This window comes from Nicotiana tabacum, chromosome 15, assembly GCF_000715075.1.
Source record: "Nicotiana tabacum cultivar K326 chromosome 15, ASM71507v2, whole genome shotgun sequence".
Classification (NCBI taxonomy): Eukaryota; Viridiplantae; Streptophyta; class Magnoliopsida; order Solanales; family Solanaceae; genus Nicotiana; species Nicotiana tabacum.
The window spans coordinates 65,736,581-65,808,669 of record NC_134094.1 but is presented as its reverse complement, the minus strand read 5'-3'; the positions used below and the strand labels follow the sequence as shown (position 1 = coordinate 65,808,669).

Here is a 72,089-nt window from a genome sequence, read left to right as displayed (position 1 = left end):
ATCATCATCATAAACATCAATACATAGAATATTCCGGAAGTCATAACTTAAAATGCCTTAGTATTGAAAGCTTTAAACACAATGAATTTCTTTCAAAAGAGATGGAACAAATAATTGGCAGTCGAAACCCAAGTTAAAAATCATAAACGAGTAACACAACATTTATTCTCGAAATACTTTTCCCCAAAAGACAATGCATAATTTCAACTCATGAGTATGTAGTAACTTGAAACACATTGGATATACTTACAATGCATAGCATGGTGATTTACGATTGAAACATGGGTTCAAATCATATGCATTAGTTACAACAACCATGGTCACATTTTATATCTCATCCTCAATTCTTTCACTTCCAAACATCGTCATAGTTTATTAATAAGAAGGGCAATTGGAAATAGAGATTTGATATGTATATGAGCTACATGAGACCTAAGCACATTGGGTTATCCTTCCAAGTTAAGCATAATGAACTTTCGTTTGAAACATGAATTGAAGTTATAATACTTTAACACATAAACCATACTTGAACACATTCCCGATGGAGATCATGATGAGATAGGAGTAGTTGCAACACGTTTGAGCATATACATTATTCGGCACTTTGCTTACTCAGGACAATCGAATTTACTAGGATCAACTCGGAACATGGGAATTAGGAACCTGGGCCAACCATACTTGAAACTTACGGGAACATCATGGGATTTGATTTCTAAGAGATGAGTTTAGCCAACATACCTTGCTTGAGCTTTCCTTAAGTTACTACAACATCCAAACACCTCTAGCAATATCAATCTATAGGAAGATAGCGAAAATCGGATAATAATTAGAAGGATTCTCATGGTGTAACTCTCTTAGGAATTTTGTCAAACACCTATTATGCAAAATTGACTACAAAGCTCTACAATGGTAATCGCTTCCTCCCTCGACCAATTTCAACAAGAAACTATCCCAAATAGTTCAAAAACCCTACATACTTCCTCCTATTGGCACACGCATGGCCTATCTTCAACCCCACAACATACTTAAACCCATAACCTATTGCATGAAAGCTTATGAGAAGGACTTACCCGGATAGATAATGGTCTAGTGAGTGGCTTCCATGATTCTTGAAGATTGGGGCAAGAATGGATGATTAGAATGGCTAGGTCTTCTCTCTCTCTCTCTCTCTCTAAAGTACTCTCACTTCTCTCTAAACTCGTCAGATATTTGCTCCAAATGAGCCCCATAGGCTTTTAATCAAAATAGGGTCGAGTTGTAAAAATAAAAAATGGACCCTCCGAATTCAACTTTGCGGTCACAGAATGGACCGCAGGATAGATATGCGGCTCGAAAAATGGACCTCAAAAGTGATGCCAAAAACTGGGCAGGTCTGGACAGGTTTGCGATCCGCAGAGGACCGTAGATACCCCTCCAAAATTCTTCATGCCAAATCTGTGATGGAAGTGCGGACCGAGAAATGGATATGCAATCGCATAATGGATTGCAAAACAACCTTCAAAATTCAATAATTTTTCTTCTCAACTCTACGACGATTATGCGGCCCGCAGAGTGGTTCTGCGGTCATAACTTGACCGCAGAATTGCCTTTTTCTGCCAATAATTTCCACAACCTCTTCAATGCATTCTACAACCCAAAAAAGTTTGTACTGACTCGCCCCACTGACCTGAATTTTACCTTTTTTACATACATCATAAGCATTCCCCCCATCCTTTCTCCAGGCCCTCATGACGGGATTAACAATCTTTGTACCGTCTTGCTGTGTGGGCCTTTGGAATTTTCCAAGCCTACCACCCCTAACACGCACCTGAGCATACTCACAATACGACACCAAATATTCTCACCTGCATAACGAGCAGACCGGGCTGGGCGTACCCAACCTAGGGCATTTGTTCTTCTTGTGCCCCCTCTTTCTATAACCATAACATATTTCAAGAGTCATCCAACATAAACCCAAGTGGCGCTTCTTACATATCAAACATTCCGGCTTATTGGTGCCAACAATCCTCTTTCGTTTCTTAGGTGCTCTCACCACATGATCCGGTGGTGTGGTAATATTGATAGGAACAAGGGCACTTCCCTCAGAAACTAGTTCTTCCAATTCCTCCACGGCTCGACCCATTATCCCAACAAACTCTCGTGCAATCTCCCCCAGATTCAATGTCGGGGTCACTCCCTCCTTGCTGCTTCAAACTCGTGGATTACTCATCTGGAAAATGAGACATGCCGAGGAAATTAGCTTCCTATCTTGAGCTATATTGCACGATCTTAGAGTATCAAAGAAGGGTGACATTCCTAAATTTCCAAGTAGCCTCCTAATTATGGATGTGGTCGACAACACACTGATAAGAAGGACTAATAGACACACCTCCGAGACATCCTAAGACACTTTAAAACCTTTGGCTCTGATATTAAGTTTGTCATGCCCCGACCTCTGGGAGCGCGACCGGTGCTCGACCGAGATATCCCGGTCAAGCAAGCCCACTTGATGCCCTCTACCCATCTTTACCCAAGAACAAATTAAGAATAAGTCGCAAGAAATATACATGAGAAGAATCAAGTGCTCTACATTCTTTTCCATTAGTTAAAAGATATTCATTTTACAATTTCCAAAATATTATAAGTTCATAGTTGCGAGATAAAAACATGTTTGCAAAATACCAATACTTCTAGTCCATTACCCAGCATCGAATACCACCCACAACATGTGTACGGAGCCTCTAAGTACAACAAAAGAGTAGTATGGAAGTGCCAGCGATAAGGCCCCGGCTAGACCTCAAAACATAAAGTACAACATCAACTGACATCAGGCCCGGAATAGTGTAGGGCTTACCAAAACCTGCTGAATAGAGAGTAACTGCTAACGAGGACTAAAGTTTCCCCCCTGACGAACCACCTGCATCCATTGATGATGCAGCGCCCCCGGCAAAAGGGACGTTAGTACATATGGAATAGTATTAGTAGGTGAAGCTAAATGTCCTCTTTAGAAATAGAATGCCAATTTAAGAAGGGGAAAACCATAGAGGAAACAAGTAACAATCAATGATATCCAAGTGCCAAGTTAATACATAATAATTTTCAAAATATGAACATAATATTATTTTTGGCTGGGAGATCGTTAGTACCGATATACCACCGTGTTTTTAGCACGGAGTCCGATAATGCCCGATCAGTTAGGCCATCTCTCTACGAACAATGTGGATTGACATGGTGATGCAAAATAAAGTTGTTACCAAGAGTTGGAACCACCATGCGCGTGACATGGCATCCGATCTCCACACGATCCGCTAGGCCCCCTTCCCACATATGCCGTTTGGGTCGACTTCATCACATCCAATTCACAGCTATCATCAATCTCATCCCAATTTAGGGGAATAATCTCATCACATCAATATTTCAATCTCATCCCAAATAAGGGGAATAATCACAATCCACTCCTACACCAGCACGTGTAGTTTCGGGTGTGGGCCGTTTCGACCCACCCTTCCTCGGTTCGCTAATGATACAACCAAAAATATTTTGATTGCACACAAGGGAAACAGGAGTACAAATACATTCACCTCATAACCTTTTACACCATATATAGCTTCATTAGTACTTTCAACCATTCACAACATAATTATTTCCTTGGCCCTCTTGGCCATACGTATGATTCTTCATTCATGGCACGTTGGCCGTATTTCATATTCCACACTTTCATTTCTTTACTTTCGAGGATCATCATCATAAACATCAATACATAGAATATTTCCGAAAGTCATAACTTAAAATGCCTTAGTATTGAAAGCTTTAAACACAATGGATTTCTTTCAAAAGAGATGGAGCAAATAATTGTCAGTTGAAGCCCAAGTTAAAATCATAAATGAGTAACACACCATTTATTCTCAAAATACTTTTCCCCAAAAGGCAATACATAATTTCAACTCATGAGTATGTAGTAACTCAAAACACATTGGATGTACTTACAATGCATAGCATGGGGATCTACGATTGAAACATGGGTTCAAATCATATGCATTAGTTATAACAACCATGGCCACATTTTACATCTCACCCTCGCTTCTTTCACTTCCAAACATCGTCATAGTTTGTCAACAATAAGGGCAATTGGAAATAGAGATTTGATATGTATATGAGCTACATGAGACCTAAGCACATTGGGTTATTCTTCCAAGTTAAGCATAATGAACTTTCGTTTGAAACATGAATTGATGTTATAACACTTTAACACATAAACCATACTTGAACACATTCCCGATGGAGATCATGATGAGATAGGAGTAGTTGCAACACGTTTGAGAATATACATTATTCAGCACTTTGCTTACTCAGGACAATCGAATTTACTAGGATCAACTCGGAACATGGGAATTAGGAACCTGGGCCAACCATACTTGAAACTTACGGTAACTAGCTTCTGCCCAGCATTTCCGCATATGCGGTCAAATTGTCGCATATGCGACCTCTGCTTCTGCGGAAAACTCTCGCTTATGCGAAGCCCTATGAATACCCGAGCTTCCACACCTACGAAGTTTTCCCGCTTCTGCACACACGCAGGTGTGCCAACCAACTCACGCTTCTGCGCCACACGCTGCTTCCGCGGCTAGACTTACGCTTCTGGGGACACGCAGATGCGCCCTTAATTTTGCTTCTGTGATCTTCCTTGCCCAGGTCCCACCTCGCTTCTGTGATGACACTGTCGCTTATGCGACTCCGCACCTGTGCCCAAAGATCCGCAGGTGCATTCACACCAGAACCTCTACCAATCCAGCCTTAGCCCAAAATTTCCAAAATGATCTGAACCTCGTCTAAAACTCACTTGAGCCTCTCGGGACCCCATCTGAATATACCAACAAGTCCCATAACATAATAAGGACCTACTTGAGGCCTCAAATCACACATAACAACATCGAAATGACGAATCGTACCTCAATTCGAACTAGAATGAACTTACAACTTTCAACTTCCAAAACTCGCGCCGAAACATATCAAATCAACCTTGAATGAACCCAAATTTTGCACACAAGTACCAAATGACATAACAAAACTGTTCAAATTCCCGAAACCACAATCCGAAGCCGATATAATTAAAGTCAACTTCCGGTCAAACTTATGAACTTTTCCAGACCTTTAAATTTTAATTTTCGCCAATTAGTGCAGAATCCTTCTAGAAATACCCAAATTCAAATTCGGGCATACGCCCAAGTCCAAAATCATCATCCGGACCTAATGGAACCATCAAAACTCCGATCCGGGGTCAAATTGACAAAAGTCAAACTTGGTCAACTCTTCCAACTTAAAGCTTAAATCATGAAATTCATTCTTCCAAATCGATTCCGATTAACCTGAAAACCAAAACCGACGATTCACACAAGTCATAATACATCATACGGAACTACTCATGCCCTTAAACTATCGAGCGAAGTGCAAATTCTCAAAACGACCGATCGGGTCGTTACATCCTCCCCCACTTAAACATATGTTCGTCCTCGAATGTGCCAAGAGTCGTTCTAAAGCCATCAATCCGCCGTGTAACCTTACCCTGCACATACTCGGGGGTTATACCATGTCACCCTATTTCATATAGGCCCGACAACACAACATAACTGAAGATCATTACTTCGACCTTAGCCCGTAAACCTTAGAATCCAATTTCCAACATTCGAAATTTTTTATAAGACCAGAATCTTGCATATACACACTGTATAAGTCTGAACTAGCTGCATCAAGTCATAACCATAACCCAAGACAAATTCACATAATATACCACATAACTCAAATACTCATAGCAATAACTTCCGATCACAGTAGCTGCTCAAAATAACCCATTACCGGTAATAACCCTATTTCAAACAAAACCTCATTCAAAAACCTTCATACACTGCCGATGATAAAATAAGCACACAAACTCATAATCACTCATCAGATCAATAAGCCATGGAGCTCCCTCTCCTTCGACAAGAACTATAGCCAATATCTAAGTTGACTTTCGATATTATTCTTCCAAACATACCATAATAAAGTTTGATAGTACCCATTCTAGGTCCAATGACCCGATCTCATCAAACACAATCATCGTAGTGACAGGCCACACCATTACAACCTAAATCCACAAACCGTGCAATCCATGTACCAATAAGCAACAATTCAAATGTACCCAAAAATGGAAAATGACTCAAACGAGAGAACCACCCCGCAAGTTCAACAAGTACCACCACAACTGTAATGCTACAAAGCCATCTTACATAGTAGAACAAAGACACACGAATCTAACACAAAGGATCGTATCCCAACATAACCCAGCTGCAATGCGTGACACAATCCAACCACTAGTCCACATGAAATACCTAAAGCCACAATGCTCAAAATTAACAACCACGCACAATTTGACGCCTAGTAACAAAAGTGCATGACCATAACCACTGAGAAGCAAACAACACCATACATCATAACCGGACAAATGCCATAACCAAGGTGCAATCAACCATTCCACACCTCAATAACCATTATGCTCGAATTCCACTATAAGGCCCAAATAGAACAACACCATATGTATATATAACCAACAAATAACAACCCCTCGTAGCATAGAGGAGCAACACATAGATCATATCAGAACACGAATAAGCTCCACTCTAACATAATGGCACATCCATTAACAATAGCAGTACGGAGTCAACCAATCCGACCCGGTGTAGAATACACATCCTCATTAGGCCTACCAATGGACCCCAAATCAACTCTGGTCACCCACAAATAGATAAATAACCCTCCGAAAGTCCACAATGACAGAATCATAACAAATACTATTCTCTGGCTAGCCTTGGCCATATTTTTACAGTCCACAACCACGAAACAATCTGCTCCTGAGAACTCTCAGTATCCAAATCCATAGAGCACACGAATCACTCTTTCTGATCCCAACTCCATCGCCCGAATGTCTAACACATCTCTCATACACGATCATCCCACGAGGAATACTTTGATAATTCTCCCGTGCCAAATAGCAAAATCTGAATATCAGCAGTCAATCAACCAGGCGAGTACATCAATATTAAATAAGCATTCATAAGTCAACACACAGTGCGCCTTCTGAAATGCGCACCCTTATCGGGAGTTACCATGTAATTATATCATCCATCTAAACATCAAAAACCGTCCATGCCGTGACCGTGACCTTGCACATGCCAACCTCAATCCCACACAACACACCGCAGCTATCATGCCATCATATGAAAAGTACGAGAATCTCATAATCAACTCTGAGTCACAAGCAAACTACATACTCAATTAGCTATGAACCTTTCATTTGATCTCTTCCAGGAGAAAATCACAGCACACAACACGCTCCTCACGCCAGCAGGAAATATACACCTCGAACCGTGGTAGAAACCATTGAGAACACTTTGAAATCCATTTGCACATAACCCAGATGTTAGAACCGAATCCCTCTAACTCAACCAAGTCACGCAGGTCAATAAAACTCAAGAGCATTGAAACAAAACACCTGTAGATACTCACCACATCATAAGTACCCCAAGGAACCTATCGTATTTGTTGCTTTGATGATCTAATCTACAACCAAGCTATCACATTTCTCCGAGTTCTTTCTGAACTACCCTCAAGTTGACACTCCTCTTCGCCATAATACCATGATCCTTAACCAAAACTCACCCCACCAGATCCTAGAATAATATCACACTGCCCTAAGGCCCATAAGCCGTTGTATTCCCTCTTAAGCACCCCAAAAGTACCACAATCGAGACACCCACGCCAAAGAGTCCTTATGTGAACCGGAAACTATTTCATTTACCTTCCTGATACTGAAATGTTGAATTCATAGTGATATAGCAATATTTCAAGTCCCGACACCATCCGACGCAAATCTCGAAGTTTAGCTATATACAAATCTGAATAAATTCTCAATTGCCACATATAAATCTTGAATCCATTAGAACCTTCTCGAGAGTCATCCATTATGTTCAAATTTCAATTGCGTCGCCCAAACGAGCCAAATGACCTGTGCCCCATTAGCACAACAACACCCAAAGAAGTAATCCACACCTTTAAGCAACCGAGAAATTTCCTACTCCACGCTCACTACATCCTTCACGAATAACAACTCAACTCATTCCATGATTTCCATATAACCATAAAGTGTAACATAACTCGTATCTAGAAATTCCTTTACTCGAGTCATCATCGCTCTCTACTTCTGCTAGTCATATCTGATTCACAAGTATGCCTCAAATCGAAACTAGTACAACACATAACCACGCAATTAAATCGGTGATAGCAGACTCCCCCACTTGGCTCAATGCCATAGAATAGAAAATTTGATACCTCGCCATACCCATACTCTATTATTGCCATAATACCGCAGGGAGATTCAACGAAATCCTTCATAAGCTCACATAACACAAACCATATAATACCTCAAATTATCTTTTAAGCTCGCATACATCCACATGACGATCAGGTCAACTTGCTCAACCAAGTTCAAATTCAAATCTCAACACCTATACCCCGCTGGTAGAAAAGAAACTCTCCACACAACATTATAAGGATCACACCTCCGTAGATTACTCCACAGGAGATAACCCACCTGCTTAGCCTCAATTTGGCATCTTGCTATGCCTTTTCGCAGCCACGATTACTACGCCATCACTTAATCTTCCTGAGTCTGAACTCACAACAAGACATGAAATCTACTTTCTTGCACAATTTAACAACATGAAAAATCTTTCAACATACTCATAACTCGAGACTATATGTAACATCAAGACAGTAATCTAGCACCCAATAGTTATTTTTACATCTCAAGCAAACTATTCTCGTCATAATCAAACCATCTGAACACATCCCGCAGTCACATCATACTCATCATAGAGCCATCCAGCTACTCATCGAGCCACAATTTCCACTAACAGGGACACTTCCGGACATATAAGTCCAAAAGAACGTGCTCACACAACTGGAACCCCCGTGCTCAAGCTACTATCATAACCCAGCCTCATGTCCTCCAGACTTGCCCATCATTAGCACCTCATACATGGAATCACAATTTGGTGATGCACGGCTGATACTGAGCGCTCACATGCGTATACGAATACATGGAAGGAATTCAAAGAGTTACGCTTTAAGCTGAATCAATGTCGCACGATAAGGAAAGAAAGATGGGAAGTTTATCCTAAATGCCCTGTAGCCTCTCGAAGATAGGTATGGACGTCATCATACCAATCTGCAAGACTCTACTAGACACTTGCTCATGACTTATAGAACCAATGAACCTAGAGCTCTGATACCAACTTGTCACGACCCAAATATCCAACTAGTCGTGATGGCACCTAACCCAACCCGTCAGGTAAGCCAATTAACAACTATCCAATTTAATGAGATCTATTAAGAAAAGAAATGACAAGAGTGGGTTGCTCTAGTGGTGAGCACCCTCCACTTCCAACCAAGAGGTTGTGAGTTCGAGTCACCCCAAGAGTAAAGTGGGGAGTTCTTGGAGGGATGGAGCCGAGGGTCTATCGAAAATAGCCTCTCTACCCTAGGGTAGGGGTAAGGTCTGCATACACACTACCCTCCCCAGACCCCACTAGTAGGATTATACTAGGTTATTGTTGTTGTATTAAGAAAAGAAATGATAAAACACCGCTTTTATACAAGAATTTCTCAAGGACTAGTAGTACAAATCATGAGCTTCTATGATTTAGAATTTACAAAGTTGGTATGGAATAAAGTACATCATTTGTTTGAACTATACATGAACAGATTAAAATTCTAAAGCTACCAAGATCAAGAGGTAGCTATGACCGGAATGCAGGTACATCTTCAAATCCAGCTCCCGTCGTGCACAACAACATCAACATCCAATATCTGCGCGTAAGGTACAGAAGTGTAGTATGAGTATAACTGACCACATGTACTCAATAAATAACAAACCTAACCTTAGGTTGAAAGTAGTGACGAGCTGGGATAAGGGTCCGAGTCCAACTCCAATAACCAGCAACAGTTCATAACAATATAATAAAATAATGCAAGAAAAATAACCCAGAGGTATGATGCTCAACTCATTCACAATTCCGAAAAATAGGCATGCTTTTCAAGTATATCAGTGAAAACCTAATCTTTTACCGAAATCACCAAAATATGAGTACGTTTGTAAAACTGTGATTTTTCCCAAAAACTTTCAATAGGTAATTGTTTCATTTTCAAATGGAATGAGGAAAAATACATCTCTATGCCGACATGTCAATGAGTATGTGAAGTCATGAATGATGCAATATCGTACAGCATGAGGAAAATACATCTCTATGCCTGTATGTCAAGCGTGCATGTCGAATGCAATACAACTCAGTGATAAAACCATATGGATACTCTTAGAGTATCAATTCACTTAGTCCTCCCAGTCATTCAGTCTTCCCAATCACTCGGCACTCGCACTCACACTCAATAGGTAATTGCGCTCACTGAGGGTGTATAGACTCCGGAGTGGCTCCTAAAGCCCAAGCGCTATAACAAGCCAATCATGGCATAAACCAATAAAACATGCTGCGGTGTGCAGCCCGCTCCCATAAAAATCCTCACCATCAGGCTCTCAGCCTTACTCAGTCATCAATTTCTCCAGTCTCTCGGGCTCACACTGTCATGAAAATCAGCCCAACATGATGATGTGATGTATCAATAAATGGTAATAGAGACTGAGATATGATATGCAAATGAATACATATGACTGAGTATGTAATTGCAATGTAATAAATAACTCAACAGCAGAAATTGCCTCAGTGGGTCCCAACAGGATAAGCATATAGCCTAGACATGGTTTTTAACAAGGATCACAGCCCAATTACTCTAGCATGTAGAGATTTCATAGATACAAAAATGATAGGTAACTACACAGTACCACAAAAATAACCGAGTCACAATTCACACGGTGCGCGCCCATACGCCTGTCACCTAGCATGTGTGTCACTTCAACACCAAACACATATCACTTATATTCAGGGGTTTATACCTTCAGCACCAAGTTTAGAAGTTACTTACCTCGAACAAGCCAAATCCAATATCGAGCGGGCCAAGCGATGCTCCAAAAATGCCATCCCGCATGTACCGACCTCCGAACAGCTCGAAACTAGCCAAAAGCAACTCAAATACATCAAATAATGCCAAAGGAACCAAACCCAATTGATAAATGTTGAATCTTTAATCAAAAGTCCAAAATCAACCCAAAAGTCAAACCTGGGCCCGCATCTCTGAACTCAATGAAACTTATAAAATCCGACAACCCATTCAATTATGAGTCCAACCATACTAGTTTCACTCAAATCCGACTCCGAATCGATGTTCAAAACTCAAAAACTCGCTCTATGAAACTTTAGGCTAAAACCCTCAATTTCCCTTTAAAATTCATAATCCAATTATCAAAAACGAAGATAGAATCACAAAATATAATCAAAATCGAGTATAAAGCACTTACTCCAATCCTTGTGATGAAGTTTGCCTACAAAATTGCCTCACTCCGAGCCCCAAATCTCAAAATATGATGAAAGAACCAAAAACCTCGATTTATAGCTTCTGCTAGCATTTTCGCATATGCGGTCAAATTGTCGCATCTGCGACCTCCGCTTCTGCGGAAAAATCTCGCTTCTGTGAAGCCCTATGAAGACCAGCCCTTCCGCACCTACAGAGTTTTCCCGCTTCTGCGCACACGCAGGTGCGCCAACCAACTCACGCTTTTGCGCCACACGCCGCTTCTGCGGCTAGACTTACGCTTCTGCGGACGTTCAGATGCGCCCTTAATTCTGCTTGTGCGATCTTCCTTGCCTAGGTCTCACCTCGCTTCTGCGATGACACTGCCGCTTATTCGGCTCTGCACCTGCACCCAAAGCTCCGCAGGTGCGATCACACCAGAACCTCTACCAATCCAGCCTTAGCCCAAAATTTCCAAAATAATCTGAACCACGTTCGAAATTCACCCGAGCCCCTTGAGACCCCGTCCGAATATACCAACAAGTCCCATAATACAATACGAACCTACTCGAGGCCTCAAATCACACATAACAACATCAAAACGACGAATCGCACTTCAATATGAACTAGAATAAACTTTTAACTTCCAAAACTTGTGCCGAAACATATCAAATCAACCCAGAATGAACCCAAATTTGCACACAAGTCCCAAATGACATAACGAAGCTATTCAAATTCCCGGAACCACACTTCGAACCCAATATCATCAAAGTCAATTTTTGGTCAAACTTATAAACTTTTCCAAACCTTCAAATTTCAATTTTCGCCAATTAGCGTCGAATCCTTCTAGAAATACCCAAATGCAAATCCGGGCATATGTCCAAGTCCATAATCACCATACGAACCTAATAGAACTATCAAAACTCCGTTCCTGTGTCAAATTCATAAAAGTCAAACTTGGTTAACTCTTCCAACTTAAAGCTTAAATCATAAAATTCATTCTTTCAAATCGATTCTGATTAACCTGAAAACTAAAACCGATGATTCACACAAGTTATAATACATCATATAGAGCTACTCATGCCCTCAAACTACTGAGCAAAGTGCAAATGCTCAAAACAACCGATCGGGTCGTTACAATCATAGTTTGTGGAAACTCAAGTATGGAAACTCTTTGTTTTGGTGTGATAATCGGACTGGATTGGGAGCCTTATATTATGATACAATACTTGATCATATGTGTGATGAAACAGTGAATAATGTATATGATGTGGTGGAGAATGCAGAGTCGAATGAAGAGCTGATTAGGGAGATATTGCCATAAGAGTTTGTTGATCATATTCAACAGTGCATTGCCCCTCCTCAATCTCACACAATGCTTTATAGACCTTGGTGGATGATGAAACCAAGTGGACAGTTTTCAGTGAAGTCTGCTTGGCAAATTATGAGGAGAAGAAGGGAGGAAAGCATTTTATATAAGCACATCTAGGTGAAAGGGTTGCCTTTCAAGATTGCATTCTTTATGGAAACTATGGAAAGGCAAACTGCCACTTGATGCTACCATGAGGAGGATGGGATACATATTTCCTTCAAAGTGTTGGTGTTGTAGAAACCCTAGATAGGAGACCCTATCCCCATGTGTTTTTGAAGGCTCCATAAGCAAAACTTTATGGTCTAACTTTTGTATGCCTGCAGGTTTTAATATGGAGGGTAAACAACTTGTGCAAGTGATCAATGATTGGTGGACATGTCCAATGAATGCATGTTTGAGGCCAATTTTGCATGCAATGCCTTCACTTATTATATGGGAGTTATGGAAGAAAATAAATATTGGACTGCACGGCAGAATTGTGTCACTAAATAGTATACTATACCAAGTTTCTCTCAATGTCCAATTGTTGTTGAAAGTGCAAAGGATACTATATTCAAGGGCGACTGTCAATCGGCCTGATCTATACCAAAATTTAGCTTCACATGTCCCTAAATTGAAGTACACTAAGGTGTGGTAGAGATTGCCTCCTCCAGGCTGGATATAATACAACACTGATGGAGCAAGTAGAGAGAATCAACGTAGTTATTCATATGAATTTTGTATTAGAGATGATCATGGTGACTTGATTTATGCACAAGCAGCTGAGGACCCTAATGCTTCAAACAATGAAGCTGAAGCTAAGGCAATTCTGGAAGCTATTAGGTATCTCAAAAATGCTCAACTACCCAGATCAACATGTCCTTAAGGAAAGGAATAAATTGGCAGACTACTTTGCTAATTTGACCTTGGATCATAATGATGTTCAGGTGTATTCTTTTGGAGAGTTGGACAGTAAAGGGAGGAGTATTGTCAATAGTGACAAGCTCCAACAACCATACATTAGAGTGAGAAATGCAAAACCTAATCCAACATGCTAAATCCTATTGGTGTCTATATGGAGATGGTGGTGTTTGGTTATATGTTTTTAGAGGTGTTGAAAGGTGTAGTAAGTGTTGAAGTTGAAGGTGTTCACCTTCCTACTCAAGTTTTGTGGAAGGAGAGTAGGGAAGTCCCTTTTTGCACTAACTTTATTTTTTTTTGCATGTAATGTTACAAGGATTGGTACTATATTATGACAAATACTCAAAGGGTTGTATTAGTATCTTGGATGCTCAATCCCATGAGGGCTAGTCAGTATAAGAACCAGTCCATTGAACCAAGATTTTGCACACAAATATCATTCAAAAGGGTTCAAGGATATCTAGCTAAGAAACAATCCCCAACATTACAAATGAAACTTAACATGTTGGAGACTGTGCTACACTAGGTGGGATGCGAGGTGCCTAGCTCGCTATAGCCCAGGCGACACAAACCCAGGCGCATGCTTCTTCTTACGGTTGCACTAGTGACGCACAGCCTGCCGCGTGCTTCCTCTCGCGTTACAATAGGCGTCACTCACCTCCACCCTCGCGTTAGCCTTCGTGCCGCGAGGCCTATAGCATGATCTTTCTCACATCTAGCCGTGCATCGCCAAGTACAACATGGTTCGCTAAGGCCAAGGTCCAGTCGACTATATGTGATCATGGGCCTAGAAGAAGATAGCAATAATAGTAATAACCTGTTGATTAAGTATTGGTTCAAATTGGATGCAAGCTATGTTGATGGAACACTTGAAGACATGAGGGTGCACATACAATGTGTCAATGACACTGTCAAGGCACAACAACTGGAGTTCAACATGCATGAAGCAAGACTTTTTTTTTTGTATATCTTTCATTGATTACTATCGACTTAATATATGTTGAATATAAGTTGATACATGTTTTAGCTAGTTCGTATTTCTTTTCATATTGTAAGACATCATTTATTTTTCGTTATTATTAATAAAATAAATCATTAAGCACACTGTTTATTGGTATATTAACTTAAAAAGAAGTGGCAAATGTAAAGAAGTTAAAAAAAACAAAAAGCAACTAGGGTTATGGTTTAGAAAGGGATGATTTAAAGGATGAAATAATTTTTACATATCATATATAATATGTACTAGTTTTGGTAGCATTTAAAAATATGGGTCTAATTTGATTGGAATATTGCCTCAACTGGCAAAGAGGGTTACTATTTCTAAAAAAACATGTATACACATAACGTCCTATTAGGGTAATAGTGTTCTCTCCTCGAACGAATTATTATTATTTTCTTTTTTTAAGATCTAAAATATGTCATTGTTAGTTCTTTAATTAAAATAAACAAAAGAAATGGTTAGCCAATTAGCCATGGTTGAAATCCTAAGGCCACGCATTACCTAGACGGCCCCTTAAACTTGGCTCCAAATATCATTTTGACACTTAAAGTTAAAGTTGTTCCTATTGAACATTCCAACCCTAATAAAAGGTGTGCCTATGAAACATCTGTGATGATCTGGCCGGTCATTCTATGTATCGTAGCCTTGTTCCCATGTTTATTGCTTATTCTATGTTCACTTGTGGTTACATGAGTTGCTGGGGTAGTTGGTTTGGTTCCGGGGATGTTTCGAAGTGAAATGGGACACTTAGTCCCAAGGTTGAAAGCTTAAATTATAAGAGTTGACCGGAGTTTGACTTTTATGTAAACGACTACGAAATAAAATTTTGATAGCTCTGATAGCTTCATATGGTAATTTTGGACTTAGGCGTATGTCCGGATTTGGATATGAAGGTCCGTAGGTTGATTTGGTGCATTTTGGCGAAAATTGGAAAGTTGAAGGTTTGGAAGGTTGAGAGGTTTGACCGAGAGTTACCTTTATTGGTATTGGATTTGGATTTTGGTTCCGGAAGTTAGAATAGGTCTGTTGTGTGATTTAGGAATTGTGTGCAAAATTTGATGTCAATCGGAGTTGGTTTGATATGATTCAGCATTAGTTTTAGAAGTTGGAAGTTCATTTGTTCATTAGGCTTGAATCAATATGCGATTTGTGGTTTCCGCATTGTTTGATGTGATTTGAGGCTTCGAGTAAGTTCGCGTTATGTTTTAGGACTTGTTGGTATGTTTGGTTGAGGTTCTGGGGACCTCGGATGAGTTACATATGGTTAACGGATCGATAGTTGGACTTAAAGAATAGCTGAAGATTTTTGGGTTGCTGGTGTAATCGCATCTGCGGTGGCTTGGCTGCAAATGCGAAGCTGCAAGTGCGGTTGGAGGGTCGCATGAGCGGAATAAGGCCTGGCTTAGGGAATTTCGTAGGTGCATGCAGAGTTTCCGCAGAAGCAAAGGCGCTTCTGCGATGAGTGTTCCGCAGAAGCGGATTTTGACTTGAGGGGCTGGGGACCGCAAGTGCGGACGCACAGAAGCGCGAGTAAGACCACAGAAATGGACCCTCAGAAGTAGCAAGTCAGGGTTTTAGTGAATTTCGTAGAAGTGAGGGATTTTCCGCAAAATCTGTATCGCAGGAGCGATATTTTAGTCCGCAGATGCGGGATCGCTAGGCAGGAGATTTTCAGACGAGGGTTTGGTCTTTTCTTCTCATTTTTGGGATTTTGGAGTTAGGACTAGGGAGAATTTTAGAGAGTTTTCCACCTAGATTGAAGAGGCAAGTGAATTTTATTCATTTTTATCCATAAATATTGAATACCCTGTAAGGCCCCGTAAAAGAAAATTCCTAAAAACCCCATTTCCGTGATGCCAAAGTAGGCATAGAGGTTATATTAGCTCGCCGCGATTCGAACTTTTTAGATTGAACAATGCGTTGGGGAGTTGAAGTAAAACATTGGGCAGAAGTATGCATTTCTGCAGCCCATTCTGCGGCCGTAGAACCACTCTGCAGACCACAGACTGATTGCAGAGTGGGGCAGATTTCTGGGGCATTTTTGATGCCCAATTTCGCGGCCATTATGCTACTGCATAACCGTTTCGTGGGCCGCATTCTTGTCGCATATCCCACCTTGGGATTCTTCGGAGGGAGATTCTGCGGTGCACTATGCGACCGCAGAACCATTCTGCGGTGCATTATGCGACCGCACAGGTCAGTTTATTTTCCAGTTTTGGCACCCAGTTTCACGGTCATTTCGCGGACCGCATAACCATTATGCAGTCGCATATGCGAACGCAGAACCCGTTCCGGAGCTTCATTTTTGGGGGTTTTAAACCCGACCTAATTTTGTTAAAACACATCCCATAGAACATTTTGAGCACATTTCAGATATTTTAGAGTGAGAGAGAGAGTTCTTAGAGTGGGGAAGCAATATTTAACCATTAACCATCAATTCTTGATCAATCATTTAGGATTAACAAAGGAATTCTTCATCCTAAAGGTAAGAATCTATGTCTTAGCTCTCAATTTCGAAATCTTGTAAAAATGGGGTAATTAGAGAGGCAATTATTGGGTGTGGGGGTTATTTTCTTGCATGCATATATCCTTGAAGTACGTGGGAAGGTTGTGAGTTAAAAATGGTATAGAGTGGGTTGGGAAATAATGGAATCTTACACAAAAGAGCCTTAGAACCTTAATGCACACCTAGTGTTTGATAAAATGCTCAAATGAACTGAAACCATGATCATCTTCCTAATTTTTTGTTCAACTTGTTATATTTCTAAAATAGATTGAAGTTGCTAAGAATTCCGGATCATTTTAGAGTTTGAGAAGCTCAATTGAGGTGTGTTGGCTAAACCCTCTTCTTCTTAGAATCGAATCCCACGGTGTTCATGTAATTGTAAGAACCCGGTGGTATTGTGGATGAAATTATGATAATGTCTCAAATGAGATGGCCTAGCCGATCGGGCCGTGATCGGACGCCATGCCGCACACATGGTGGTACTGTGCTGGAAATTATAATGAAATTGTGGTAATGTCTCAAATGAGATAGCCTAGCCGATCGGACTGAGATCGGACTCCGTGTAAGAATACAGAGGTATTGTGAATTGTGGAATATTGGTGCTAAAGGTCACCCAACCTAATAATATGGAAATTGACTTGAAAACATATATGATCCTTAACTTGTTGTTTTAATATTATTTGAAGTCTTATTGAATTCTTGATTGTTCCTCTTATATTATTATTCATTCTATTGAGTTGGTGTTTAGCTTTACATACTAGTGTTATTCGACGGTACTAACGTCCCTTTTGCCGGAGGTGCTGCATCTTTAAATGGATGCAGGTGGTTACATAGCAGACAGTGTTGATCACAGATAGTGTTGCATCCTCTTCTCAACAGACTCGGTGAGCCCCATTTCATTTCGGGGTCATGTATTTTACCTTTCGTTTATATTGTGGTCACTTTTAAGGTATAGCCAGTGCCTTGTTGCCGGTACCATCTTGACTCTCTTTTGTATCTTTAGAGGCTCCGTAGATGCTATGCGGGTTGTATATAGGTGTTGGGAATGTTAAACAAGTATATGTTGTGATTGATCACTTGTTTCACTCAGACTATAAGAATCTGTGTATTTTGAGACTAAAAGGCTGAATAGCTAATGAAATGGTTTAATGTTGTATGTATGAACTTCCTTCCGTCTAATTAACGAAATCATGTCTTTTCTTGATCATGGGTGAGTTGGGTAGAGAGTATCTAACAGGCTTGCTCGGCCGGGTTCACTCGGTTGAGCATCGGTCGCGCCTCCCGAGGTTGGGGCATGACAAACTTGGTATCAGAGCTAGGTTTTAAAGTGTCCTTGGATATCTCGGAGCCGTGTCTAGTAAAGTCCTTTTTACCGGTGTGTTGTCGACCACATCTATAAGTTGGAGGCTACTTGGACATTTAGTATTAATACCCTTCTTTGATATTCTGGATCGTGCGATGAAACTAATTGTGCAACTGTTCCTCTTCTAACTCATAAATTCCTTTAACTTTCAGTATATGACACCTAAGAAGAGAGCAAGAACTGGCCAATGAGCCAATACCGCCTTGGGAGTGGCAGTTGACCCTTTACTGGGAGAGGAGGGTGAATACCCGAGGGGTGAGGATAATCCCCCAACTGCTACACTACTTGATTTCACTACACCTGTTCAGGCCACACCAGTTCCTGCACCTACTGAGGGTGCAGCGGTTCCTCCAACCGATATTCCGATTCCACCTCCAGCCCCAGCTTCCGGTTCTGGTATTTCTGATGGGGATCTTAGGGGAGCCATTCAGATGCTAACACAGATAGTGGCTTCTCACGCCCAGAGATCAAATGTTGCACCCACTTCGTCTAGCCAATAAGGGGATTCTAGTGGTTCTAGGGTGAACAGGTTTCTTCAGTTGGATCCTCCGGTGTTCACGGGTGCTAATACCGAAGAGGACCCACAAGACTTCATTGATGAGATGCATAAGACTCTTTGGGTTATGTGCGCTACTGAGACGGGGGGAGTGGAGTTGGCCGCCTATCGCCTGAAAGAGGTGGCATATTCTTGGTTTGAGCTGTGGGAGGACTCTCGAGAGGAGGGGAGCCCTCCAGCGAGATGGATCGAGTTTGTGGATGCCTTTATAGACCATTTCTTGCCTGCCGAGACTAGGGCAGCCCGTGCCACAAAGTTTGAGAATCTTAAGCAAGGGAGTAGGAGTGTGTGGGAGTATCACATGGAGTTCGCACGCCTATCAAAATATGCTATTCACATATTGCCTTCTATGGAGGCTAGAGTGCGCCGGTTTGTGCAGGGCCTTAGCCCCTTGGTTATCAATGAGGCCACTACAGCTACCTTGAATTCAGACATGAACTATGGGAAGATGGTAACATTTGCTCAAGCTACAGAGGACCGTAATTTGAAGAACAGAAGGGAGCGAGAGGGTACCGGCAAGGCCTGGTCCGCGGGCAACTTTGGGGAGTCATTTGGTGGGGGAAGATCAGCTTTCAGGGGAGGGTCATTAGGGCCAACCCAGTCTCATGCTCAGTCTTCAGCTAGTGCACCGCCAGTGGGGCACAATCAGCAGCAGGGGAGTCGCTTTAGGCCCAATCAGGGCAGCAGAGGACCCTACCATCAGGGCCGATCAGGAGGAAGATTCCCGCAGCAGCGGAGGCCCCCATGCCCCAGGTGTGGGAAGATGCACTCGGGGATCTGCTACATGGACTTACCTATATGTTATAGGTGCGGATTGAGGGGTCATATTCAGAGGGAGTGTCATTCACCCCGCCAGGGTATGGGCAGGGGCACAGCACATCCATCCAGTTCTGCAGCTGCTACATCTTCAGCACCCCCTCCAGCTCGAGGCCCTCCGGCACCAGCATGGAGTGGTGCAGCTAGGGGTGGTGCACAGAGTTTAGGAGGACCCGGCCGTTTCTATGCTATAAGTGGTCGCTAGAGTGCAGAGGCTTCTCAAGATGTCGTCACAAGTATATTACATGTCCAAACTCATGATGTATATGCTCTTATTGATCTCGGTTCCACCTTGTCCTATGTTACCCCTTTTGTTGCTATGGGATTTAGGATAGAACCGGAACAGCTTATTGAGCCGTTCTCTATATCTACCTATGTTGGCTAGTCTATTATGATCGCACGGGTTTATAGGGGTTGTGTTGTCACGTGCATAGTCGGGACACCGTGGCCGATCTCATTGAATTAGGGATGGTTGATTTTGATATAATTATGGGAATGGATTGGCTTTATTCATGTTTTGCTAAGCTCGACTGCCGAACTAGAACTGTGAGGTTTGAATTTCCTAATGAGCCAGTTATTGAGTGGAAGGGGGATAATGTGGTGCCGAAGGGTAGGTTTATTTCTTACCTTAAGGCCACGAAGATGATTAACAAGGGGTGTATCTATCATTTTGTCCGGGTTACGGACACCGACGCTGCGGCGCCTACACTCGAGGCTGTGCCAGTTGTGAATGAATTTCCAGAGGTCTTTCTTGATGAGCTCCCTGGGATTCCGCCAGACAAGGAGATTGATTTTGGGATTGATGTGATGCCAGGCACGCAGCCTATATCTATTCCGCCCTATAGAATGGCACCAGTAGAATTGAAAGAACTAAAGGAACACCTCAAGGATTTGTTAGAAAAGGGTTTCATCCGACCGAGTATGTCACCATGGGTGCACCAGTTCTCTTTGTGAAGAAGAAAGATGGATCACTGAGGATGTGTATTGACTACCGGCGGCTCAACAAAGTCACAATCAAAAACAAATACCCACTACCAAGAATAGATGATTTGTTTGATTAGTTACAGGGTGCTAGATACTTCTCCAAAATTGATTTACGATCCGGGTATCACCAACTGAAGATCAGGGAGCAGGATATTCCGAAAATAGCTTTTAGGACCCAGTATGGGCATTTTCAATTTTTGGTGATGTCTTTTGTGCTAACAAATTCCCCAGCGGCTTTCATGGATCTTATGAATCGGGTTTTCAAGCCTTTCCTTGACTCATTTGTGATAGTCTTCATTGACGATATTCTTGTGTATTCACGAGGTCGGGAGGACTATGCCGATCATCTCAGGGCAGTGTTGCAGACTCTTCATCAGCACCAATCGTATGCGAAGTTTTCAAAGTGTGAATTTTGGCTCAAATCTGTCACATTCTTGGGTCATGTTGTCTCTAGAGAAGGAATCAAGGTTGATCCTTAAAAGATTTCAGTAGTAAAGAATTGGCCTAGACCTACAACACCCACCGAGATTCGCAGTTTCTTGGGCTTAGCAGGGTATTACAGGAAGTTTATGGATGGGTTCCCTACTCTTGCCTCTCTGTTTGACTAAATTGATTCAGAAAGCAGTTAAGTTCCAACGGTCCGATGCTTGTGAAAGGAGCTTCCAGGAGTTGAAATCGAGATTGACTACAGCGCCGGTGTTGACCTTGCCATAGGGTACAGATGAATTTGTGGTATATTGTGATACTTCAAGAATTGGGCTTGGGTGTGTGTTAATGCAACACGGCAAAGTTATAGCATATGCTTCTAGGAAGCTCAAGAATCATGAAAAGAATTATCCAACACATGACTTAGAACTTGCGGCGGTGGTTTTTGCATTGAAAATTTGGCGTCACTATTTGTATGGGGTCCATGTGAATGTATTTGCGGACCACAAGAGTCTTCAATATATTTACAAACAAAAGGAGCTGAATCTGAGGCAAAGAAGATGGCTTGAGTTACTCAAGGATTACGACATCGATATTCTATATCACCCGGGGAAAGCCAATGTTGTGGCGGATGCTCTTAGCCGGAAATCTATGGGTAGTTTAGCACACTTAGAGGTATATCAAAGGCCATTGGACAAGGAAGTCCATCGATTGGCTAGTTTGGGAGTTCGTCTTGGGACTCTAGTGAAGGAAGGGTAATTCTACAAAATAGGGTTGAATCATCGCTTGTTGTGGAAGTCAAAGAGAAGCAATACAACGATCCATCTTTGGCGCAATTGAAGGATGGGATTCAAAAACATAAAACTACGGCTTTTGCTCTTGGCATGGATTATGGTACACTAAGGTACCAAGGGCGTTTATGTGTTCCAAATATAGATGGTCTCCGGGAAAGAATCATGACTGAAGCTCACGCTTCTAGGTATTCCATGCATCCGGGTTCTACAAAGATGTATCACGACCTCAAGGAAGTCTATTGGTGGAGTGACATGAAAATGAATGTGGCAGACTTTGTGGCAAGGTGTCCGAATTGTCAGCAAGTGAAGATCGAACATCAATGGCCTGGTGGGTTGGTACAAAATATAGAAATTCCAATGTGGAAGTGGGAAATGATTAATATGGACTTTGTGGTAGGATTACCTCGCACTCCACGCAAGTTTGACTCAATTGTTGATTATGGACCGACTCACGAAATCAGCTCATTTCTTGCCAGTTAAATCTACTGACACAGCGGAACATTATGCTTAGTTGTATATCAAGGAAATAGTCAGGGCTACATGGCACTCCAGTTTCTATCATTTCCGATCGAGGGGCTCAGTTCACGGCCAATTTTTGGAACAAATTCCAGCAAGGTTTGGGTACTCCGATAAATCTTAGTACAGCCTTTCATCTACAGACCGATGGGCAAGCAGAGTGGACTATTTAGACGCTTGAAGACATGTTGCATGCTTATGTTCTTGATTTCAAGGGTAGCTGGGATGATCATTTGCCACTCATAGAGTTTGCTTATAACAACAGCTTTCATGCTAGTATTTTGATGGCACCATTTGAGGCATTATATGGTTAGAGATGTAGATCTCCCACTGGGTGGTTCGAGATTGGGGAAGTAGAGTTGATAGGTCCAGACCTTGCACATCAGGCTATGGAAAAATTTAAGATCATAAAGGAGCGGTTGAAAACTGCTCAGAGTCATCAAAAATCCTATTCGGATGTTCGTCGCAGAGACTTAGAGTTCAAAGAAGATGATTGGGTATTCTTGAAGGTTTCCCCCATGAAGGGTATTATGCAGTTTGGGAAAAAGGGGAAATTGGTTCCGAGGTATGTCGGGTCGTACAAAATCATTCGGAGAATTGGTCAGGTGGCATACAAGCTTGAGCTACCACCCGAAATGACATTAGTACACCCGGTATTCCATGTGTCTATGTTGAAGAAGGTAGTTGGAGATCCGTCAGCTATTGTGCTGGTTGAGACCATTGAGGTTAATGAAGAATTTTTATATGAAGAAATTCCAGTTGCCATTCCTGATAGGCAAGTCCGGAAGTTAAGGAATAAAGAAATTGCCTCCGTGAAAGTATTATGGCGAAACCAGCAGGTTGAAGAGGCCACGTGGGAGGCCGAGGAAGAAATGAAGAAGAAGTATCCTTACTTGTTTGAATATCTATGTAATCCTTTCTTTTTATGAACTTGTCGCCTATGAATTTAGTATCACTTGTTCAGTTAATGTAAATGTGTTCCTTTTGATTATGTGTTGCTTATGAGGCCACGGTTGGTACTGTTATGAGTTTGTTACGTCGTTGAGTTGTGCATATGTTTGTAAGATGTGTTTTGGGGGCTCTCCGGCAGGTGGATAGGCCTAGTTACAAAGGGAACTCTGGCGAAATTTTTGGAAATTTAGGGAGTTAGTTAAATTTGGGATTGCTGGTGTAGGGTATGATAACTGAGTTACACAAGGTGCTAATAATGGACCCTGATCCTCATTCGAGGAGGAATGATCTTAAGTGTGGGAGGATGTAAGGCCCCGTAAAAAAAAATTTCCTAAAAGCTCGGTTTCCGTGATGAGTGTTTCGTAGAAGCAGATTTTAACTTGAGGGGCTGGGGACCGCAGAAATGGACCTGCAGAAGCGGGAAATTGGCCGCAGAAGTAGCAAATCAAGGTTTTAGTGAATTTCGCAGAAGCGAGGGATTTTACGCAAAAGCGGTATCGCAGGAGCGATATTTTAGTCCACAGATGCGAGATCGCTGGGCAGGAGCTTTCAGACGAGGGTTTGGCCTTTTCTTCTCATTTTTGGGATTTTGGAGTTCTGACTAAGGAAATTTTTAGAGAGTTTTCCACCTAGATTGAAGAGGCAAGTGACTTTTAATCACTTTTGTCCATAAATATTGAATACCATGTAAGGCCCCATAAAACAAAATTCCTAAAAACCCTATTTTCGTGATGCCAAAGTAGGCGTAGAGGTTATATTAGTAGAAATTCTTCGCGGTGAGCTTGTGAGCCACGGTTCGGACTTTTTAGATTGAACAGTGCATTGGGGAGTTGAAGGAAAACGTTGGCAGAAGTATGCATTTTTGCGGCCCATTCTGCAGCCGTAGAACCACTCTGCGGACCGCAGACTGGTCGCAGAGTGGGGCAGATTTCTGGGGCATTTTTGATGCCTAATTTTGTGGTCATTATGCTACCGCATAACTGTTTCGCGGGCTACATTCTTGTCATATATCCCGCCTTGGGAGTTTTTGAAAGGAGGTTTTGCGGTGCACTATGCAACCGCAGAACCGTTCTGCGGTGCATTATGCGACCGCACAGGTCAGTGTTTTTTCCAGTTTTGGCACCCAGTTTCGCGGTCATTTCACGGACCGCATAACCATTATGCGGTCGCATATGCGACCGCAAAACCTGTTCTGGAACTTCATTTTTGGGGTTTTTAAACCCAACCCGATTCCGTTAAAACATACCCCACAGACCATTTTGAGCACATTTCTGATATTTTAGAGCGGGAGGGAGAGTTCTTAGAGTGGGGAGCAATCTTTAACCATTAAACATCAATTATTGATCAATCATTAAGGATTAACAAAGGAATTCTTCACCCTAAAGGTAAGAATCTATGTCCTAGCTCTCAAGTTTGAAATCTTGTAAAAATGGGGTAATTAGAGAGGCAATTATTGGGTATGGGGGTTGTTGTCTTGCATGCATGTATCCTTGAAGTATGTGGGAAGGTTGTGAGTTACAAATGGTAGAGAGTGGGTTGGGAAATGATGGAATCTTCCACAAAAGAGCCTTAGAAACTTAATGCACACCTGGTGTTTGATAAAATGCTCAAATGAGCTGAAACCATGATCATCTTCCTAATTTTTGGTTCAACTTGTTATATTTCTAAAATAGATTGAAGTTGCTAAGATTTTCGGATCATTTTAGAATTTGAGAATCTCAATTGAGGTATGTTGGCTAAACCCCCTTCTTATTAGAATCGAACCCCACGATGTTCATGTAATTGGAGTAAGTCCTTGATCATTATTAAATTGGCCTTTCCTAATGTGGTTGTGTTGAAGGATGTTTGTTCAATGTTTATGCTAAATGCTTCATCATGTCATCTTTCCATTTGAGAATATGTTCAAAAATGTGGAATATGTGTTAGGAATGTTAAGACTTCATGTCAAGATTGAAATAAAGGTTGTTATGCCAAATTATATGAAAGGCCTCTATGTGCCTAAGATTTCCCAAATTTCTCACATGTGAACTAATGTCTTGAATGGGAAGCCCTATTGATGTTGATAATGATAATGATATTTGAAGGTGAAAAACGGAACCGGAACTATGAAATATGGCCAAGTGCCAAGATTGACTTTGTAATCGTAATCACTAGTGCCAATGAATTGAATGTATATGAAAGAAGTTCGATGTGAGATGATTGACTGAAGAAGGTAATGTCTCAAATGAGATGGCCTAGCCAATCGGGCCGAGATCGGACTCCGTGTAAGAACACGGTGGTATTGTGGATGAAATTGTGGTAATGTCTCACATGAGATGGCCTAGCCGATCGGGCCGTGATCGGACGCCATGCCGCACACATGGTGGTACTGTGCTAGAAATTATAATGAAATTGTGGTAATGTCTCAAATGAGATGGCCTAGCCGATCGGGCCGAGATCGGACTCCGTGTAAGAATACAGAGGTATTGTGAATTGTGGAATATTGGTACTAAAGATCACCCAACCTAATAATATGGAAATTCACTTGAAAACGTAAATGATCCTTAACTTGTTGTTTTAATATTATTTGAAGCCTTATTGAATTCTTGACTATTCATCTTGTATTATTATTCATTCTATTGAGTTGATGTTTAGCTTTACATACTTGTGCTATTCGATGGTACTAATGTCCCTTTTGTCGGGGACGTTGCATCTTTAAATGGATGCAGGTGGTTACATAGCAGACAGTATTGATTACAGATAGTGTTGCATCCTCTTCTCAGCGGACTTGGTGAGTCCCATTTCATTCTGGGGTCATGTATTGTACCTTTCGTTTATATTGTAGTCACTTTTGAGGCCTAGGCCTTGTTGCCGGCACCATCTTGACTCTCTTTTGTAACTTTCGATATTCCGTAAATGCTATGTGGGTTGTATATGGGTGTTGTGAATGTTAAACAAGTATATGTTGTGTTTGATCACTTGTTCCACTCAGACTATAAGAATCTATGTATTTTGAGACTAAAAGGCTGAATAACTAATGAAACGGTTTAATGTTGTATGTATGAACTTCCTTCCGTCTAATTAATGAAATCATGTCATTTCTTGATCATGGGTGAGTTGGGTAGAAAGTATCTAAAAGGCTTGCTTGGCCAGATTCACTCGGTTGAGCACCTGTCGCGCCTCCCGAGGTTGGGGTGTGACATACCTGTTGATTATTACACCTAATGTTTCATTAATCTAAGTTAGAATTTGGAAATTTTTGGACTATGTTATTGGAGAGCAAACTTTGAGGATTTGAGGGTCGATTTGAGGTTGAAATTGGATGATTTTAGTATGGTTAGACTCGTAATTGTATGGGTGTTGGAATTTGTGAATTTTGTCGGGTTTCAAGGTGCGGACCTAGGGTTGACGTTTTGAGTTGACTTTTTGATTTGAGTTAAAGATCTTAGCTTTGTATTTTGGGATCACTTCCTATGGCGTTTATTGATAGTATTACATTATTTTGGCTAGATTTGAGCCTTCTAGAGGTTGATACACGCAGGAAGGGCTTGTTAGCGGAGTGATTTGGTTTGCTTGAGGTAAGCATCTTATCTAAACATGGTTGAGGCACTAGTTACCTGAATTATTTATCATAGCTACGTGCTATGGGTGCGCACATGCATTGGGTTTGAGCCCATGTGCTAACACCGAGGTATTTATCCATGCTCGGGTTGTGCATAGGCTATGATATGCCTAGAATTGACTGTTAAGCTTTAAGCTATGATGTTTCTAATATTTGTAACATTGTTGTGACTTGTTTGAGCCATGTTTGAGGCTACATAGAGGCTTAATCCCTAAATGAACTTGATAATTGTTATTTCTGTGATGAAATAGCCGGTTTGAGCTATGATAGCACACTATGCACATGCATACACATTAGCATCTCACTTATACCAATCCAGGAGCATGAGATTTGTTATTCATTCATCATATACTTGTATTCTCGTATATTTACTTCTGTGTGATATGATTTGGACTAGATGCTTGTGAGCACGCCGGACGGATTGTGTTGTTATGCATGTGAGCACACTGAGTGGATTGTGTTGTTATGCATGTGATCACACCGGGCGGATTGTACTATTATACCTATGACCATGTCGGACGGATTGTGATATTGAGCCTGTGACCATGCTGGGTTGGTAGCACGTTGAATTGGCCATGCTTGTATGTGGATATGGATCCATCCCTCTAGGGTCACCCTCTCATGTTTCTCTCTAGATGGTTTACACGCAGATATTGAGAAAAACTTATCAGTGATTGGGTTCGAATATGGAAAGGTTGAGGAAATCTTGCCACTGTTTGTTTGGATTTTACCTTTCATCTTTACTTGTAATATCCGTGGTTAATTACCTTATTTAACTGCATAGCATCTTTATATGTTGAACATTGACTAAGAAGAGTATTTGAGTAACTATACACATACACACACTGATGCTTCATCTTGTGCTTTATGACTTGATTTAATTATTGTTCTGTACTTGTTAAAATGATGAAACAGTGCATGTTATATCTAGTATCATTTATAATTCTTGCTTCTTTCGCCTCACCTAGGTTAGTTACGATATTTATTGAATGCATTGGATCAATTGTACTCATACTACACTCTGCACTTAATTGTGTAGATCCAGGTGTGGGAATCAGTTATCAGTGGTAGATTTGCTTATTGGACTGAGCTTCGAGGCAAGGTACATCTTCATTCTTGGCCGCAGTTTTGATTTGTTTTTTCTTATGTACTGTTGTTTCAGTTCAGACAATATCTTTATTTAGTTTCAGACTTGTATTCTGTTGTAGAGCTCATGACTCTGTATTTACCAGCTTCTGGGGATTTACCTTGTATTGGCAGTATTTTGTTACATTGAGGTTTCAGACTTATGCTATTTTTATAATTTATGTTGTCCTGGTTCTTTATTGTTATGTTTTCGGCTTGCCTAGCCGGTGTGTTAGGCGCCATCACGACGGATTGGGATTTTGGGTCGTGACAAGTTGGTATCAGAGCCCTGGATTCATAGGTATTACGAGTCGTGAATACGTTTAGTAGAGCACTGTCGATCGGTACGGAGACGTCTGTACTTATCTTCGAGAGGCTACCGAATTGTTAGAAAACTTCACTTTCTTATATTCTTGTCTTGCAGATATTTTATTCCCGAAATTTGAACTTGACTCTACTATTCTCTCATAGATGGTGAGGACACGTGCAACCGGTCAGGCGGACGACCACCAGTACCACCAGTTAGGGCCACGAGAGTTCGGGGCCACGGTAGAGGCCGAGGTTTGGCTCGTACTAAAGCAAGAGCAGCATTTGTGGAGCCACCAGTTGCTTCAGCTCAGGAGCAGATACCAGATGTGGTTGAGCCGGTGGGACCAGCTCAGACACCAATAGTGCCCATTGTGATTCGTGGCCTTCAGGAGGCCTTAGCCCTGATTTTGACTATGTGCACGAATCTGGCTCAAGCAGTCTCAATTCCAGCTACACCAGGCCAGGGGAGGTGCCTAGGCTCCTACCGCCCGCACTCTAGAGCAGCTAGCTCGGGGACTCCAGACACCGCGTTTATTGCCAGTTCAGTTGATTGCTGCCACTCGACCGAGGTTGGTCCCCATACAAGTGATGAGGAGCAGAAGAGACTGGAGCGGTTTGGGAGGCTTAAGCCTCCAAAGTTTAGTGGAGCAGATTCGGACGATGCCCAGGATTTCATAGACTGGTGTTTGCAGATACTTCACACAATGGGTATTTTGGACACCAATGGGGTTTCATTCACTACCTTTTAGCTGATCGGGGCAGCCTACCGATGGTGGCATACTTATGAGTTGAGCAAGCCAACCGATACAGCGCCACTGACATGGCATGAGTTCTTAGTTCTCTTCTTAAAGAAGTTTGTCCCATAGACTCACAGAGAGGGGTTGCATCGGCAGTTTAAGAAGCGACGCCAGGAGGGTATTACCGTGACTCAGTGTAAGATGATATTTTCATAGTTGGCTCATCACGCGTATGGTTAGTTCCCATTGAGAGGGAGAAGATTAGGACGTTCATTGATGGCCTTAACTATGGATTATGCTTCATTACGGCTCGGGCGGTTGCTACGAGTGCGAGGTTTGATGAGATGGTCGATATAGCTAGATTCTTAGAGCTGGTTCGCAGGCAGTAGTGTAAGGAGCGGGAGGCCAAGAGGTCTCGTAGTTCAGGTGGTTTCAGCAGTGCCTCATCTGGAGGCCAGTCCTACTACACCAGAGGTCATTCTTCTAGACTCGTTTAAGCAGCCTGCCATGTTCCTCGAGGTTCCTTAGTTAGTCACAGTTCCTATAGTGCGCGCCCAGCTCAGTCATCATTCAGTGCGTTGTCGGCGCAGAGTTCTTACCATGCTTCATCTACCCAGGTCTCCACATGTAGTTCTTCGGGCTATCAGGGTCAGCAGCCTATTAGGAGGGTTGCTATGAGTGCGGAGACTTGAGTCATATCAAGAGAGATTGCCCCAGACTATTGAGTAGGGTCCCACAACAGAGTTCTCAGCCTATGATTCCAGCACCAGCAGCTACACCACCCGCACAACCAGCTCGGGGTGGGGCCCAGTCAGCTCGAGGCCGTCCTAGGAGGCAGGTCAATCAAGTGGTGGTCAGACCCATTGCTATGCATTTCCAGCCAGGCCAGAAGTAGTTGCCTCCGATGCCGTGATCACAGGTATTGTTTTAGTATGCCACAAGGATGCTTCGGTATTGTTTAATCCTAGTTCCACTTATTAATATATGTCATCATACTTTGCTCGTTATTTGGATATGCCCCATGATTCTTTAGTTATGCTTGTTCATGTATCTACACCGGTGGGTGATTCTATTATTGTGGACCATGCGTATCGATCGTATGTAGTGATTATTGGGGGATTAGAGATGATAGTTGATATTTTACTACTTAGCATGGTTGATTTAGACGTGATTTTAGGCATGTATTGGGTGTCACCATGTCACGCTAGTCTAGATGATCATGCTAAGATCGTGACATTGGCAATACCAGAGTTGCCTAGGGTTGAGTGGAGAGGTTCTCTGGATTATGTTCCCAGTAGAGTGATTTCATATTTGAAGGCCCAGCAGATGGTTGGGAAGGGGTGTTTGGCATATTTGGCCTTTGTGAGGGATGTTAGTGCTGATGCGCCTACCGTTGAGTCAGTTCCGGTAGTGAGAGCATTTCCAGATATGTTTCTTGCAGACCTGCCGAGTATGCTAGCCCACAGGGACATTGATTTTGGTATTGACCTGGTGCCGGGCACTCATTCCATTTCTATTCCTCTGTATCGTATGGCACTAGCAGAGTTGAAAGAATTGAAGGAACATCTTCAGGAGCTACTTGATAAGAGATTCATCAGGCCTAGTTTGTCGCCTTGGGCTGCACCGATTCTATTTATGAATAATAAAGACGGTACAATGCGGATGTGCATTGATTACAGGTAGTTGAACAAAGTTACAATTAAGAACAAGTACCCACTACTGTACATTGATGATTTATTTGACCATCTTCAAGGCGCTAGAGTGATTTCTAAGATTGATTTGAGGCCTGGGTATCACCAGTTGAAGATTCGAGATTCGGATATTCTGAAGACGGCATTTAGGACCTGTTATTGTCACTACGAGTTTCTTATGATGTCTTTTGGGCTGACCAATGCCCCAGCAGCCTTCATGCACCTGATGAACAGTGTACTCTATTCATATCTTGATTCTTTTGTCACAGTATTCATTGATGATATATTGGTTTACTCACACAGCCGGGAGGAGCATGAGCAGCATTTGAGGATTATACTCCAGACGTTGAGGGAGAAGAAGCTATATGCTAAACTCTCCAAGTGTGAGTTTTGGCTTGATTCTGACGTGATGTCCAGTGAGGGGATTAAGGTAGATCCGAAGAAGATTGAGGCAGTTCGAGTTGGCCCAGACCGTCTTCAGCGGCTGAAATTTAGAGTTTTCTTAGTTTGGCCGGATAATTGTCATTTTGTGGAGGGTTTCTAGTCCATTGTTGCACCTTTGACCAGATTGACCCAGAAGGGTGCCCCATTCAGGTGGTCGGATGAGTGTGAGGAGAGCTTTTAGAAGCTCAAACTGCCTTGACCACATCTCTAGTTTTGGTTTTGCCTTCAGCATCGGGTTCATATACAGTTTATTGTGATGCTTCGCGGATTGGTATTGGGTGTGTCTTGATACAGGAGGGTAGGATGATTGATTATGCTTCACGCCAGTTGAAGCCCCAAGAGAAGAACTGCCCCATTCATGGTCTAGAGTTGGCAGCTATTGTTCACGCATTAAAGATTTGGAGGCACTATCTCTATAGAGTGTCTTGCGAGGTATTCTCAGATCATCAGAGTCTATAACACTTGTTTAAGTAAAAGGATCTGAACTTGAGGAAACGGGTTTGCATATATTCTAGTTGGTGAGAGACAGTTAGCATTGGATGTTCAGGCGTTGGCCAATCCGTTTGTGAGGTTGGATGTTTCGGAGCCTAGTCGGGTTCTTGCTTGCATAGTTACTCGGTCTTCTTTGTATGAGTATATCAGATAGCGTCAGTATGATGATCCCCATTTGCTTTTCCTTAAGGATACGGTGCAGCACAGTGATGCCAAAGAGGTTTCTATTGGAGATGATGAGGTGTTGCAGATGCAAGGTCAGATTTGTGTGCCCAATGTGGATGGGTTACGTGAGCTGATCCTTGAGGAGGCCCATAATTCGCGGTATTCCATTCATTTGGGTGCCGTAAAGATGTATCAGGACTTTAGGAAGAACTATTGGTGGAGGAGAGTGAAGAAAGATATAGTAGAGTATGTGGGTCGGTTCTTGAACTGCCAGCGGGTGAAGAACGTGCATCAGAGGCTAGGCGGTTTGCTTTAGAGACTTGAGATTCCATAGTGGAAATGAGAGTGTGTTACCATGGATTTCATTGTTGGGATCCCACGGACTTTGAGGAAATTTGACGCAGTTTGGGTGATTATGGACCGGTTGACTAAGTCCGCGCATTTCATTCTGGTGGTAACTTCTTATTCTGCAGAGCGATTGGCTCAGATCTACATCCGGGAAATCGTCTGTTTGCATGGCATACCCACCTCCATTATTTTTTATGGGAGAACGCAGTTCACATCGCAGTTTTGGAGGGCATTGCAGTGAAAGTTGGGCACACGGGTTGAGTTGAGTACAAGATTTCACCCCTAGACAGACGGGCAGTCCGAGCGCACCATTCAAATTTTGGAGGATATGCTACGTGCCTGTGTTATGGATCTCGGGGGTTCTTGGGATCAGTTTCTACCGCTTGCAAAGTTTGCCTACAATAACAGCTACCAATTAAGAATCTAGATGGCCCCTTATGAGGCCTTATATGGGAGGCAGTGGCGTTCTCCAGTTGGTTGGTTTGAGCCGGGAGAGGCTTGGTTGTTGGGTACTAATCTGGTTCGGGATACTTTGGAGAAAGTTAAGTTCATTTAAGATTGCCTTCGTACAACTCAGTCTAGGCAGAAGTGTTATACTGGTAGGAAGGTTCGTGATGTTGCATATATGGTGGGTGAGAAGGTTTTGCTCAGAGTTTTGCCCATGAAGGGTGTGATGAGGTTCGGGAAGAAGGGCAAGTTGAGCCCTCGGTATATTGGCCCTTTTGAGGTGCTTGAGAGGATTGGAGAGGTGGCCTACAAGCTTGCATTGCCACCTAGTCTATCGGGTATTCACCCAGTATTTCATGTTTCTATGCTCCGGAAGTACTATGGCGATCCGTCACATGTTTTGGATTTCAGCATTGTTCAGTTAGATGGGAATTTGGCTTATGATGTGGAGTTGGTGGCCATTTTAGATTGGCAAGTTCGAAAGTTGAGGTTAAAGAATATTGCATTAGTGAAAGTTCACTGGGGAGGTCCGCCGGTCGAGTAGGCTAATTGGGAGGACGAACGGGGGATGTGAAGCAGTTATTCACACCTATTTGAGACTTTAGGTATGATTCTAGACTCGTTCGAGGATGAACATTTATTTAAGAGGGGGAGCATGTGACAACTCGACCAGTCATTCTGTGTATTATCGCCGAGTTCCCCTGTTTATTGCTTATTCTATATTCACTTGTGGTTACGTGACTTGCTAGGGTGGTTGGTTTGGTTCCGGGGATATTTCGGAGTAAAATGGGACACTTAGTCCCAAGGTTGGAAGATTAAGTTGGAAGAGTTAACCGGAGTTTGACTTTTGTGTAGACGACTTCCAATGGAGTTTTGATGGCTATGATAGCTTCGTATGGTAATTTTGGACTTAGGCGTATATCCGGATTTGGATTTGGAGGTCCGTAGGTTGATTTGGTGCATTTTGGCAAAAAAATAGAAAGTTGAAGGTTTGGAAGTTGAGAGGTTTGACCGAGAGTTGACATTATCGGTATCGGGTTCGAATTTTAGTTTCGGAAGTAGGAATAGATCCGTTGTGTGATTTATGACTTGTGTACAAAATTTGAGGTCAATCAGAGTTGGTTTGATATGATTCGGCATTAGGTTTAGAAGTTGGTGATGGTAGGCTAAAAATACGAGTTTTTGGATATTTTGCACCTAGTATTTGACTACGCTTTAATTATGTTTGAGCTAAAATGTGAATAATTTATACTCATTACATATTTTATGTTGTGTAGGTTGTGATTTTGGGCTAAGCTAAGTTTTTGGAGCTAAAATAAATAAAAGATAACTTTAAAGTCTGAGTAAAAGTTCGAGAGTTAAGCCGGGATCGAGTTCAGGATCGAGGATAGAATATATATATATATATATGAAAAAGTGAAGAAAATTATTTAAAGCTAAAACATGCACTAAATGACGCCTGGGACGTCATTCCAAAGGAAGCTGCCAAATTCCTTTGTCAGGCAACAAAGTACATTTTAATTGAAAGCTCACAGAAGAAGTCCACTAAGGCGATGCACAGCGCGTCGCTCAGTGCGGCGCGCTTGGGTAATTTTCGCCTAGTTAATTTCAGTTCGGCTCAGAGAGGGTGTTTTAGTCCAGGTCTGCCCATACTCAGTATAAATACACTGTAAATATAATATTTTAAGGGAATTCGACCTAGGAGAGGTTTGGAGAGCTACCACGGCTTGAAGACACAAGATTTCATCAATTCTCTTGCCAACAATCGGTGCAATACAAGAGTTTATATCGTAAATTTGTCTTTGATGTTTTCTATATTCTTAAACTTATTTGTGATGATATTCTACATATTTATGAACTATTTCTTCCCTAGGGTTTTGACGGATATGGTGTTTTGAGTGTTGTTTGTAGATTTAACTCTAATTTAATTATTTGAATATGTTTATGGAGCTTTGAATTGATTGCGAAATTATTCATCGGATTATTTAATCGAAAGAGGAATATGTTGGGGATTATCTTTGCATTATTTGGTTTTGTTTAATTTAGTGATTCTTCTAAGTAATCGAGAGAGCTTTTTGAATTGTTGATTAAACAAAGTTAGGAGAATATTCGAGAGACGTTTTCCTAAAGACTAGCCCATTTATGTATTTTTGCATATTTTCACAGTGCTTTATATTAGTTTATTTTGTAGAGTTCAGATTTAATCGATAGAGGAATCTTTACCTTACGTTTAAACTAATCATCGAGTGAATTCGTGAGAATCATTAGAACATTAGAAATGAATTTAAACAGAGTTAAATCCCGAATAACAATCTTGCACCTATACAGTCATGGTCCTTATTTCTCATATTGATTACAATTTGTTTTAGTTCAACTCTCACTCTCTATGATCAATTTCAATTAGTTGTAATCTTAATTTAGTAGTTAATTAGAAAACTTGAAGAATTATTCTTGATATTGAATTCTAATTGTTGTTGAAGATGGAGTACAACCAGCCTAAGAAAAAAGTTGAGGAGTTAGCAGCTAAACATTATCACAAGTCTGCAATTTGTTTTAAATGTAGTGAAAATTATCTATGGGTTGACTGTAAAGAAGGTAAGTATTCTTCCTATGATTCATCTTTTGAACAGTCTCACTCTGTTTCTAGTCCTTACAGATATGAGATTTCATATGGCCACAATCTTAACTCTGGATGGAACGAATACTCTGATTATGACTGGAATGAAAGTGAAGTGAGACAAACACCTCAAGAGAAGAATGGTAATTTAGAAGAGCTTATGCATAAGTTCATGAATAGTGTGGAAGAGAGACTTGCACAAGATGATGAAGCCATTAACAATCTAACAATGCAAGTGAATCAAATAGCAAGTATATTTTCAGAAAGCTCATTGCATTGTGATTGTGAATATATGGAGAAGATACCATGTGAGAATGAGCCTACACAAGAGGATGAGCATCTACAGAGAGAGCTTTTCACTCTGCAAGAGGACTCTAATTCAGCTGAGATGATTGAAAATAAGGTGTTGGTTGAGTGTGAAGAAATTGAAGAAGAGTTCAAACCCCCATCCACCTTTCCACATTTACAACCTTTGGTGAAAGCAAATGAGAGACAAATGGTCTTGGACATACCACAAGAATACTCACACGACATTTCTTCTTTGTTTTCTTAATCTAACATTGATTGTGGATTTTATTTTTGGGGATTTACAGGAAGATGCATGGATTGATCCTGTGAAAAAATGTAGGAACAAGTTGAGGATGAACCAACAACAACAACAATTCACCGCTCAAAAAGAGACCAAGCAAGAAAGAAAAAAGTGGGTCTTGCAGATATTCTCAGAAGACTTGGGCTTAATGAGCTCGATAAATAATCCCGAGAAAAAATAAGGAAGGAATTCAGAATTAGGGGTGGAGTTCATAAGTTCTCGAAAACGGAAAAAAATGCAGGGAAGTTTCCTTTACCTTTTGCTTTTTATTTGTGTGTCATGGGGACAAGCCACAACTTAAAGTTTGGGGTGGGAGATGTAAATATGTATATGTGTGTTTGTTTTCTTTTCTTTTGAATGGATTTTGTTTTTTGACTTTTTCCGACGATGGATTTCCTCGACCGTCTTCTTAAGGGATAAAAGTCGAAGAAAAAATAAGTTTTATTTTCTTAAGTAGTGTAACAATTTTCTCTTGGTTTTTCCTTGTACCGCGATTCTTTTTCAGGGGTTTTGCTTGAACTGGGTGTAGTTAGTTTTTCTTTTGTTAAGAATAGGGAATTCTTGTGCTGTGTTGTTAAATGGAGATAGTTGTTCTTGACTTTGTTATGCCTTGAGAATAGTGAGTGCCTTAGTTTTGATGCCTAGGCTCAACTCTTGACTCATGTATAAGTGCCTATTTTGATGTTGCTTAACTGCTTTGACTAGAGAGTCGGGATAGATCCGATAATAAGTGAGTTATGTGCCACGGTGTGAGTAAGGTTTGTTGATATTCTATGCATGTCAATTGATATCTAGAACTTGCCCCGTGTATTTGCAAAGCAAAATAGCAGTCTTGTTTTGTCTAGGAAGTGATATAAGCATTTCTTTGTTGAGCCAGATATATGTTTTTACCCACCTAATTATGATGTATCTTAGTTAGCTCCGTTGAGCCTGTAATCCTATTTCTTTGGCAACCACACTGCAAGCCTGACCTTTGTTTGAATTAACTATCTGTTTGAACCTTCTACCTCTTTTGAGCACTTGAATTTGTTATGAGCTTGTAAAAGCTACGTTGAGGTATGGTCGAGTTTTTGAGTGGAACTACTGAAAAGGGAGAAAGCTGCATTGTTTGAAAAGTTGTGAGAGCCACTTGTAGGGAATTGAAAGAAAAAAAGTGAGTATGCTTGGAAAACAAATCAGAACTTAGAAAAGAAAAAAATATTGATTCCTTGCTAGCGGTAGTTCTCATCTCGGTTGTGCTTAAAGATATTGGGAGCTTGAGGTTATTATGTTGTGAAGGTTGGGGTTTGGTTAAACAGAAGGGTGGGGTTTAAATTGTTAATGTATATGTATTAAAGTGCTTAGGGAGGTGTAGTCACTATATCCAAATGTATCCTACCCGTCCTGCAACCTACATTACAACCAAAATAAAGTCCTACTTGATCTTTGACTGAATGAGCTCAATTAATAGGGTATTACACGACGGGCAAGCCTATGGTACGCCTTCTGTGACACATGAATTTTGATTCTGAGAGTGAATGAATTCTTTCTATCTTGAGTTCCTATTTGTTCTTGAATTTTATTGTGTGTGGAACTACTCTCTATCTTTGGTATAAGGGCACATGATTTGCAAAGGAAAGGTAATGTCTTTGGCCTCTATGTTAGAGTAAGTGAGCACGTTTTTGGAAAATACGTGGTGCTTTTGAGTCGAGTCTTGAGGCTAGGATGTTATGATAGGGTGCTTGGTTTGGTTTAAATATTCTTGGCATGAAGCGTTAGGGAAGTTGTCTGATAAAAAGGTCGTCCTTATTTGAAGTGTAGTTGTATTGCTCGAGGACGAGCAAAGATTTAAGTGTGGGGTGTTGATGGTAGGCTAAAATACGAGTTTTTGGATACTTTGCACCTAGTATTTGACTACAGTTCAATTATGTTTGAGATTAAATGTGAATAATTTATACTCATTATGTGTTTTTTGTTGTGTAGGTTGTGATTTTGGACTAAGCTGAGTTTTTGGAGCTAAAATAAATAAAAGAGAACTTTGAAGTCTAGGTAAAAGTTCAAGAGTTAAGCTGAGATCGAGTTCGGGATCGATGATTGAATATATATATGAAAAAGTGAAGAAAATTATTTAAAGCTAAAACTTGTACTAAATGACGTTTGGGACGTCATTCCAAAGGAAGTGGCTGCCACATTCCTTTGTCAGGTAGCAAAGTACATTTTAATTGAAAGCTCAGATAATAAGTCCACGAAGGCGACCCACAGCGCGTCGCTCAGTGCGACGCACTTGTGTAATTTTTGCCCAATTAATCCCAATTCGGTTCAGAGATGGTATTTTAGTACAGGTGTTACACCCCAGGTTTTCGTAAGTGAAAGTACGCCATAAGTAAATAGATGGAAGATCGGAAATGAGATGTTACATCCCACATTTTCGTATGTTAAAGTTTCGTCTTAAGTTAATTGACGTAAGTTCGGGGATGAGATTATTTTGAGATTATAAGCATTATGCTATTTAAAATAAGTGATGAGTAAATTTGTGAAGGTGAGGGGGTAAGCAAATCGAAGAGAATAAATTTCGTCGAAGTTTGACATTTTGAGATAAAATACAGTCCAAGCTATAATACCCGGTATTTATGGACCTATGCCATACAAGGTACCACATGACCATGATAGTGAGGTATATAAGGTAAGTTAAAAGTGAGTAGTATTTTACGTATTTGAGATCATTCTTAATTATATGGATAATTGGTTAATTATTGGTTAATGGGAGATTAATTAGTTAACTAAGGAATTAGAGTATAATAAATTAAGATCTTGGATGAAGCCAAAAAGGCCCCAACGTGGCAGCACCCCCTTTCCCATTTAATGACTCTTAAAAGAGATTGAAAGGTGGCCCATTTAAAAGGATTATGTGACACCAAGCCTTAAAATGTGGGGCCCACAATCATTAAAGCATAAGACCTCTCTAATTCAAAGAGAGGTGCTTATATCAAAATGGTAAGCAAAAATTCTTTAGCATCTTAGCAACGTGATATTTTTGCAATTCTAAGGAAGCCGGTATAATCTTTCTCAAGAATATCATACGGATTTTTTCCTATTCCGATCTTGCCGTTACATGTTTTTGCAAAATACATGTGTTAGAGGGATTGTTAAGAGAATCAGTTCAGGTATGTTAAGGCTATCCCTTCTTTCCTTTTGGCATGATCCATACGATACAAATGAAACGAGCAAATGCACAATTTTCATAAGTGACTCTATTCATAGAAATACTAGAGATGCCTATGTTCTTGATTCCCCATGTGTCCTATTGTTCTATCATCTGTTCATGGGTCTCAGAAAATATGTAAGTTGATAAAGTTTATTTCATGACATCAATCAAAGGCATAATGGTCTTATGACGTTCTGAGAGAATTTTATTGACGTACTTCTCATGCATTGTATTCATTTATATATATATATATATATATATATATATATATATATATATATATATATATATATATATATATATATATATATATATATATATATATATATATATATATATATATATATATATATATATATATATATATATATATATATATATATGGGATATGGGAAAAGGTTACGGCGTTATATACGCACCACCACCTGATCAGCTGGTATACATTGATGATTTGCCCACAGTGGCCGAGATGATATGATGGGATGCCCTCAGAGGCTTGATGATGTTATGTACGCATATACCTATGCATGGTATGACATTCACAGATGTCACACCCTCATGCATTGTATTCATTTATACATGTACATTGACCCATGACCAGATGGTTTTGTATACGCGTATATGTATGTATATATATGTATATGGGATATAGGAAAAGGTTACGGCGTTATATACGAACCACCACCTGATCAGCTGGTATACGTTGATGATTTGCCCACAGTGGCCGAGATAATATGATGGGATGCCCTCAGCGGCTTGATGATATTATGTACGCATATACCTATGAATGGTATGACATTTATACGCATATGCATGGCATTGTAAATATTATTCATTCACAGAGGTATTCAGACTTACATGTTGAGCCTTTTACTCCATGTTTCTCATGTCTATTATTTACTGATTTTTATTCCTTACATACTCGGTACATTATTTGTACTAACATCCCTTTTGCCTGGGGACACTGCGTTTCATGCCTGCAGGTCCCGATAGATAGGTCGAGAGTCCTCCAAGTAGGCTATCAGCTCAGCGGTTTGCTCCGGAGTTGCTATTTGGTCAGTATGATTAAGATATGTATTGATTGGTATGGAGAGGCTCTGTCCCGACCTTTATGACAATTATGTATTCTTAGAGGCTTGTAGACAGATGTCATGTATATGAAAGATTGTATGTCCTTATCGGCCTATGTTCAGTGTACGAGTGATAACTTTGGTCTTATAGGCAGTATGTCTTATGTATAAGTTGGTATTACATATTTTATTCTAGTTATCTCACGGCAGCCTTTCCGTCTTATTTTCCTATAATAGTATGATACGAAAAGATACGTTATGTTGGTACTCGGTTGAGTAAGATATCGGGTGCCCGTCGCGGCCTATCAGTTTAGGTCGTGACAAAAGTGGTATTAGAGCAGTTCTATCCTAGGGAGTCTACAAGCCGTATCTAGTAGAGTCTTGTTTATGGGTGTATTGTTCACCACACATATAAGCAGGAGGCTACAGGGCATTTAGGACTGTCACTCTTTCTTCTTACTCTAGATCATGTGGTAGAGATCAGTTGTAAGAACTCAATTTCCTAAACTCTATCTTATTCATAATATGATAATGCCTACATCCAGAAAGACGGTTGGTAAGAGATATAGCTGTGGAAGAGTTGAGTCAGAGGAACTCAATTTTTGCATCATGCTTATGATGGATAAATATGAGGTATTCAACAGATCATGTGTGTACTAAGATGTGTAAACTTCTTGATAAGGATCCCTAAGGCAAGAATGTCTATCCACTCATACGGTAAAAAGGAATAACAGAATCGGAAGGTAGACACAAGTTTCAGCAAGTAAAAGAAGCAAGATGAAAAAGGGTACGAGCTACCCAGCTAATGAAGATTATCACAGAGGAATATAAGCAATCCGAGTTACTTTCAACAGTAATAGAAATATATAAAATTAGCTACACCCATCTCAATTATGCCCTATGGGAGCTAACAGAAGTAGTATAAGAGAAGGAAGGATAACCGGATCTAGCTGGGGTTAGAGTAACCCAAAATGGTGGATGGGTTATTAGCTTTAGCTGATATTTCCGAAGGATATTGCAAATGTGCTAATAGATCTCCTTGTGAGACACCCAAATGGTGCACTCTAAAATAGTACAACTAGATATGAGTACTACAAAGATAGGCAATGGAAGCCTTGAAGGGATAAATATTACCTTAGTGTGGCTCCCGTCCCTAGTAGAGAGAGAATGTTAGGCAACCCGAAGAGCCGGTGGATGGAGCAAGGGGTGATAAAAGCAAAAGGATGTCTTGTTGAAGTTTTCTGAATAAAGTAATAGACATAAGTGTTATCAGAGAAATAAGAAGAGAGTTAATGAAGCATTATGAGTAAGATGTGATACATGTATAACAACGGCAGATAAAAAAATAGTATTACAGAGTCTATAGTCAAGTGAAGGAAAAGACAAGAGGTGACAGGCCTTGAGACAACAAAAGAGTATATGCCATAAAGTCATATCCTTATTTCGAGAAATAAGTTCGTGACTCCAATGCGACTACCAGAAGGAAAAGTTAGACCCCAGAATAATAGAAATCAGTATGGGCTGTGAATAAGATAAACTGAACATGAATTAGGGACTGAGTGATTTGATAATAGTCGACATTATGAGAATTTCAGATTGCATTCCGGCAAAAATAGAATGGACGACAGAAGAATAACCTTTAAAGGTCATTCAGGAAGACGTTTTCCTAAAGCAAGAAATGTGAGCAAAGTTAAGCTTAAGGGACTGTGTGTGCCAGTTACACTAGATGTCTCTCTCGTGAGTAAGGAATTTCGTTATCCTTGGTACAAAAGGATTACCGCAAGGTGAGTAAAGGTCATCGATGATGTGAAAAGACGCCAAAGATGAAGAGATAAAACATCTATAGGTAGCTCTTCGTAACACTAAATCTTAGTATTCCCCTAAAGGGGGGATATGGAGTGATGTGGAATTAAGTCAGAATTAAGTGGTTCTAGTAACTATGGAATAATAAAGGAAGAATGCGATAAGGAATGAGAAAGGAATGAGATTGCACTTATCCAAATCCTACAGATATTTTATTATTCTAGAATATTATGCAAACATGACGTCAAGGAGAGAAAGTAAGGGTTCTTGCCCGAGATGTTATTAATAGAGAAGGAGCCTATGCTAGACGTAAGTTAAGACAAATGAGATAACCCAAGAAAGATTACGCGAAATATTGATATGAGAATGGGCCAACGAGTAGTTAGTAGTTGATCCAGGAAGAGCCTAGTTATGGCTAAACAAGAGGACACAGACAAATCAACAGATTGTGCAAGATGAACATAGTGAACCCCAACATGGGGAATTCAGTCTCGCAGATATGACATCGTGATCCTTGAGATATATTCAGATAGGAGTTGGGGTAGTTAAAGGTAAATAAAAGAGAATGACACTAGGAAGACAGTCAAAATATTAGTTCAGAAGCAGCCCTACAAGCACAAGGGCATGGAGGTAAGTAACTACGGATAATTATAGGCAAGAAAGGACATAAAAAAAAAATTCCGCCGAGTATCTGATGTAATAACTCACAGCCTTACAAAAGTTAGAGGGTCCTCCCTAAGTACTATAATAAAAGATTAGTTGAGGAAATAAGGAAGAAGGCTTCAACTTAAACATAGTAACTTGAAGAGGAAATGGTCTTGTAACAACAGTCTCACCACAACAATGTATGCACTCCATAAGAAAGTGGCAACTATTGTGGCTAATGAACGGGAAGAAGAAAAAAATCAAAAGGTGATATTCAAGATCATATGGATTGTATGGAATTTCAATATGTGTGGGCACTAAGATAAGCCAAGTATTCATGCAACAAGTGGTAGAACGACCAGGAAAAGTAATTTCTTACATTTAAAAAAAGCTGAGAAGGAACGAAAGGAATTATTCGATCAATGATCCAGAGTTAGTTACGTTATGAACGCACTTAAGACTTCGGAGTATTATCCATGCAGCATATATGTTGACAATCATACAGCCATAGAAGACTCTTGTATAAGTTAAAAGAAAGAATTGAGTCCAGGTCATAGACGAAGGATTGAATTGTTAAAAGATTATATCATGGATATTCCATAGCGCCCATGAAAGGCTAAAGTAATAACTAATACCAGGAGCCGCAGATCGAAAAATAGCTTAAGCCTACATAAAGGCTGATCAGAAGGAAGAGGAAACTAAAGAGTTACATCAACTAAGTAAATCAGGAGTCTGATTATTGGACCAAGAAAATTATAGACCTCATGATTGAGAACATTGCAGGATCACTCTTAAATATCAGAGGTACAAGAGAGATAGTACAACAACCATATTCTATAACGGCTATACGAGAAATCCAATTAAAAGAGTACCAGCCTCATAAGAAGTCAGTATGAATCTCCCACCGGATTGTGTATGCACCAGAGGTGCAAGTGTTATAATAGAGCTTCAAATTATACCTATGTGGAAGGGAAGTTATGAAAGAGATAGAAGATACGATGTGAGACTTTAAGACAAGTAAGGTAAAGGTGGACAACGTACGAGATACTCAAATGCAGAAGGTTGTGAATAGTCCTTACATCGGATAGATGGCTAGAAGCGTGGGGATTCAGTATCCAGGAATGATAGCGTCGTCGTCAGTGGCATGTCTTCCAGCTTATGGTTTCTAGGTATTGAGAAGTATAACTAAGAGAGTATAGAAGAGTTAGAGATGATGTGATGTCTCGCTTGATGTTCCAGAATGATATAAGGAAATATGCGAACAAGTTGAAGGAAGATTGCGAATAGTATAAATAGATATGTGTAGCTCGCAAGCTAAAGTATGGTAGAGCGACAAGGTTTTAAAAAAAAATTAGTAAGGATAAGGAAAGGTGGGTGAGAAGGCGACGAGAAGGGATAAGTTCTCGGGATTAAGCCCATGAAAACAATGGAGCTGATGGGTTCTCTAAGTTATAAAAAGCTCAGTATAGCCTGAATGAACTCAAAGGAGTCCAAGACTAATAGTATTTTGGAGAGATGGAATGCTACCCTGGTAGTAGAATAAGGATGTAATTGTGATAGATAAAGGATGGCGTTTGGGCCTTCGATTTAGTAATAATTTGAAGAAACAAAAAAAGGAATTTCATGAATTGTACAGGATTAAAATATTCACGTAAGGTAAATCACATTGGGATGCTATGAAGTACGGTTATGGAAGTATAGTATCGTATCGCCCCCAGGTGGATCAGGAGAATCACTTCAAATGTTCCACGATGCAACGTGAGCCCTAGTGATTACATAAAAGGTCAAGTTATCAATGGTAGATTATAGATCAATATTGAGGTGAATCAACAATGGATGGATAAAAGTTACGAAGTATGAGATGAGATTAGGCCGTCATTCTTAAGATGAACAGTAATGAGGAAGCATTAAAGGACTTAGACTTATACATATAGGATAAGCAACGAGAGTAAGCTGGAGTTTGGTAGCAGACCTCAGTAACGATAAATCGAAGTAAGAGTTATGGTATAGTATAACCTACCTAGATGTAGTAAAGTCATACGGATGGATAACTGGGTCTATGAAATAAGATATAGCAATATTTGTAAGTTCGACAAAGTACCGAGAGAAAAACTTCAGTATACCTATAGATGCCCAGAGGTATATCTTATTAAGCTCTGTATATGTTTACAAAGTGAATCCTAGAGATTGGCTAAAAGCTGGAGGAAAAAGGAGAGAAGAGTTGTATAGGCACATTTACAAGGTTAGAGTCGTACAGGCTGCATGATAGAAGGTAGCAATAGTTACGAGATTGGAAGGATTCCGACCACAAGTCGTGGTGTGAGGAAGAAGCCTAAAGGGGGAATGCCCTGGCCTTTGGAATTATTCATAGAATAGTTGCCTAGATGGCAAGGAGAGTACTAAAGTATTCGGAAGACATAAGTTATGAAAATGATAAGTGCATCAGTCAACATTCGAGGACAAATGTTCCAAAATGGGGAATGATGTTACACCCCATATTTTCGTATGTGAGATAAAATACAGTCCAAGCTATAATACCTGGTATTTATGGACTTGTGCCATACAAGGTACCACATGACCATGATAGTGAGGTGTATATGGTATGCTAAAAGTGAGTAATATTTTAAGTAATTTGAGATAATTTTTAATTATGTAGGTAATTGATTAATTATTAGTTAATAGAAGATTAATTAGTTAATTAAAGAATTAGAGTATAATAAATTAAGATCTTGGATGAAGCCAAAAAGGCCCCAACGTGGAAGAAGACCCTTTCCCATTTAATGACTCTTAAAAGAGATTGAAAGATGGCCCATTTAAAAGGATTATGTGACACCAAGCCTTGAAATGTGGGGCCCACACCCATTAAAGCATAAGACCTCTCTAATTCAAAGAGAGGTGCTTATATCAAAATGGTTAGCAATGGATCTTCAACAAGAATTCAAACAAAAATTCTTTAGCATCTTAGCAACGTGACATTTCTGCAATTCTAAGGAAACCCAGTATAATCTTTCTCAAGAATATCATACGGAGTTTTCCCTACTCCAATCTTGTCATTACATGTTTTCGCAAAAGACATGTGTTAGAGGGATTGTCAAGAGAATCGGTTCAGGTATGTTAAGGCTATCCCTTCTTTCCTTTTGGCATTATCCATACGATACAAATGAAACGAGCAAATGCATAACTTTCATAAATGACTCTATTCATAGAAATACTAGAGATGCATATGTTCTTGATTCCCCATGTATCCTATTGTTCTATCATCTATTCATGGGTCTCAGAAAATACGTAAGTTGATAAAGTTTATTTCATGACATCAATCAAAGGCATAATGGTCTTATGACATATATATATATATATATATATATATATATATATATATATATATATATATATATATATATATATATATATATATATATATATATATATATATATATATATATATATATATATATATATATATATATATATATATATATATATATATATATATATATATATATATATATATATATATATATATATATATATATATATATATATATATATATATATATATATATATAACGTTATATACGAACCACCACCTGATCAGCTGGTATACGTTGATGGTTTGCCCACAGTGGCCGAGATAATATGATGGGATGCCCTCAGAGGCTTGATGATGTTATGTACGCATATACCTATGCATGGTATGACATTTATACGCATATGCATGGCATTGTAAATATTATTCATTCACAGAGGTATTCAGACTTACATGTTGAGTCTTTTACTCCATGTTTCTCATGTCTATTATTTACTGATTTTCATTCCTTACATACTCGGTACATTATTTGTACTAACATCCCTTTTGCGTGGGGACACTGCGTTTCATGCCCGCAAGTCCCGATAGATAGGTCGAGAGTCCTCCAAGTAGGCTATCAGCTCAGCGGAAGGTGTTGGTGCGCTCCATTTTGCTCCGGAGTTGCTATTTGGTCAGTATGATTAAGATATGTATTGATTGGTATGGCGGGGCTCTGTCCCAACCTTTATGAAAATTATGTATTCTTAGAGGCTTGTAGACAGATTCCATGTATATGAAAGATTGTATGTCCTTATCGGCCTATGTTCAGTGTACGAGCGATCACTTTGGTCTTATAGGCAGTATGTCTTATGTATAAGTTGGTATTACATGTTTTATTCTAGTTATCTCACGGCATGCTTTCCGTCTCATTTTCCTATGATAGTATGATATGAAAAGATATGTTATGTTGGTACTCGGTTGAGCAAGATACCGGGTGCCCGTCGTGGCTCATCGGTTTGGGTCGTGACAAAAGGTCTGCCCATACTCAGTATAAATACACTGTAAATATAATATTTTAAGAGGATTCGACCTAGGAGTGTTTTGGAGAGCTACCACGGCTAGAAGACACAAGATTTCATCAATTCTCTTGTCAATAATCGATGCAATACGAGAGTTTGTATCGTAAAGTTGTCTTTGATATTTTCTATATTCTTTGACTTATTTGTGATGACTTTCTCCATATTTATGGAGTAGTTCTTCCCTAGGGTTTTGACGAATATGATGTTTTGAGTATTGTTTGTAGATTTAACTCTAATGTAATTGTTTGAATACATTTATGGAGCTTTGAATTGATTGTGAAATTATTCATCGGTTTATTTTATCGAAAGAGGAATATGTTGGTGATTATCTTTGCATTATTTAGTTTGATTTAATTTAGTGATTCTTCTAAGTAATCGAGAGAGCTTTTTGAATTGTTGATTAAACCAAGTTAGGAGGATATTCGAGAGACGTTTTCCTAAAGACTAGCCCATTAACGTGTTCTTGTATATTTTTACAGTGCTTCATGTAACGACCCGGCCGGTCGTTTTGAGTATTACAGCCTTGTTCCCCTATTTACTACTCAATTTATGCTTTACAGTTGTTATATGACTTGCCGGGGTAATTGGTCCGGGTCCGATGACGTTTTGAAATAAATTGAGACACTTAGTCTCCAGATGAAAACTTAAGTTGAAAAGGTTGACCGGATGTCGACTTATGTGTAAACAACCCCAAAATAGAATTTTGATGATTCCAATATCTCCATATGGTGATTTTGGACTTAGGAGTGTGTTCAGAAAATTATTAGGAAGTCCGTAGTTAAATTAGGCTTGAAATGGCTAAAATAGAAGTTTAAGCTTAGAAGTTTGACCGGGGAGTTGACTTTTTGATATCGGGGTCGAAATCCGATTATGGAAATTTGAATAGGTCTGTTATATCACTTATGACTTGTGTGAAAAATTTGAAGTCAATCAGAGTTGATTTGATAGGTTTTGGCATCGAATGTAGAAGTTGAAAATTCTTAGTTTCATTAAGCTTGAATTGGGGCATGATTCGTGGTTTAGCATTGTTTGATGTGATTTAAGGCCTCGACTAAGTTCGTATGATGTTTTAGGACTTGTTAGTATATTTGGTTGAGGTCCCGGGGGCCTTGGGTGAGTTTCGGATGGTTAACAGATCAAATTTGGACTTAGAACTAATCTGGAAAATTTGCTGCCTACTGATGCAACCGCACCTGCAGAAATTATCTCGCAGGTGCGAGCTCACAGAAGTGAGCCTGGGTGCGCAGAAGCGACATTGTCTTGGCAAGGGCTAGGATCGCAGATGCGCGCGGTTGAGCGCAGAAGAGGTTGTGCACCTGCGACACATCCATCGCAGAAGCGGAAATGGGAAGGGGTAGTTGGTTCCGCAGAAGCGACAGGTTCGACTGCAGAAGCGAGTCCGCAGAAGCAAAGGCAGTCGCAGAAGTGGAGGATTCACCGCAAAAGCGGAACCGCAGAAGCAGAACCTCTGGGCAGTGTACAAAAATAGAGGGGTCCGAGATTTTCTCATTTTTGGACATTTTCAACATGGGTTGAGGCAATTTTTCAGAGAGAATTCACGGAAAAACTTGAGGTAAGTCACTTGTGATCATTGTTATTCAATAATATTGGATGATCATTGAGTATTTCGATTAGATTATGTGTTTTTGAGGTGAAATTAGAGGATTTGGGCCTAGGATATGAAAATAAGATTTGAGGATTTGACGGTCGAGTTGTTGTCGGAATTTGGTAAATTTGGTATGGTTGGACTCGTGTTTGAATGGGCGTATATATTTTGTAACTTTTTTTTAGGTTCCGAGACGTGGGCTCCACGGGCAATTTTTGAGTGCAATTTCGGATTTTTATTGGAAAATTAGTATTTTCATATGGAATTAATTCATATAATTTATATTGACTGAATCGAATTAATTGTGACTAGATTTGAGGCATTCAGAGGCCGATTCGCAAGGCAAAGGCATAGCAAGAATTTCACGGTTTGAGGTAAGTAACAGTTCTAAATTTGGTTCTGAGGGTATGAAACCCCGGATTATGTATTATGTGATAGGTTTTGAGGTGACGCACATGCTAGGTGACGGGCGTGTGGGCGTGCACCATAGAAATTATGACTTGATCAAATTCCATGGAACTGTATAGTTGAATAATCTGTTGTTATCTGTACGTTCTCTATGTCGTAGAGAAATTGAACCACAAATTATATTAGAAATCATGTTTAGATTATGTGTTGGTACTGTAGGGACCTGCAGAGGTCGTGTACATATTGAATTATCTGCTAAATTATTATTTTGTACTTGGTTACGGTTTTACTTGCATATTACATCTCAGTCTCTATTGTTCATTATTGATACATTATATCATTTCTATTTTGGGCTGATTTTCATGATTATTGAGAGCCCGAGAGACTGGAGAGATTTATGACTGAGTGAGGTCGAGGGCCTGATTGTGAGATATTATACTATAGCACATGAGTTGTCCGTGCGGATCTAGATATTACACTATAGCACGTGAGTTATCCGTGCGGATCCAGATATTATACTATAGCACGTGAGTTATCCGTGTAGCACGTGAGTTGTCTGTGCGAATCCAGATATTATACTATAGTACGTGAGTTTTCCGCACAGCACGTGAGTTGTCCGTGCGAATTATAGTGCTTGGGCTGAAGGAGCCCCTCCGGAGTCTGTAAACCCCTAGTGAGCGCAGGTACCTTCTGAGAGCGAGTGCCGAGTGTTGAGCAAGTGGAAGGACTGAATGACTGTTGCTCTGAGAGGATGCATTGATTTCGTTATTGTTGTACTACAGTTGTCGTATATTACTATTTTTGGAAATTTTTGAGAGATGTTATCTTCGGGTTCAATCGAACTTGATATGCAATTACTGTTTGGGCCTTAATTGTTGAACCTGCAAGCATGCCTACTTTCTTATGTTGGAAATTACTGTAATTGGACTTAGCCGTGAAGCTCGTCACTACTTTCAGTTCTTTATTTAGTATTGTTACTTGTTGAGTTGGTTGTACTCATACTACACCCTGCACCTCATGTGCAGATCCAGGTGCTTTCGGATATGGCGACTGTTAGATTTAGAGTGTTATCAGTTGGAGACTATCAAGGTAGCTGCTTGGCGTCCACTGACCTTGACTCTCTTCCTTTTAATTATTGTACTGTTCTATATTTTCAGACAGTATTTTTATCAGTCAGACTTTGTTATCATTTAGATACTCATGTACTTAGTGACACCGGGTTTTGAGAGCGTAATTGTATCAAAATTTGTGGGGTTTTCTATTACATCTATATATTATGTTTTCAAACGTAAGAAATTATAGTGTTTTATTGAGGTTATCGGCTTGCCTAGTGTTGAGATAGGCGCCATCACGACATGTGAATTTTGGGTCATGACACTTCATATTAGTTTATTTTGAAGAGTTCAGATTTAATCGAGATAGGAATCTTGACCTTACGTTTAAACGAATCATCGAGTGAATTCATGAGAATCATTAGAACATAAGAAGTGAATTTAAACAGATTTAAATCCCGAATAACAATCTTGCACCTATCCTGTCATGGCCCTTATTTCTCATATTGCTTACAATTCGTTTTAGTTCAACTATCACTCTCTTTGATCAATTTCAATTAGTCGTAATCTTAATTTAGTAGTTAATTATAGTTAGTAATTACCTCAAATCAAGTGTTGATCATCTTGAATAACGTTTAAGCCAGAAATTACTTGAACATTGTTTAAATCCAAACCATGTGGAGACGATAATTAAACTATATTATCTTTGGCTAGCGAGCATCAATTTTAGTTGTGTTTTGCGCTCGTTAAATTTTGGCACCATTGTCGGGGATTTGCAATAAATAGTGTTCCATATAATTTTTGGTGCTAATTCGGGAATTAATTTTTTTCCTAATTTTTTTATTTTTTTATTAGTTAACTTCTCTTCAAGATTTCTTTTGTAGTACCTAACAAGTGCTGGGAAGAAAACTTGAAGAATTATTCTTGATATTGAATTCTAATTGCTGTTAAAGATGGAGTACAACCAACCTAAGAGAATGATTGAAGAGTTAGCAGAACATTATCACAAGTCTGCTATTTGTTTTAAATGTAGTGAAAATTATCTATGGGTTGATTGTCAAGCATGTAAGTATTCTTCCTATGGTTCATCTTTTGAACAGTCTCACTCTGTTTCTAGTCCTTACATATATGAGGTTTCATATGGCCACAATCTCAACTCTGGATGGAATGAATACTCTGATTATGACTGGAACGAAAGTGAAGTGAGACAACCACCTCAAGAGCAAGTAATTTAGAAGAGTTTATGCATAAGTTCATGAATAGTTTGGAAGAGAGACTTGCACAAGATGATGAAGCCATTAACAATCTAACAATGCAAGTGAATCAAATAGTAAGTATACTTTCAGAAAGCTCATTGCATTGTGATGGTGAATATATGGAGAAGATACCATGTGAGAATGAGCCTACACAAGAGGATGAGCATCTACAGAGAGAGCTTTCCACTCTGCAAGAGGACTCTGATTCAACTGAGATGATTGAAAATAAGGTGTTGGTTGAGTATGAAGCAATTGAATAAGAGTTCAAACCCTCATCTATCTTTCCACATTTAAAACCTCTGGTGGAAGAGAATGAGAGACAAATGGTCTTGGACATACCACAAGAATACTCACATGACATTCCTTCTTAGTTTTCTTATTCTAACATTAATCATGTGAATTTTATTTTTAGGGATTTATAAGAAGGTGCATGGATTGATCCTGTGAAAGAATGTAGGAACAAGTTAAGGATGATCCTACAAGAACAATTCACCGCTCAAAAAGAGACCAAGCAAGAAAGAAAAAAGTGGGTCTTGTAGATATTCTCAGAAGACTTGGTCTTAATGAGCTCCATAAATAATCCCAAAGAGCGTAAACGAGGAAGGAATGCAGAATTAGGGGCGGAGTTCATAAGTACTCGGAAATGGAAAAAAATTCAGATAATTTTCCTTTACCTCTTGCTTTTTATTTGTGTGTCATGGGGACATGCCACAATTTAAAATGTGGGGTGGGGGATGTAAATATGTATTTGTGTGTTTGTTTTCTTTTCTTTATATTGGATTATTTTTTGACTTTTCCCGGCGATGGATTTCCTCGACAGTCTTCTTAAGGGATAAAAGTCGAAGAAAAAAAAAGTTTTATTTTCTGAGGTAGTGTAACAATTCCCCCTTAGTTTATTTTGTGCCGCGGTTCTTTTCCAAGGGTTTTGCTTGAACCGGGTGTTGTTAGTTTTTCTTTTGTTAAGAATAAGGAAGTCTTGTGCTGTGTTGTTAAATGGAGATAGATGTTCTTGAATTTGTTATGCCTTGAGAGTAGTGAGTGCCTTAGTTGTGATGCCTAGGCTCAGTTCTTGACTCATGTATAAGTGCCTATTTTGATGTTGCTTAACTGCTTTGACTAGAGAGTCGGGATAGATCCGATCCTAAGTGAGTTATGTGCCATGGTGTGAGTAAGGTTTGTAGATATTCTCCGCATATCAGTTGATGTCTAGAACTTGCCCCGTGTATTTGTAAAGTGAAATAGCAGTCTTGTTTTTTCTAGGAATTGATATAGGCATTTATTTGTTGAGCAAAATATATGTTTTTATCCACCTAATTGTGATGTATCTTAGTTAGCCCCGTTGAGCCTATAATCCTATTTCTTTGGAAACTACACTGCAAGCATGACCTTTGTTTGAACTGACTATCTGTTTGAACCTCCTACCTCTTTTGAGCACTTGAATTTGTTATGAACTTGTAAAAGCTAAGTTGAGGTATGGTCGGTTTTTGAGTGGAACTACTGAAAAATGAGAAAGGCGCATTGTTTGAAAAGTTGTGAGAGCCACTTGTAGGGAATTGAAAGAAAAAAAGTGCGTTTGCTTGAAAAAAAAAAATCAAAACTTAGAACAAAAAAATTGATTCCTTGCTAGTGGTAGTTCTCATCTCGGTTCTGCCTAAATATATTGAGAGCTTGAGGTTATTATGTTATGAAGGTTGGGGTTTGGTTCAACACAAGTGTGGGGTTTAAATTGTTAATGTATATGTATTAAAGTGCTTAAGGAGGGTAGTCACTATATCCAAATGTATCCTACCCGTCTCGCAGCCTACATTACAACCAAAATAAAGTCCTACTTGATCTTTGACTGAATGAGCTCAATTAGTAGAGTATTACACTATGGGCAAGCCTATGGTACGTCTTCTGTGGCACATGAAGTTTGATTCTGAGAGTGAGTGAATTTTTTCTATCTTGAGTTCCTATTTGTTCTTGAATTTTATTGTGTGTGGAACTACTCTCTATCTTTGGTATGTGGGCACATGATTTTCGAAGGAAAGGTAATGTCTTTGGCCTCTGTGTTAGAGTAAGTGAGCAGGTTTTTGGAAAATACGTGGTGCTGTTGAGTTGAGTCTTGAGGCTAGGTTGTTATGATAGGTTTCTTGGTTTTCTTTAAATATTCTTGGCATGATATGTTAGGAAAGTTGTCTGATAAAAAGGTCGTCCTTATTTGAAGTGTAGTTGTATTGCTCGAGGATGAGCAAAGATTTAAGTGTGGGGTGTTGATGGTAGGTTAAAATACGAGTTTTTGGATACTTTACACCTAGTATTTGACTACACTTCAATTATGTTTGAGCTAAAATTTGAATAATTTATACTCATTATGTGTTTTTTGTTATGTAGGTTGTGATTTCGGGCTAAGCTGAGTTTTTGGAGCTAAAAGAAATAAAAGAGAACTTTAAAGTCTGAGTAAAAGTTCGAGAGTTAAGCTGGGATCGAGTTCGGGATTGAGGATCGGATATATATATGAAAAAGTGAAGAAAATTATTTAATGCTAAAAACATGTACTAAATGACGTCTGGGACGTCATTCCAAAGGAAGTGGCTGCAAAATTCCTTTGTCAAGCAGCAAAGTGCATTTTAATTGAAAGCTCACAGAAGAAGTCCACTAAGGCGACGCACAACGCGTCGCTCAATGTGGCGCGCTTGTGTAATTTTTGCCCAATTAATCCCAGTTCGGCTTAAAGAGGGTATTTTAGTCCAGGTCTTCCCATAACTCGGTATAAATACACTGTAAATATAATCTTTTAAGGGGATTCGACCTAGGGGAGTTTTGGAGAGCTATCACAGCTTGAAGATACAAGATTTCATCAATTATCTTGCCAACAATCGATGCAATACATGAGTTTGTATCGTAAAGTTGTCTTTGATATTTTCTATGTTCTTAAACTTATTTGTGATGACTTTCTCGGTATTTATGGAGTAGTTCTTCCCTAGGATTTTGACGGATATGGTGTTCTGAGTGTTGTTTGTAGATTTAACTCTAATTTAATTGTTTGAATACGTTTATGGAACTTTGAATTGATTGCGAAATTATTCACCGATTTATTTAATCGAAAGAGGAATATGTTGGTGATTATCTTTGCATTATTTGGTTTGGTTTAATTTAGTGATTCTTCTAAGTAATCGATAGAGCTTTTTGAATTGTTGATTAAACCAAGTTAGGAGGATATTCGAGAGACATTTTTCTAAAGACTAGCCCATTAACGTGTTCTTGCATCTTTTCACAGTGCTTCATATTAGTTTATTTTGAAGAGTTCAGATTTAATCGAGAGAGGAATCTTGACCTTACGTTTAAACTAATCATCGAGTGAATTCGTGAGAATCATTAGAACATTAGAAGTGAATTTAAACAGAGTTAAATACCGAATAACAATCTTGCACCTATCCTGTCATGGCCCTTATTTCTCATATTGCTTACAATCCGTTTTAGTTCAACTCTCACTCTCTTTGATCAATTTCAATTAGGCGTAATCTTAATTTAGTAGTTAATTATAGTTAGTAATTACATCAAATCAAGTGTTGATCATCTTGAATAGCGTTTAAGCCAGAAATTACTTAAACATTATTTAAATCCAATCCCTGTGGAGACAATAATTAAAATATACTATCTTTGACTAGATAGCATCAATTTCGTGTTATGTTTTGCGCTCGTCAGTTAGAAGTTTATTTGTTCATTAGGCTTGAATGGATGTGCGATTTGCCGTTTCGGCATTGTTTGATGTGATTTGAGGCTTCGAGTAAGTTTGTGTTGTGTTTTAGGATTTGCTGGTATGTTTGGTTGAGGTCTCGGGGGCCTCGGCTGAGTTACAGATGGTTAACGGATCGATAGTTGGACTTAAAGCATTGCTGAAGATTTTTGGGTTGCTGGTGTAATTGCATCTACAGTGGACTTGGCCGCAGATGTGAAGCCACAGGTGCGGCTGGAGGGTCGTAGGAGAGGAATAGGGCCTGGCTTAGGGAATTTCGCAGGTGCGTGCAGAGTTTCCGTAGAAGCGGATTTTGACTTGAGGGGCTAGGGACCGCAGAAGCACGAGTAAGACCGTAGAAGCGGACCTGCAAAAGCGGGAAATTGGCCGCAGAAGCGGCGGGTCGGGGTTTTAGTATATTTCGCAGAAGCGAGGGATTTTTCGCAAAAGAGGTATCGCATGTGCGATAATTTAGTCCGCAGATGCGGGATCGCTGGGAAGGATCTTTTAAGACTAGGGTTTGGTCTTTTCTTCTCATTTTTGGGATTTTAGAGTTCGGACTAGGGCGATTTTGGAGAGCTTTCCACCTAGATTGAAGAGGTCGGTGACTTTTAATCACTTTTGTCCATAAATATTGAATACTCATTGATTATTACACCTAATATTTCATGAATCTAAGTTAGAATTTGGGAATTTTTGGACTATGTTACTGGAGAGTGAAATTTGAAGATTTGAGGGTCGACTTATGGTTGGAATTGGATGATTTTGGTATGGTTGGACTCGTAATTGAATGGATGTTTGGAATTTATGAATTTTGTCGGGTTCCAAGGTGTGGGCCTGGGGTTGAATTTTTGAGTTGAGTTAAAGATCTTAGCTTTGTCTATTGGGATCACTTCCTATGGCTTTTACTGATAGTATTACATTATTTTGGATAGGCTTGAGCCTTTCAGAGGTTGATACACCCAGGGAAAGGCTTGTTAGCGGAGTGATTTGGTTTACTTGAGGTAAGTATCTTATCTAAACTTGGTTGAGGCACCAGTTGCCTGAATTTTTTGTGATAGCTACGTGCTATGGGTGCGCATATGCATGGGGTTTGAGCCCATGTGCTAACACCGGGGTATTTATCCATGCTCGGGTTCTGCTTAGGCTATGATATGCCTAGAATTGACTGTTAAGCTTTAAGATATGATGTTTCTTATATTTGTAACATTGTTGTGAACTATTTGAGCCATGTTTGAGGTTACATAGAGGTGTTATCCCTGAATGAACTTGATAATTATTATTTCTGTGATGAAATAGTCAGTTTGAGCTATGATAGTACACTATGCATATGCCTACACTTTAGCATGTCACTTATACCAGTCCAGGAGCATGAGATATGTTTTTCATTCATCATATACTTTTATTCTTGTATATTTGTTTCTGTGTGATATGATTTGGACTGGATGCCTATGACCACGCCAGGCGGATTGTGTTATTATGCCTGTGACCACGCCGGATGGATTGTACTATTATGCTTGTGATCACACCGGATGGATTATGATATTGAGCCTGTGACCACACTATGCTGGTAGTATGTTGAATTAGTCGTGCTTGTATGTAGATATGGATCCATCCCCCTAGGGTTACCCTTTCGTGTTTCTCTCTTAATGGCGTACACGCGGATATTTAGGAAAATTGATCACTGGTTGGGTTCAGATATGGAAAGGTTGAGGAAATCTGGCCAGTGTTTGTTTGGATTTTGTATTTCATCTGTACTTGCAATTTCCGTGGTTCATTATCTGATTTAACTGCATAACATCTCTATATGCTGAACATTGACTGAGTAGAGTATTTGAGTAACTGTACATCCACACACAGATGCTTCTTCTTGTGCTTTATGACTTAATTTCCTTATTGTTCTGTACTTGTTAAAATGATGAAACTGTACAGGTTATAACTAGTATCATTTGTAATTCTTGCTTCTTTTACCTCGCTGAGGTTAGTTACGATACTTATTGAGTATATTGGATCGGTTGTACTCATACTACACTCTGCACTTAATTGTGCATATCCAAGTATGAGAACTAGATATCAGCGGTAGATTTGCTTGTTGGACTGAGCTTCGAGAGGCGAGGTAGAGTTGTATTCTTGGTCGCAGTTTTGATTTGTCTTTTCTTATGTATTGTTGTTTTAGTTCAGACAGTATCATTATTTAGTTTCAGACTTATATCCTGTTGTAGAGCTCATGACTCCGTATTTATCAGTTTATGGGGGATTTACCTTGTATTGGCAGTATTTTGTTACATTGATATTTCAGACTTATGATATTTCTATAATTTATGTTGTCTCAATTCTTTATTGTTATGTTTTCGGCTTGCCTAGCCGGTGTGTTAGGCGCCATCACAACGGGTTAGGATTTTTGATCGTGACAACATCTCACTCAATGTGTCTAGATAAATCCAGGCGCTTGACATCATTTGCTCCAGATATATCTGAACAATTAAAAAAATATGCCATCAAAGAAAAAACTGAACAAGCACATCTCAAAATAAATCCCCCTCCCCCTCTTTCTCTTCCTTCCTCTTACACCTCCCTTCAGATGTTGAACTCCACCATAAATTTGCCTCCGACCACTACTTTTTTCCTCAGAGAATGCTGGATATTGACACTTTAAAAAATGCGACAACATTTCAACTTCTTTATATAACTAAATATACCTAAAAAAATTAAACTTGGAATAGTATCAAGAACTCGCAAAAGAAGTAAAGGTTTAAATATCAGTTGAATCCTTGATCAAGAATAACAAACAAGATAGTAGCACAAATAGATAAAATATGTTTAATTTACCTCTGTGGGATTGTAGTGGTGATGGACAAAATCGACAAAAGTTCTTTTATGTCTTTTCGGCGAGATTCCTTTTTATTTATTTTCTCTTTGGATCTGGTTCTATGGGATGAAGGGAGACTTGATTCGGGTTGTTAGTGATGAAATGTTTGTTTGATGGTTGTCTCTGATTATAAAGATGCGAGGAGAAGAAAAAGAGAGTAATAGTGGTTCTTGGCTAAGGTGAGTGATGGCAGATAAGTGGTGAGGATTGAGGAAGAAGATGGTGATAGTAGGGGTGACAAGGAGAGGATAAGGAAAGGTAAGGGTAGGTGATGGCGGTGAAAAGAGAAGGAGAAGGATGGTGATGGTGGCAGAAGTACGAAGAAGAAGAAGAGTGACGGCGACGGCGACATCGACAGCGACAGCGACAGCGACAGCGACAGAAGCATGGCAAGCAACAATGACGTAAGGGTATTGAAGCCTAGTTTTTTAAGAAAAGAATTCTTTAAAAAAATTGGGACTAATTCACACGCCAAACTAATGAAGTATGAACACTTTCTTTTGCCATGTCAGCATGTCTGTTTAAAAGATATATTTTTGTTAGGGTTTGAATGTTCAATGGAATAATGTTAAGTTTAAGTATTAAAATGATATTTCAAGCCAAATTTAAGGGGCGTCTGGCCGAAGAAGAAACCGATAACTTGTACGCATCGCTTACGATACGGTGTATTAAAAGATGCCAAATTATAAAAATCTAAAAAAATCAACAAAAAGTTAAGTAAAACACTGCTCTCAACCAACGAACCAAAAAAAGGCAAGGATTGGAAAAAGAAAAAAAAACATACAAAAAGATAAACCTGTTTCAGAGTCTCGTTCACATCGATCGGCGATGGAGTTTCCAAATCCGCCATGGCTGAATCAGTTCAGAGCTTCAACGAATTCCTTTTTATCTCAATACGAGCCGTTAACTCTACTCCTTGCTCCTCTCTTCGCTCTTTTATTGGCTCAAATTCTTCAATCCTATTTCCTTGTTATTCACGAACGAGGCCTCAAAGCCACCATTATTAGTATCGTTATGAGCTCTGTCAAGTATTTTTCTCACATCTAATCCTTGATTTTTCTTTGAATCTCTTCTATTTTTGTTTAATTTTTCTTTGTCAGTAAATTATCCATGTACGGAATTAGTGGACCATAAAAATGTAAAAAAATAAGAAAAGAGTGTTATACACGTTTGTAGCTTCTGATTGCTCTTCGAATCACTACTTGACACTTGTTGAGATTTCTCGAAGCTATGTTTGAATGGATTTTTTGATTCTTAAATATAGGTTGGTGCCTGGAGTTAAAAAGTACATTGACGCTGAGAAGCAGAAGGTTAGTTAATTATTTGGTCCTACTTTGTCGATTGAGTATTAAGTACTGTGCTCTGCGCTTCATTGCGTTTTGTTCCTTTCGGTGATTATCACCTAGAGTTTGGTGAATTGCTGTGTGATTGTGAAAAGCTAAATTAATTACCAAATGTTACAACAAGTATTTATCTTAACACAAACAACAAGAGACAGTAGTAGATGTTTCTTACAGCAAACAAATTAAACATTACAACTTAGTAATAGAGTAAACATAAGAAGAAGATTCAACAGAGAGGGAAGGATAGAGATAGAATAGAGGAAGAGAGACAAGTAAGAAAATACAAAGAGGGGAAGAAGTTTCTGACAACCGACTACCCAATACAGAAACTGCTACGCACTACGTAACTATTTTCTCCAGCAACTGCTTTTCCTTCTTCTAAATAATTAGATCGGATTCCATTGGTAATCTGCCAATTTTTGATTGGGCCTTTCTGTTCTTTTGCTTCGCCTCAAAGTGCTATTAAGCCCAACAGTTTTCTCTGAAGATTCTGGCCCAATATCAGATATGACATTACCCTCCTCCCCAAAAGGAACCTTGTCCGCACAGTTCGAAGGAGTCACAGTTTCAACATCCTGAAGTTGGAGAGGAGTAACTTGAGTATCAGGAGTACCAATGCAATGTTTCAACATCGAGACATGAAAAACAGGATGTATGCGAGCTTCATCCGGTAATTCAAGCTTATATGCAACCTCCCCAATACACTTAAGCACTTTAAAAGGACCGAAATAGCGTCTGCCCAACTTGTGATGACGCTGCAATTTCAAGGAATGTTGCCGATAAGGTTTCAACTTCACATAAACCCAGTCACCAATGGAGAACTCCAGCCGCCTCCGCTTCTTATCAGCATGCTCCTTCATACGTTGCTGAGCTTTTGATAGATTATGTTTCAATAAATCTATAACTTCATCTCGTTGCAGCATATAACGTTCAACTAAATCATTCGAGCTGCTGCCAAGGACATAGCGTGCCATTGTTGGAGGTTCCCTGCCATATAATGCTTGAAAAGGAGTCATGCCTGCAGCTGTTTGGTAAGCGGTGTTGTACCAATATTCAGCCCAAGGAAGCATAGATGCCCATTCATGGGGGCTGTCAGCGACAAAGCAACACAAGTATTGTTCCACACATTTATTTAAAGCCTCGGACTGACCATCTGTTTGAGGATGGTAGGCAGAACTCATTGATAGAGTAGTTCCCTGCAAACGATGGATTTCCTTCCAGAAATTATTCATGAAGCGAGGGTCTCGATCAGTGACAATTATCTTAGGATGCCCATGGAGACGAATGATTTCTGAAACAAAAACGCTTGCCACAGAATGTGCAGTGAAAGATGAAGACAAAGCAATAAAATGCCCGTACTTGGAAAGACGATCCACCACAGTCAGTATAGTGGCCTTACCTTTAGAACTGGGGAGGCAAGTGATAAAATCCATCGTTACTTCTTCAAAAACCAAAGCAGGAATTGGTAAAGGCTGGAGGAATCCAGCTGGTTGCTTAAGAATATCCTTCATCTGCTGACAAGTTTGACAAGAAGCTACATAAGTGTGAACATTGTGGCGCATACCCTTCCAATAGAAATTTGATGCAACACATTGAAAAGTGCGAGAAACCCCTGCATGACCACCTATTGCGGAAGAATGAAATTCCTTAAGAAGTATTAAGCGCATAGGAGAATCTGAAGGAAGAACCAAACGACCCTTATATAATAAAAGTCCATCTCGAACACAGAAATCCGAAAACTTCGTTGTATCAGACTGAAAGTTGTTGTGCAACTCCACCAATTCTGGATGATCAATATTAGCGTGCCGTAATTGTTCTATCCAATCAAATTGACGACCAGAAATAGCCTGAAATGAAGCTGCAGGTGCTCTAGACAAAGCATCAGCTGCCAAATTAGTGCGGCCAGACTTGTATAAAATTGTGAAGTCATAGCCCAACAGTTTACTCAACCACTTCTATTGTTCAGGCGTTTGAATTACCTGATCAGTGAGATTCTTTAAGGCTTGTTGATCGGTATAAATGACAAAACGACGACCCAAAAGGTATTGACGCCACTTACTCACGGCTTGAGTGATGGCAAACATCTCCCTATGATAAGTAGATGCCCGTTGCATTCTAGGACTGAGTTTCTGACTAAAGTAAGCTATTGGATGACCTTGCTGAGAAAGGACTGCTCTAATACCTAACCCCGAAGCATCAGTTTCTAGGTGAAATTCTTTAGAAAAATCTGGAAGAGATAGAACAGGGGTAGAGCCTAAAGCGTTCTTCAATGCGGTGAAGGCTTCCTGAGAACGGTCAGTCCAGACAAACGCATCCTTACGGAGCAAATCAGTAAGTGGACCAGCAATAGTAGCATATTGTCGTATGAAGCGCCGGTAATATCCTGCCAGCCCCAAAAAACTTCGCACTTCCCTGAGATTACGAGGAATTGGCCACTGTTGAATTGCTACAATCTTAGAAGGATCCACAGCCAATCCTTTAGCAGAAATGACATGGCCCAAATAATCAATCTGCTGCTGGCCAAATAGACACTTGGACTGCTTGGCAACAAATTGATGTTGGCGAAGCAACTGAAGAACAATTGTAAGATGTTCCATGTGTAAACTCCAAGACTCACTATATACGAGAATATCATCAAAAAAGACGAGTACAAATTTGCGGAGATAGGGCCTGAAAACTGAATTCATTGTTGCTTGAAAGGTGGAGGGCGCATTGGATAGCCCAAAAGGCATGACAAGAAACTCATAGTGTCCCTCGTGAGTCTGGAATGCCGTTTTTGAAATATCTTCAGGGCAGATGCGAATTTGATGATAGCCAGAGAGAAGATCGAGCTTGGAAAAAAATTGAGCACCATGTAATTCATCAAATAATTCATCTATTGTTGGTATGGGAAACCTGTCCCGAACAGTGATAGCATTCAATGCTCTATAATCAACACAAAAACGCCATGTTCCATCTTTCTTGCGTACTAGGAGCACAGGTGAGGAAAATGGACTGGTACTAGGGCGTATAATGCCCTCTTGCAACATGTCTGCCACCAATTGTTCCATCACTTGTTTTTGAAAATAAGGATATCTATATGGTTTAACATTGACAGGACCGGTATGAGGTTGTAGGTGTATGGCATGATCTTGGGATCGGGAGGGAGGAAGACCATGAGGTTTGCAAAAGATATCCTCATATTCGTGCAAAATGGATGCCAATTCTGTAGGAGGAGGCTCTGGTGAATGCTCTGTATCTGAAACCAATTTCAATCGAAAAAAGGGAAGAAACAACATCAACAGAGGTCAAGCGTCTTAGGATCTGAAGCTGGATAAGTTGAATATCAATAGGAGGTTCACCAACCCAACTATAACGAGTCCCATTAATAGAGAACTCAAACTTACGCTGACTATAATCCGTGATTACCGGTCCCAGTGTAGCTAACCAAGACACCCCCAACACTATATCAGCACCATGGAAAGATAGCACATAAAAGTCAAGGGACAAAGTGCAGCCCTGAATGGTTAGTGGTACAGCCCTAACCACACCCTCACATTTGAGGCATTGACCACTACCTACCACCACAACAAAATTAGGTGTACGATCAATTGGAAGGTTTAAAAACTTAGCCATCCGAGGTTGGATAAACTCATTTGTACTGCCCCCATCGAGTAATACTTGCCCCGGAGAACCATTAACATGCCCAGAAAATCGAAGTGTTGTTTTAGAATTCCCTCCAGCCAGCGCATGATAGGAAATGGCAGAATGTGACTGGGCCTCAAGGCATTGTAATTCCTCAGCCAAAACTTCATCAGATAAGAAGGAATCGGAAACCAACGTAGGGTTAATCGTGTCTTCTTCAAGAAGTAGCAATCGAGGAAGGTTTTTACATTTGTGAGTGGCAGAATATTTCTCACCACAATAATAGCAAAGACCTTTTTCACGTTTTTGCTGTATCTCTGTTGGGGTAAGGCGTTTCAATGGTAGTTTAGGGATGGACGAAGAGGAAGAGGAAGGAAGCGACGGCGGAAGAGGTAAAGGGGGATTAGAAGTCGATGGTGTAGGTAAAAGTGGGGGTTGTTTGGAGGAAGAAAATTTCGGGTTGGACTCCTTGGCCAAAAAGTACTTCTGCTCATACTTGTGGGCTAGAGAAATAGCCTGCTCCAGTGTAGTGGGCTCGTGCACTAAAACATCATTCTGAATGTCCATCCGCAACCCAGAAATAAAACACTGGATCAAAAATTGATCTGGTAAGGCTACGGTTTCACTAGAAATAGCTTCAAACCTGGTGAGATACTCAGAAACAGTGGTCGACTGACGGAGCTTGGCTAAACGACCCTCCGGTTTCTGTAACATACGCTTCTTGAACCGACAGAGAAGCTTTGCCACAAAATGATCCCAATCAATCAATTGTTTGTTTCTATAATGCCATCGATACCAATCCAAAGCATCTCCATCCAGATAAAAAGAAGCAATGGTTAGTTTATGTGAATCATCAATGGAATAGAATTCGAAGTATCTCTCCGCTTGAAACACCCAAGCCTCAGCGTTTTCACCGTGAAAACGTCCAATCTCTACTGATGCTGGTTTATGACGTAGAGTAGGACCAGAAACCCCTGAAGATGTATTTGGAAAAGAATTCTCATGAGCACAAAATCGGGGTGTCTCTGACATAGCCGGACGGTGTTGTATACCCAGATTCGCCATTTGAGCCAACATGTCTTGCATAACTCGTTGGTTATTAGCCAATGCAACTCGAAATCAGCGAGGTCATGAGAAAATCCAGACTGGATATTTCGGATCTCAGCCAATGGATCATCGGAGCCCTTTTTTGTCGATTCCGGCATGGCGGAAAAGTCAATGAAAGCACCAAATGTTACAACAAGTATTTATCTTAACACAAACAACAAGAGACAGTAGTAGATGTTTCTTACAGCAAACAAATTAAACATTACAACTTAGTAATAGAGTAAACATAAGAAGAAGATTCAACAGAGAGGGAAGGATAGAGATAGAATAGAGGAAGAGAGACAAGTAAGAAAATACAAAGAGGGGAAGAAGTTTCTGACAACCGACTACCCAATACAGAAACTGCTACGCACTACGTAACTATTTTCTCCAGCAACTGCTTTTCCTTCTTCTAAATAATTAGATCGGATTCCATTGGTAATCTGCCAATTTTTGATTGGGCCTTTCTGTTCTTTTGCTTCGCCTCAAAGTGCTATTAAGCCCATCAGTTTTCTCTGTAGATTCTGGCCCAATATCAGATATGACACTACCTCTGTTCTATTTTATTAAGATGTTAAATTGACTAGGGGAGAATTTGAAGTTCAACCTTTCAGTTCCGTAGCATTGAACTTATTATACATGTATAAATACACACACACACAGACTATATATATCTATATATATATATATATATATATATTTCAGTTGATCGATTATCCCCAACACTATATCCGCCACCGAATTTGACTCTTGTATTATATTAATGGTAGTGGAAGAAAATGATAAAGTAATGGGTTAAATGTTAAACTGATGAGAAACCATCAAATCAGTGTTTATAATTTGTATTATAAAAGATAAATTTAAATTCTTGAAATTCGTGAAAATTGTATAAAGTAATAGTATTATTAAAGGAACAATGTCAAACATTTTGAAAAGTGTGTAGTATAAGTTGAAAGGATGGAGTAGATGCTAGCAACCTTGAGTAAAATCGTTCCAGTGGAAACACCAGTATTAAATTATTTAATCCATATATCACGCCATTGTATTTAGGTTTGGTTCACCTGGGATTAGTGTTTTAACACTTCAGAACCTAGGCTAAATTATCTGTTCCATACATTTTGGATTAGATCTGTTCAGCTTGTTTTAGATGAATAATTCAAGCAAAGAAAGTACATGGTTAAGATTCTATGTTCACTTGTACATCTATTGGGGAGCATTAACAGGTTACAGTGATTAATGTCTTTATTTCTGATTATAAATCTGACATTCTTCGGCTTCAAAATTTATTATTGAACTGGGCAGATAGTGGATAAATTGCAAGCTTCCGGTAGTAGAGATGGATGGAAGACTGAGTTGCCAAGATCAGGTTTAGGAAACAAAGTCCTAGAGCAAATGAAATATGAGAAACAAAAAGATGTGACCTGGCAGGGCAAATGTTCGGGTACCGTGTATGTTTCATAATTGTTGCACTATGTTAAGAGTTTTTAGCTAGTAATTTGGAATTATATTTGTTTCTTTTTTCAATAAAACCATTTCTTTTGCTCTTTACCCTGCATAGAAAGACTAACCAACTTCCTATTTCCTGAGCAGCTATATTGGCGGAAATGAGCATGAGGGACATTTTTCATTAATAAACGAGGCATGTTCCATGTAAGATTGTGCAATCCGTTGAGTATATATGTATATTTATTTTCTTTGCTTGCGCTAACTGATCAAGAGCAGGGCGGTTTCTTTTCATGTATATTCTTCATGTTAAATCTTCTGCCATAAAGAATCTAGTCCAAATATTCGGTGCATGATTAAACAGAATAAGGAGTAGATTCAGTCTCTTGAAAACCTCCTCTTGGTATGTACTACCTATACAGAGATCAGGGGTTATAACAAAAGGACACAGCCAACATGTAGACTATGATACACTCGAAGACCTGCAATTTTTTTTAATGAATTAGCAAGGCTTCAGGGGGTACAGAAAATGTCATACTTTACATGCTGATGATGCTGGATGGAAGATAGACTTGAACCTCTGACATACTTAGTACTGTTAAGCGGGGGCTTTGTTGCTCTCTTAGCTCTACAAGCTCTTTTTTGTTTTCCTTCTAAAAGTGGATTGGTAACTTTACCATGTTATACTCCTTGATTTCTTTGATTCAGCTAACCCTTTTTCAACATTTTATGTACATTACACATACTTGCTGTATTAAGGTCTGTCATCTGGCAGAAGTGGTTTCTGATATTCTCTTTGACATCTTGGATTAAAATGATAGGTCCCAGTTCTGTTCAATTGTTTTTGCCCAAGCTACATATGTTGTCATTTATGCTCATGCTGGTGTATCTGATCATGTAATCTCTCTTATTTTCTCAATGCGATTAGGTTCAATAATGCCATTGTTATCCAATTAGCTTTCTTTAATTGTACTTATCTTCAGATTCTTATTTGTACTTGTTGCGGGAGAGAGTGCACTTGTTGACTTTACACCTTCCGTAGTAGCTTTCTTATAGCACAACTTTTTCCATCTCAGCTTTCAGTATGAATAGATTGTTCTTGCTTCAGGTTTGCACATACAAATCCACTACATCTGAGTGTGTTCCCAAGCGTTGTTAGATTTGAAGCAGAAGTGGTTGTGATGACAGCTGCACTTCTTGGCAGTAAGGAAAATGCTTCTGGAGGACAGATTTGTGGAAATATGACATCAGGAGGGACTGAGAGTATACTGTTAGCAGTGAAATCATCACGTGACTATATGAAAGCCAAGAAAGGAATCACTAAACCAGAAATGTATGTGCTCTTTCTCTCTGTTTTCTTTAACATCCCGCCATGAAATATCAGTCTCGAAAATTAGTGAGTGTCATACATGACTGTAGGATAATACCAGTTTCTGCGCACTCAGCGTACGACAAAGCTGCACAATATTTCAAGATCAAGTTGTGGCGCGTTCCTGTTGATAAAGAATTTCGAGCTGATGTTAAAGCTATTAACCAGCGTATTAACAAACACACTATCATGGTAAAGTTTTGAGTTTGGGCAGTGCTAGAATAATTTTCCCTTGTTTTAAAATGCAAAATTGTGGTTGTGTGTTAGTATCTTTTAGTCATTCTGTTTATCTGTTCTCCTTTGTTTTGTGATTCTGAATCTTCGTAGAAATGAAATCAAACTTAGCTGAATTGTATCATATTTTCTTTACTTAACTTCCGACTTTGTGTTAAAGTATTTGATCTGCTAACTAAAACATATGAATATACAGATTGTTGGATCAGCGCCTGGCTTTCCCCATGGCATAATTGATCCAATTGAGGCAAGTGCACCAACCTTTTCCTAATTTCAATCTCTTTAGCAATGCTGCTATATTCTTATGGATTTTGGATCCTTTACTCACTAAATTTTTTTTGGTAATTTCTCTTGCAGGATCTTGGTGATTTGGCTTCTAGCTACGGAATTTGTCTCCATGTTGACCTTTGTCTTGGAGGCTTTGTCTTACCATTTGCTCGTAAACTGGGGTATGTTTGATGGATCTTTGTTTTCTAGGTTATGGTTCTCTAAAGTAGAGTGCTCCAAGCTGGGCTAACTATTTGTCTAATTTTGTAGTTTATTGATCTATTAGTTCTAAGAAGACTTCCTTGCCCTTGCCCTTGCCCTTGCCCTCCCACTCCTGTATATAAGCTCTTATGTAAATGCTCAAATTATCTACAACAGTTCATTTATATACCTCACTTTGTATAAGTATGATTCTAGTCGTGTTTGTCCAGATACCCCGTACCTCCATTTGATTTCACTGTTCAAGGAGTAACCTCAATCTCAGTGGATGTACACAAGTATGGGCTGGCTCCAAAAGGAACCAGTGTAGTTCTGTACAGAAATCATGAGATACGGAAGGTATTAAGTGCTAGTACTTTCTGCCCCTTCACTGTAGGCATTGTTTAGCATTCAATTGAAGCATCTCTAAGCAGAATCTATAGAATTTGTTTGATCATCCAATATGTGAGAGTTCGCCCGAGATAGATTTGTTCCTTTGAATATATTCTTCTTTGTGAGGAAATTTTGTCTTCTTTTGATTATGAAAATTGTATTTCATTCTCAATGTTACACGACGTATCCATTTATGTGACTGAAAATATTTTCTTGAATTTGTAATGGTTTTCTATCTGAGATCTCCTCTTTAACTTTTCCTGTATTAATGCCAAACTTGTGTAAAAGCGATATACTATATCTCTAAACATTTGGAACAGTGGTTTACTTCATCTGCAAGGAAGTGATGCTATGAGTTCACTTTATATGTTTGTGTTTTTAAAGTAATCTGAGATCTTATACATTTTCCTACTCCTGAAACATGTGTCGGGACTGGACAAATTTGCTGCTGGTTTTACGCCTTAACAGCATCAATTTGTTGCTGGTAAGTTACTCTTGTCAGAAAGTTAGTCATCATCAAAAGCTTTGCTACTTACTCGAGGAAATAAATCCGTCTGAACTATTTGCGAGGCAGCTGATGTGATAATAAAAACTAGATATGTGCTGCAAAAGACTTCAGGGAAACCAGTTTCCAGATGCTCTGAACCTTAAATATGTAATCATGTAATTTATTTTTGGGAAAAATCAGAGCACCCAAGGGTGTGTGGCCTAGTGGTCAATGAAGTGGGGTGAGAACATGAGGTCTCATATTCAAATCCCAGCTTAGGCAAAAACAGTAGGTGAACTCTTCTCATCTGTCCAAGCTTTGGCGGACAAAGTTACTTGGTCCATGTTGCTAGTGGGGGAGGTAGCAGGTATCCTGTGGAATTAGTCGAGGTGCGCGCAAAATGGCTCGGACACCGCGGTTATTAAAATAAAAAAAAAGATCCTGTGAAACCAATTCAGTGAGAAATAAAGTAGCCATTGTTTGAGATATTTGCTATTTTCTTTTGCTCTTCCACTTTCTTATAGAAAAAGGAAGAGATAATTTTCTAATTCTTATTGTATGGAGGCAATCATTTTTTCTGTGTAAGAATAAAGTTCTAATGACATATTCTCCTTGTGTTTGCATGGTAGTCACTGAGTGGACTGGTGGGCTTTATGTTTCTCCAACAATTGCTGGAAGCAGGCCTGGAGGTCTGATAGCCGGGGCGTGGGCAGCAATGATATCTTTAGGCTTTGAAGGTTAGACTTCTCTCATTCTTGTTGGTTAATCACTTGCCACTTCCATTTCTTCTTAACTGAGAGTTTATACACTTTACAGGATACTTGGAAAACACCAAGGAGATTATGGAGGCATCAAAAAGTATTCAGAAAGGGTAGATATAATGTCACTTAGTTTAATTTTTTATCCAGTCTAAGGACCAATGTCTCACATGATCCTAACCCTCAGGATACAGGACATTCCAGAACTGTTCGTGATTGGAAGGCCTGAAATGAGCATTATTGCTTTTGGATCTGACGTTGTAGACATATTTGAAGTCAATGATGTAATGTCATCCAAAGGCTGGCATTTAAATGCATTGCAGAGACCTAACAGGTATTGCCACTGTACATGATGCAGTTGATGTCAGACTCATTTATCCGTTTAAACAGTTACCTTAAATGTGCTTTTCCTTCATAACCATTTGAACAATTTGGGCCAGGAGAGTATAATCTTGAATATTATTTCTACAATGCTAAGCACTTCACTTCTAAGTTGTTTTTATTACATATCCTTTTCAGTGTTCATATTTGTGTGACACTTCAACATGTACCAGTAGTCCAGATTTTTCTGAAGGATCTGAGAGATTCCGTGCAGACTGTAAGTGTGCTCTTTCACTTCCATCTTTTTCTCATCTTTGAGTTTTCAATGTCATAAATCTTTACAACTAGCATACCAAGATTTTCCTGTCAAATTCAATATGGTTAATCAGTTCCAGGACCAACTTATTGAGGGCTATTCTTCAGCCAAATGTATATTTTCTCTGCAGCCAATGTGTAATGCAATGATTAGGGTCTTAATTCTTAAAGGTTGTCGCACTCTTCTGTTCCGCCTGCTTAACAAAACCTGATTGAGTCATTTTTCCCTCATAAGTTTTGCTGGTCGAGATCTTCTTTTACTTGTGCCCATGGTTTTAAACAAATCAGATCCAAAATATCAACTCGATGATGAATTTACGGGTCAGTTGGTTTGGATGTATCCATTCCTTGGTAACCACTTAGCTGATTTTAGTTAGATTCTTATCTTGGACAATATGCTTTGTGATTTGCTGTTGAGGGGCCATTAACAGTATTTACTCCCGTCTCAGGTGAAAGAAAATCCAGGTCCAGTTAATGGAGGGTTTGCTCCAATCTACGGTGCCGCGGGGAAGATGCCAGATAGGGGAATGGTTCAAGATCTGTTGATCGAGTTTATGGACAGTTCATGCTAGTCATTTCTCATCTTTGGTGCATATTCTTTGCATAATTATTGGTGAAAAGAAAATTTGCAGTTGTTGATTGATGTCAAGTTTTATGCATATGATGAATACAAGCATAGATTTTTAACAAATGAACTCTATTGATTCTCTTTTACTGAATGATGTTCGCTTCTAAAATATAATATACTAGTGTTGTGCACGGGCCCAAGCTAACTTTAAAAATTGAGTTTATTACTGTTTTTCGATATGAAAAAATGCAAAACAATTAACCCCTACCAAAGTATGTGAAAGTAATTTGTCGAAGAAATATACTAGTATTAGTACCCGCGCGATGCGCGGTCGATAATAAAAGAAATTTATCATAATAAATTTTATATATCAAAGTAACAGATATGTAAAATTATCTCAATTGAGTTTTAAAGCTCAACTATTTGTATGCTTGCATTGTGTTTAATTGATTCTGTTTCTCATATCAAAATTTTATTACTTAAGTTTAAAACATATTAACTTTACCACTATAGCATTTTAATGATATGAAAACACAAAATAAAATTATATAATTTGTGATATAAATAATTTGAATTGATCAATTAAAAATAAATAATAATTAGATGAAAAATAGATTCAATGATGCTTCAAATGAAATTGCGAAATTTATTTATACACTACTTATAGGTTCATTCGTTATTTGTCTATCATCTATTATACTAAAATTTTCATCCCTTTCTATTTGTCAACCATGAAAGAGCAACATAATATTGTACTTCTATTAATACTGATTTCTTCAAAATCAATCCCATGTGGGACAATAATTGACCTCAATTATATTATGATAAGCATCTTTTTGTTTTAGTTTTGGATTTTTCTCTTTTGGGTTTTCAAACTTACCTTTTTTATTTGAATAAATCATTTTCTCAAGTTTGAATTTTCACGTTACTACAAAAAAATGCATTTATTTTTTTCACTGTTGTTTCTTTTTTTTCTTGTTCTTCCGTTAATTTTGTTTAATTTTTTTTTTTTTAATTTACTAATAAGCTAAACATGATCGTTATTGCACCAAACATCAACTTCATACCATTTTAACACTCAGCTAGCATATGTTTTCAAGATAATAGTCAATGTACATGTTTTTCTCTGTATTTTCGAAACGTTTCTAATCTATATGTATTGGAACATTTATATATATATATATATATAAATGTATTGTCATTCACAAAACTACAACAAACAGAGGCGGATCTAGGATTTTAATTCTATGAGTTCAACATTTAAAGTTTTTAGTATTGAACCCATTATATTTTAAAGTCATGGGTTCATATCTACTGTTTATTATAAATTTAGTGATTTTTACATATAAATTTATGCTCCGCGTCGAAAGTATCGGGTTCAGTTAAAATCCTGGAATAAAATTATAAACTCATCAAAGGAAAATCTTGATCATGAAATTATATTTTTCACTGGATAAATTACCACAAACATGTATCGTAATTG

The 72,089-nt window shown here is 39.4% G+C and overlaps 1 protein-coding gene across 2 annotated transcripts; it reads left to right on the top strand.

Annotated features, from left to right (window-relative positions):
• Window positions 1–58,901: 58,901 nt before the first annotated feature.
• Window positions 58,902–70,797, top strand: LOC107794399 (sphingosine-1-phosphate lyase). 2 transcript variants are annotated; one of them, XM_016616881.2, is made up of 15 exons: window positions 58,902–59,228; window positions 59,465–59,510; window positions 65,556–65,701; window positions 65,844–65,903; window positions 66,805–67,029; window positions 67,116–67,257; window positions 67,496–67,546; window positions 67,657–67,748; window positions 67,998–68,124; window positions 68,626–68,641; window positions 69,274–69,381; window positions 69,461–69,515; window positions 69,590–69,736; window positions 69,922–70,000; window positions 70,488–70,797. In XM_016616881.2, the coding sequence occupies exons 1-15, from the start codon at window positions 59,029–59,031 to the stop codon at window positions 70,608–70,610; spliced, it is 1,617 nt and encodes a 538-aa protein (XP_016472367.1). In that variant the 5' UTR covers window positions 58,902–59,028; the 3' UTR covers window positions 70,611–70,797. The 2 variants fall into 2 exon arrangements, with proteins under 2 accessions (XP_016472367.1, XP_075086962.1); XM_075230861.1 differs by having other exon boundaries at window positions 58,905–59,228; window positions 65,556–65,694.
• Window positions 70,798–72,089: the final 1,292 nt, after the last annotated feature.

Excerpts from the sequence above, each read along its gene's own strand:
- LOC107794399 (XM_016616881.2), top strand. The coding sequence starts at position 59,029 with ATGGAGTTTCCAAATCCGCCATGGCTGAATCAGTTCAGAGCTTCAACG. Across the intron at positions 59,511-65,555 it reads TTGACGCTGAGAAGCAGAAG|ATAGTGGATAAATTGCAAGC; the intron begins GTTAGTTAATTA and ends TGAACTGGGCAG. Across the intron at positions 67,547-67,656 it reads GCATAATTGATCCAATTGAG|GATCTTGGTGATTTGGCTTC; the intron begins GCAAGTGCACCA and ends TTTCTCTTGCAG.